The sequence below is a fragment of the Peromyscus eremicus genome, chromosome 19, assembly GCF_949786415.1.
Source record: "Peromyscus eremicus chromosome 19, PerEre_H2_v1, whole genome shotgun sequence".
Lineage (NCBI taxonomy): Eukaryota > Metazoa > Chordata > Mammalia > Rodentia > Cricetidae > Peromyscus > Peromyscus eremicus.
This window is the reverse complement of record NC_081435.1, coordinates 56,979,929-57,052,017: the sequence shown is the minus strand read 5'-3', so window position 1 is coordinate 57,052,017 and position 72,089 is coordinate 56,979,929. Positions and strand designations below refer to the sequence as shown.

General features: G+C 41.0%; 1 long non-coding RNA gene across 1 annotated transcript; it reads right to left on the bottom strand.

The window, feature by feature from the left end:
* Positions 1–48,374: 48,374 nt before the first annotated feature.
* Positions 48,375–62,702, bottom strand: LOC131895731 (uncharacterized). Its single transcript, XR_009375250.1, has 3 exons — positions 62,391–62,702; positions 61,795–61,826; positions 48,375–50,116 (listed from the first exon to the last, which is right to left on the bottom strand). It is a non-coding gene; the product is annotated as an uncharacterized LOC131895731 (long non-coding RNA).
* Between the last annotated feature and the right edge of the window lie 9,387 nt (positions 62,703–72,089).

The following is a 72,089-nucleotide window of genomic DNA, read 5'->3' as shown; positions in this document are numbered from 1 at the left end:
CTGGGATTAAAGGCGTCTGCCACCACTGCCCAGCTTTATGCTGGTTTTTAATAAAGCTTGAGATTTAAAAATAACCCAAATTGAAGTTAAAGTATTATTCAACAAATGTTGGGAGAGTTATGGAATGGTGTTGGATCTGGAAGGAGTTTGAGAAAGGAGTGGGGAGTGAATTTGAAAAAAAATTACATTGTATGACATTCTCAAATATTAAAATATAATAAAATATTTAAAACACACACACACACACACACACACACACACACACATCACAAATGTGACCTTGTCCTCTGAGATGGCAACCAAAGGTAACATAAGATTCTAACACAGGCTAGAAATAGCAATGACAAGAATCCAAAAATATCCAGACTTAGAAATTAACTGTACATTTACTAAAGAGAGCAGAAATTCTTGACCCTGCTTTTTGGGGACATCTACTATGGCATCATCAGAGATGAATGATAATTTGCTTAGCTATATAAAATAAATGTCTGAGGGTTTTTTTTTTTTTTTTGGTTTTGTTCTGTTTGATTTTTGAATGAGGTGGTTGCAAAGAAAACCCTAAATAAAACAAATTGAACTCTTCAGCCCATAACAGCATTATCAGCTGTAGGGGCCATGTGAGAATTCAGAACTCCAGGATAGATTCAGTATGTTTCTACCCATCTACATATTTTCTTTCATTTTTATGGGATTGTATGGTTTGCAACACACAAGCACTATCTCTCATTTGATTCTTGGAAACGTTTTCCACCATTCTTTGAATGAATCTCAGGGAGTGAATGACACTAGTTCAGAGCAGCCTGTGTCGGCAGCCTCAGCAGCACCGTCTGACGGGCTGGGATTGTGGAGAGCCCTCTGACATGGATTTAGTCATCTGATTATAACGGTTACAGGCTCACACCCCCTAAGCCTTGCTGTGGCTGGTGGACTTTGTACCCAGTCCCTGGGTACTCCCTGCACACCTTTTGCCTTTGTGTGACTGTTTGTTTTTGCTGCCCTGCCTACTTTCCTTATCTCACCTTGTTGACGCCCTCCTTAACCCCGAACTTCACCTGTTTCTTGCCTAGGACCACAGCCTTCCTCCCCTCTCCCTTTCCTTGCCTGCACGTATACCTCCTCTCTCCAAATTCAATTCTGTCCGGCGGGTTTCTTCTCTGTAGCCTTGAGCATGGAGACTTTCTGTCTGAACTCCCATTTAACCTCATTTACTGCACTTGCCCACCCCTTAGCAAGCACCTGCCCCCGTTCAAGCCATCCTGTGATGTAGTGAAAGGAATGACCCAAGCAAGAGAATGGATCATTCCCGAGTTGGCTCTGACTTGAAGGCTTCTCTCCTGAGCACTGTCTTTTGTGAAATGGAAGGTGCCGTGTAAGATGCAGAAGAGGGATGATGACTAATCTTGGTAGTCAACTTGGCTACATCTGGAATCAAATAAACCCAAGCAGTTAGACACATCTGTGAGGGATTTTCTTGATTGGATCATTTGCGGTGGGCCACACCTTCTGGTGGAAGTCCACGTAACAGTGTTTGCAATAAGGGAAGCTTTTGCTTATTGCTTGCTTCCCCTCACTCTCACAAGTTCATCTATCCCGCTTTGAGGCATTCCTTTGCTGGTGTTAGAACCTAATTCTTCAGGATTTCAACACAGACTGATACATCCTGTCTTGTGAACTAAATAACTACCGGATTCTTTGTTTTTCCACCAGGAGATACCTATTGTTAGATTAGCAGGACCACAGCCTGTAAGCCAGTCCAGTAAATTGTGTGTGTGTGTGTGTGTGTGTGTGTGTGTGTGTGTGTGTGTGTGTGTATTTCATTCTATCAGTTCTCTTCCTTTAGAGAATTCTGGGGAGGAAATAGTCCTACTCAGCAGTGGCATCTATGTACAACAACTTTGGTCAGCACAGTAAAATATCCCTAGACATGCAATCGTGGCACTAATGTCTTGTGCTAACCAAAACCCATTTAATCAGACTTAGAGGCCACTCAACAGGAGGGAAACCATGCATGGTGAGATAAATATAGCCAACCACCCATGGCTAGTGAGATCACGGATCTTAGAGGAGAAGCTACTATTGCCACTTCCCCAGACCAGTGTAATTTTTAACTGCATTCTAAATTAGCTTAGAATTATAGCTGCAGGTCAGGGTAGCTCTGATCCCTCATCAAGGCAGCTTTTTTTTTTTTTGGAGCAGATGGAGATCATACACTGAAAACCCCAAGGTCAAAGCACAGAGAACAAGTGACTGTGGGTTGACCAGTTCCAGTTGGCACATCTACAAGGTGACTTCTACATCTAAGACTCATGGAACATGGAGAAAGAGGGGGCAGGAAGATGGTACAAGCCAGAGGACTAGGGACTCTGTTATAATATTAGGTCTTGCAGATGTGACAGAGAAGCTACACCCATAAAATTTCAACAGTATGGCTGCCTAAGGACAAATTGAGGCCTGACAATACTGGTTGACATGCCAATGTGGGTGGGGGAAACCTCATGGAGCCCCATCCCTAGATGAAGAGGTACACACAGTTAACATCTGCTGAGAGAGGAAGAATTAGTCTTTCCCAAGAGTGAGTTCCTTAATTGATTATGCAATAACAAGTAGTCAGCCTTACAAACACACACATAGAAGCAACACTTAAAGGACTCAACAGCACACACACACACACACACACACACACACGTTACAATAATAATAATAATAATAATAATAATAATAATAATAAAGAAACAATAACAATAATATGTTTTAAAAAGCTGTGAATTGTAGAGGGATTGGGAGTAGGGCACAGGAAAGGTTTGAGGGAAAAGAGAAGAATGATGTAATTATGTTTAAAATTAAAAATAAAATAGACTAATAAAAACTGTCAAAATGAGAACAGTCTTGTGATGGTTAATATTGATGACCTGCTTGACGGGATTTGGAATCACTGAGGATATAAACCTCAGGGTTTTTCTGTGAGAGAGTTTCCAGACTGGGTTTATAGAAGTGGGACAACTCACTGTAAACAGAGGCGGCACAGTCCTTGAGCTAGGCTCCTGAACTAAACCAAAAGGAGAAAGCAAGCTGGTCATCAACATCCGTCTGTTTCTGCTTCCTGACTGGAGACACAATGTGCGGCCAGCTGCTTTATACGCCTGTTACCATGACTTCTAGACAGGATCCACTGGACACCAGACTATGACCCAAGAGGAACCCTTCCTTAAGTTGTGTTTGTCAGAGCAATGAGAATGGCAGAAAATCCAGTTCTCCAGGAATCCCAGACACATGTAATGATTTGTTGTAAAAAAAAAAAACCTGGGCAGGATGTGCTATGAGGCGGCCTGGGGAATATGGTGAGGGAGGATTTGCACAGTTACAGGTCAGGTAATTAAGAAACACACCATGGGCATTGAGCTGGGCTTTGAAGAATGAAGGGAATTTTGTTAGGGGGGGGATGGTGGGGCTGTGGAAGGCCCAGGGATCTGCAGTGGCACTGAGATGGAAGAGTTGGCAAGGGGAAAGAGGAAGCCATGAGCTTGGAAAGGGTGTTGGGTGAAGAAGATACTCAGGACCAGTGAAGCTTAGCGAGCACAAGGCAAGAGTGTGAGACTGGATAGGAAAAGCCCTGGATGCTGACTCGGTCACTCACCAGCTAGGTGAGCTTCATCTGAAAAGGGAGCTGAGAAGAGGAGAGGAGAATGAGACAGGTGAAGAGTGTCAGGAAAATGGTGGCACAAGATAACCATCAACACGTGAGGAAAATGGGAAGTGGGGGGCATATTTCGGCCATATCAGGGTGAGGAGCTACAGACAGTGTGTGTGGGTGGGGGTGGTGTTCTTTCCCAGAGTGAGAACTTTTTGTGTCTCTGATGAGACTGAGGCTGAGAATTGCAACAGAGTGTGTTGGGGTCATGAGTTAGTGCCTCACAATACAACAGACTTCAGTGAGCAGCTACTGTGTACTACATCAGTATATTTCATTCAACCTAGTATGGTGGTTCCAGGAGGCGTGCTGTGGTTTGTATGAAAACCGTCCCCCATACTTTCGTGTATTTGAACTGTTAGTTCCCTGTTGGTGGTCCTGTTTGGGGAGGTTATAGAACTTTTAGGACACGGAGCTTTGCTGGAGGAAGTATGCTGTGGATATCGCTCTGTATGCTGTGAATGTGTGTTGCTCTGACTGGTTAATAAATAAAGTGCTGACTGGCCAGTAGCCAGGCAGGAAGTATAGGCAGGACAAGCAAAGAAGAGAATTCTGGGAAGAGTCAGGAGTTGCCAGCCAGACACAGATGAATCCAGGATGTGAAGGCAGCACTGAGAAAAGGTACCAAGCCATGTGGCTAAACATAAATAAGAATTATGGGTTAATTTAAGTGTAAGAGCTAGTCAATCGTTAGCCTGAGCTAATGGCTGAGCAGTTTTAATTAATATAAGCCTCTGTGTGTTTACTTGGGTCCAAGCGACTGCAGGACTGGCAGGTGAGAGAGATTTGTCCTGACCATGGGCCAGGTGGGACACAGGAAAACTTCAGCTACAGTAGTATGTCACCACAATGGACTTTGAGAATATATAGGCTTGCCCAATTTCTTGATTGTTCTCTCTTTAGCCTGTATATGGTCTAGATATGATCCCCAAGCTTCCAGCCCCGGCCACCCTTCCTTTCTTGCCCTTATGGATGTCTAGCCCTCTGGAACCATAAGTCAAAATTAATTCTACCTTAAGTTGCTTTTGGTTATGGTATTTTATCACAGACACAGAAAAATAACTAATACAAGGCTTATACTGCTTATACTTGGATGGCTTTCTTGGACAGAGGAGACATTGATGTTCACAGTGGCTCACAATCTCCCCTAAAGCCACACCTCTAGTGAATGACAGGTTTGAGATTGATGTTTGGCCACCCAAGACTGAAGTTCATGCTGTTTGTGATAATAGTTTAGACATATTTTCAATATGTCTGCCAGGGCATTTATTATATATCTCAATATAGCTAGATATAGATCTATCTGTATCCATACACTTTTCAATTTCTGGTAGGTTTATGTCTAGATAAGTATTTTGTCAGTTGAGACTATCATAGCTTGAACATGCATTTGCTATGTCTAACCTATAGAACATCAGAAGTTCCAGGGCAGGGACATGGCACCTTTGTGATCACATGGCTCCAGGAAACCATAGCTTGCTACCATTGCCTTATACTGCCTGAGAGTATCACATTGCCTAGCACCAGCCTGGGCAAAGACCAAAATTCAAAATTCAATGACTTGTTTCTACAGAACGTGTGCTATTTTCACACCACTGTAGACTCAAAAATAATTAATTGGAATGATGATTCAGTCTTACTTTGTGACGTTCAACTAGCCTTTCAGTTGATGATTTGAGCAAAATGTAGACTAATCCTAATTTTGCCCCAAATATTTAGAAGAGATCACAGCTTTCAACTTTAATTTTCCAAACTTTATTCCACAGAAACGGCCTAGGAGCCTAGGAATGACTCATTGGTCAACATTGCTGACCATGAGTAGAATGTATCTGAACCAGCCCACAGCTTCACCTTTTCTGGGCCAATGGAGCTAAAACTGCCGCAGTGGCGACAAGTGCTCATAAATTCAGAACTGTTGGTTGAGATCTCATGCCTTTCACGTAGCATAGAGCTTCAGCAAACGTTTTCAAACGATAAAGCTAAATCAACACAATGATCTTTACCAGTAGGTTGAAACCTCTGAATATAGCTGTCAGTCAGTCTGAACAAGGAATTCATTGGCCTTCTGGATCACGAAGTTCTGACGAGGGCCGATGTAGACATGTTCCATTGCAGTCCCCCACACCCATTTCCCTTTGTGCTTCATGTTTTTATGACATCACAGCTTTGTTCTAAGTATAACTTCCTGATTCCCAAGACATTTCCTGTAAACAAAGGGGAATTATCATTTACTGAAGCTGAAGTTAACTGAAAATTAAATTAACTTTATATGAAGTAAAGTAATTGGCGCACGACCGTGAAGAACAAGCATGAGAAATCCGAGGTTGCTCAACACATGGGGAGATAAGTATTGCATCCTGCTACATTTTATTTTAGAAGATATTATGCTAAAATGTTCACTGACCTGGAGAAAGTCTGTATTATAGTGAGTGGGGAAAGCATCAATACCACTCAGGGTATGCTAAAGGAAATCAACCAGATAATAGGACTTCTTGTGATAAATTGATGATGGTGGAAAAAAAATCTGTCCATTACTCAGAAAAATTAATTCTTATCTTTAAAAATCTTACAGACTTGTTGTGGGGGCTGGGAAGATAGTTGGTAAAGTAGTTACCTTGCAAAGCATGAGAGCCTGAAATTGATTCTCAGAAGCCATATGAAAAGCTGGATGTGCTGGTATATGTTTCTAATCCCAGTGCTGGGAAGATGGAGAACGGAGGGTCACTGGGGCTTGCTCGCCAGACTAGGCTAGTCAAGGTGATGAACCCAAGTTCCACTGGGAAAAATCTGTGTCAAAAAACCGAGTAGATGGATCCTGAGGAATGACAGCAAAGGTTGGCTTCTGTCCTTCACACACGCATCTCCTCATCTATCCATGCACACATACTTGAATATATACCCATACTTTTTTTTTTATATTTTGGAGATGATTTCATGTAGCCTATGCTGGCCTTAAACTTTCAATGTAGTTGAAGCTTACCTTGATATTCTGACCCTCCTGAGTCCCTTTTCTAAGAACTACCAACATGAGGCTATTTATCTCTTATCAACACTTTCAAATTAGACCGCAACATTCAGCATACCTTCATGATCACACCATGGCCTGTATATATGGAGTCTTCATCTTTGGGACAGCTTCTCTGACAGAAGATAGAGAACAGAATGCTGTGCTGGTTATAGGTGGCTCAATTCACCATCCCACTTGATAGAACAAAAACCCATGTGACAACCATTAGTAGCCATGGAAAATCAGAGGACAACAGAGCTCTCGGTGATGTGTGATACAAGTGGGGGGAGGGAGTTGCTTTCCAGATCACGGCGTAGGGAAAAAGAACTTGGGCAGAGTCTCCTAGCTCCTTGAGTTTGATAACTGGAGCTGGGAATGCAAGGAGGCCAACCTCGCTGGAGCTCCCAGGACAGAATACAGACTAGAAGAGAGCCTCAGGAGAAGGTGGCTGGGGGCAAAGAACAGAGTTCCCTCCTCTCAGCTGAGTGTTGAACAGCACCTGGAAAGAAGGTGCTGAGGCGGGTAAAGTGATGTCTAGTTGAAAAAAGACCATGGTCCTGAGAGCTCACACCGCACTGCCTACACAGGTCCTGTTCCCACAAACTAGTGAGGGCAGTCTCAGAATTCATGGGGGCATTTCAGAACTCCGGAGTAAATGCTGCTCCCGTTGTGGCTAAAATCCTCAGAACCAGGTAATTGAGATTTTTCAAGCAATATATATCCCCAAACAAAGTTCAGGAGTTTTTATAGTCATACCCAAATATCTGGATCCAACAAGATAAAACTCACGAGGGGCGAAAAGAAAAAGCCAAAGCGTTCACACATTTAAAGGAAGAAAAATGAAACGTCTCTGCACATACATATTACAATGTGAAGCGACCTGGTGACTGTCCATAATGAGAAAAACAAATCTTTGGAATGGATGCAGAAATGACACCGGCGGCGGCGGAGGGAGCAGAGAAGAACCCTTTAGGAACATTTGTACTTGTATCACACATGTGTACCGAGCCTTTGGGGCAGTTGAATATATTGATGGAGACTTGGGACCAGCAACAGAAAGTCAAACCGCAATGTCTTCATTGGGAATTCCACTTGCTGGGAACAGCAGCAGCTTACACTCGGAGGAAGAAGAAGAAGAGAACAGTGAATTTGCAAGCTTAGTATTAGAAACTGTCCAAATGGAAACATCTAGAAAAAAGTTGGACTGGAAGACTGGAAAGACCATTAAGACATAAAGATACATGTGTCATTATGTGTGTTATACTGAGCATTAAAAAAATATAAAGAAATAACCACTGAATTCTAAATTTGATAAAAACTATAAATCCCATTGATCCCAAATGCTCAACAAACTCCAAGTTCAAGAAATATAAAGAAAAAATACCATGACACAGCATAATCACATTTTGAAAGCCAATTGTAACAAAAAATTTCTTAAAAACAATCTGAAAAAGGACAGCTGTGTAGAAAAACAAATGTGACATCAGATTTTCATGAGAAACAACATATGCAGAAGACAGTAAAACACATCTTTGATAGACTAAAGAAAAAAATCACTGCACACCTAGAATTCTACATTAACCACAATTGCTTTTCTAAAGAAAGGTAAAAAGATTTCTTTGGCTGTGTAGAAACTGGAATAATTCATCAGTAGCAGATATTCATAGCAAGTGATGTTAAAGTACATCCTTTAGGCATATAGAAACTGATTGAAATCTGGATCACCAAAATAAGCAATGGCTACTGAAATTGCTAACTGTGAAAGTGGTTATAAAACACGTTTTGAGTTAGTTACGTTTCTTTAAAAGAGAATTAACAAATGAGTAACTTAGAGAAACAATACCAACAATGAATCGAGTTTTGTAACAGAAATGGAGAGAAAAGTACATTTGTGAGTGTCTTTCACTGCGTGAGAAGCGGCACACACGTGAGAGGTGAAGGCTGAAAATGTAAATGTTCATGTACCACATCACTCATACAAGCAGCAAAGAGCTGTAGTTTGGGAGACAAAAATCGGGATTGCAAGGGGATCATGAAAACAATCAGTTAAAGCAAGAGAAGTCAGGAAAAGGAGGGGAAAAAAACAACCAAAACACAAGAAAAAAAAATTATATAGAAGTGTTTAGCTCCAACACACACAAAATCATATATTGGATGTAAACAATCTCACTCCATTTAAAAGGCAGACATTTTTAGATTGTCTTGAAAAGTAAGACTCAATTATATGTTGCCTGTGAGAAGGCCTCTTCATGGACACAAATACCGAAGTAAGAGGATTCACAAAGATACTTAGGCAGAACAGCGATCTAAAGAAAGATAGGTCATAGCAAAGATTATCAGTGTAGACTTTGTGAAGAGTGATTTCAAGATAAAGTAACTAACTGATTGAGAGGTCATACAATTCTATATATGTTCTCAACTAGGGGCACGAAGATAGATACCGGAAGCAAAAGCCAGTGGAACTGAAAGGACAAATGGAGTCAATCTGCAATGAGAAGTTCTCAGGATTGATGTTTCAGCAGTTGATTGGGAAAAGCAGACAGAAAAAAGGGACAGAGAAGATTCAAGAAATGTCCTGAACCCACTTGACCTGGAACTTCTAGCTTCTTTAACTTCAGAACGTTCAGGTTTTGTCATCTGCATTCAGGCCATTTACCAAGCTGGACCATACACAGAGCTGTTGGTAAGTCTTCATACAAAGAATTGAAGTTATATAAAGGATGCTCTTTTACCGCAATAACATTAAATTAGAAAGCCACAACAGAAAGATAGCTGTCCAATTTCTAAATACTGGGAAACTAAATAACATGTTTCTAAATAAACCGTGGATTGAGGAAAGAAAAAAAAAAAGGAAGGGAAAACAGAAAGTATTTTAAACTGAAATACAGAAACGTGTATGAAAAATAGGTCAAATGCGACTAAAACAGATTTATACGGTAGAAGGTAAGAGAGGCAGTGAATCATCTTTGCTTGCATGACAGCAAACGAGACAAAGAGGAAGAAATTAAAACACCGAGGAAGTGAGGCCAAGATGGTCATAACGACAAGAGGGAAACACTAATGCAATGGCTGGGAAGAGAGAGGGTCCATGAGGACAGACAGTGTCTGGGAGGTTGAGAAAGCAGTGGACCTCTAGCCAGACGTCAGGCCCAAAATAATACAGGTAGTTATTACCAATACTAGAAATTGGTGAGTCAATATCGTTTCAAACCTGAAAAATAATCTTAAAAGAATAATGCTTACATTTTGATTACTTACAGGATTTATGTAAAACATTTTTTTTAAAGTTACAAACTATCACCAGGTGGTGGTGGCATGTGGTGATATTGTGTTCCCCAAAATATTGTGCACCCTAATAAACTTATCTGGGGTCAGAGGACAGAACAGCCACTAGATATAGAGGCCAGAAAATGGTGGCACACACACCTTTAATCCTAGCATTCCAGAGGCAGAGATCCGTCTGGATCTCTGTGAGTTCAAAGCCATACTGGAAAACAGCCAGGCATGGTGACACATGCCTTTAATCCCAGGAAGAGATGTCAGAAAGCAGAAAGGTATATAAGGGGTGAAGACCAGGAACTAGAGCCTGGTTAAGCTTTCAGGCTTTTGAGAAACAGTTCAGCTGAGATCCATTTGGATGAGGACACAGAGGCTTCCAGTCTGAGGAAACAGGATCACCTGAGGAATTGTGAGGTGAGGTAGCTGTGGCTTGTTCTGCTTCTTCGATCTTTCAGCATTTACCCCAATACCTGGCCCCAGGTTTGTTTTTATTAATAAGACCTTCTAAGATTCATGCTACATCGGCACATGCCTTTAATCCCAGCACTTAGGAGGCAGAGGCAGAGGCAGGTGGATCTCTGTAAGTTTGAGGCCAGTCTGGGTCTACAAAATGAGTTCCAGGACAGCCACAGTGGTTACCCAGAGAAACCCTGGCTTGAGAAACTAAAAAAAAAAGAAAAAGAAAAAAAAGATAGGGTATATAAACTATCAGAGCTTATGTCAAAGAAACTAGTAATTAGAGTAACCCTTTATCTATCAAAGAAATTAAAATTTAAGTCCAGACAGCTTCAATGGTGCATGACCAAATATTTTCAGAAGTAGTAATACCGTTACTACACAAATTCACCTAGAATACTGAATGGAAGGAACTATTCTCCTATGTCATTCTGTTAAGCTAATTTCAATTTGATACTAAAAGCCTGAGGGAAACATTACAATAAGGAAGGTTTAACAAATTAAACCCAATGATTCAATAACAAGCTAATATAGTATGAACAACTGGGATTTGGTCTACAAGGGAAAAGTTAGCTTACTGTCAAAATATTGATCAATGTAATTCACCATCTTAACCAAATAAGACATAAGACCATTTAACTATCTTAATAAACGCATAAGAAGGGGACTGGAGAGATAGCTCAGTGGTTTTGAACACTTAGTGCCCTTGCAGAGAACCACATGGCTGCTCATAGCTGCCTGTAACTCTTAGCTCCAGAGAATCCGATTCTCTATTCTGACCTCTTCAGTTTCCTGCACACACATGCTACACATACACACAAAAATAAAATAAATATTTAGATGCAGAAAAAGAGTTTGATAAATCCACCTTTAGTCTTGGATTAAAAGCTCTATCAACTTTGACTATAAAGGAAGAGCTGAAACTGTTGTGGGGGACCTCGGCCAACTTGTAGCTGACACACACTTAGAAGGGAAGACTGGCTTCCCTTAATCATTAATTAATCAGGAAATTAATGAAAGCGTAAATAGAGGCAAGTGTGCAGTGTTCGTTATCAGCAAGAAGGCGATTCTCTACAGGACAGTTCTGTAGAGTTGTGGTCTCAAGCTCCTATATGCTTATTATTTTTAAAGTAGAAATTAACAATTCCAAAATTTATTTAAAGAAGCAATGACTAGCATAATGACCAATGAAGCTAAAAGATTAGGGTAGTTTGATATTGGCGTTAAAAACTTAGATAGATGGAATAGATCAGTTGGATTTCTAGAAATGGAGGGATGTAACTGGTCAATTGAGTTTTACTCATACTTCAAGGCAAGACAGGGAAGAATGGCTCATCTTTACAATAAGTTGTACTGGAACATTGAAAAACCACACACAAAACAGTGAACGCATCTAATTCTCACAGCATAAGCAGAAAATGAGCTCAAAACAAACCATAGACTCAAACTTAAACAGAAAGCCCAACCCAAATCTATACAGTTTTTAGAGAGAACAAAATAGAATGAAAAATCTTTTTGATCTAAGATTAGAAATAAAAACCTAAGAAAAAAATATATTGAACTTCACTAAGATTAAGAATTATTACAAAGTCTGGCTAGATGCTCAGTGAATTAAAATGCTTGCCGTGCTAGCCTGGTGACCAGAGTTCAGTCCCAGGAACCCATGTCAAGGTGGAAAGAGAGAAACAACTTCACAGACTTGTCTTCTGACCTGCACATGCGTGCTGCACACAGCGGCATGCCTGCCCACACGGACACATAATGGTTATGCTCTTGAATGGAAGTAAAAATATTTAATAAAGAGAGGAAGAAATTGAAATTTAAAAAGAAGACAGAGACCAAGATAGAAGCCGCAAACTTGGAAAAATACACATAAATTTCATGTCTGATAAAGGCCGTACGTATATCCAAAATTTAAGAACTTCTCAAATGTTATTGGTAATTGGCACTTTAATAGAAATTGACAAAGGGTTTGAGCAGATGCTTTGTAAAGATAACCTAGAAATATGATTACGTGTCATATGTGAACTTTTAATTATGTACCCGAGGAGACAACTTCACGGTTGTTAGGAATTATTCAAATTAACACCTGAGTCAGATACCACTGTACAACCAGAGTGGCTAAGATTTCAGTGCTGACCACAGCAAATACTGATGATGATGTGAGGCAAAAGGAACTCTCTCTTATACTGGTGAGGCAGATTGAAAGGACCTATTTCTTGACAAGTGTATTTGGCTACAGAGTAAGAATATTTTAAATACTGTTAAAAATTTTTGTTTCCTAGGTCTTCATAGGAAGCAACCATTAATTATGTGTAAGTGAATTTGAGAAAATTATTGGGATTGGAGTGTCTGTTAGATCTTCAAGGGTGTCTGTCTGTCCCTTTGCTTATGCCTAGCTGCCTTGAGCATGGAGCTTGGTTCCCAGAGCAGTATGCATGGTTGGAACTTCCCACAATCACACTTAGGAAATTTTATTCCAACCCTAAGGTCCACTGCATGCACTAAAACCACAATTCTATCCCAGGAGGCCTTGCTCCCATCACAACAACTTAAAAAAATTGCACCAGCTTCAGAAGGCTTCACTCTAAACAACATAAACCTCAGTGACCTCTAGAGTTGGTCCTGCTCCCTGGGGAACCGTCTTCACCCAGAAGGGAAAGAAGAGCCCTTCTCAGTGACTCAGCAAACCGCCCATGATTTGTGCAGCAGGAGGCTTGTGACTGGCTTCTAAGTCTTGTGATTGATGGAATTTGAAGCCAGACATGTGCACATACAGGGCTTTATTAGAGGTCACAAGCTAACTCAAGTGCACCACTTGCCTGTTTGGCTATATATTGGCAATATATAAACATATTGCTTTCCTATAGTTTCAGGTTAGTCTGGGAGGTGCCTTTTCCATGTCTAACTTGGTGTTCCACTGGGCTCAATAAATACTCCTCCCAAATGATTTTTTTGCCTTTCTGGTGTCCACCATAGCCGGTGAGGGATAACTAAACCAATTAAGCCGGTTGCATCAAGATCCAACACACCTCAGGTGTCTAGCTGCACTGCAGTAGCTCCAGCCAAGAAACAAGAGTTCCAGAGCTCCATCAAAGTGAGAGCTGTAACACCACGAAGAAAGTGTGAACAAAGCCCCTAGGAATGACAAAGGATGACAAAAGTCCTGAGACCACGAGAGATGGCCAGAGAAGCTGTAAAGAGCTGAAGGTGTGATACAACGCTTTCTATGACCCCAAGCCCCAGTCTCCACAAGGGTCTGATAGCACTGCCAAGTTTAAAATAATCGAGGCTGAAAGAGCGACACTGCCCCAAGTTGGGCGTTATCTATATCAGAGCAGCCAGCCTCTGCCCCGAGTACTGGGAGCCACTGGATTTGAATGGGGAGCGATACATTGCTTGCCATCAAAGCTTCAAGCAGTAAGTCTCTGGGTTGAGAAGCCCATCTTTTGAGCCTTTAGGGCCCTAATTAGGAAGCTCCTTGCTGCCTCCCTGTAATTTCTATCCAGATGAGAGAGAAGAACCCCTCCCATTGGTGTCACTTGTGAGAAAGTACACTGGTTTGACCACTTAGGACAACAGTTTGGAAGTCTTCCTCAAACTAAAACATACATATGCCATGTGATCCAGCTGCCCTGCTCCTAAAGGCTTAGCTAAGAGAAATTCCAAGGACTTTGAAATATTTATAACAGTGTTAATTTTAATAATCCTAAACTGGGCACAACATGTGTTCAATATCTGACCAGTAAACTACGAACAAACAAAATCACAGTAATGAAGATATCTGGGAACCTTTCACTGGAGAAAAAGAGGTGCACCTTTGATGTCTTCCACAACTGAACTGCTGGTCCAGTTTCTCTCTTTCTGGTCTCTATCACTATCCACATTATAATAGTAAATTCTATGTTAAATATTATCCTAGAAAAACGAGGATAAATAAAGGCACAGGGTCCACCTTCAAGGTGCTTGCAGGTGTTGAAAATGGACAAATAGCAAGTCAAAAAGTAACTACAATATTTTATTTTACTATTTATTTTATTTTATTTTTACATCCCAACTGAAGTTTCCCCTCCCTCCTCTCCTCCCAGGGCCTCCCCCCACCTCTGCCCACCTCCCTTCAGTACCTATCCACTCCTCCCCTGTTTTTCTCCAGAAAAGGGCAAGCCTCCCACAGATATCAACCAAACATGTATACCAAGTTGCACTAAGACTGGGCATCTCCCCTCATATTAAGGCTGGACGAGGTAACCTAGTATGAGGGAAAGCGTCCCAAAAGCAGACAAAAGAGTCACAGACAGCCTCTCTCACTGTTAGGAGTCTCACAAAAAGACCAAGTTACACATATATGCAGAGGGCCTAGGTCAGTCCCATGCAATCTCCCTGATTGTCAGTTCAGTCTCTGTGAGTGCCTAGGAGCCCGGATGAATACATTCTGTGACTTTTCTTGTAGTGTTCTTGGCCTCTCTGGTTCCTACAATTCTTCTTCCCCATCTTCTGCAGGATTTCCTGAGCTCTGCCTAGTGTTTGACTGTGGGTATCTGCGTCTGTTTTTATTAGTTGCTGGGTAAAGCCTCTCTGATGACAATTGGGCTAGGCACCAATCTATGAGTATAGCAGAATATCATTAGGAATCATTTCATTGACTTTTTATTTGCCAGTTGCTTTTGGTTCTATCCTAGGTCTCTGGGCTGTCCAGCCTCTAGGGCCTGGCCCTCCAGGCAGTGTCCAGGGTGGGCTCCCTCTCTTGGCATGGGTCTCAAGCTGGACATTGGTTGGCCACTTCCACAATTTCTGTCTCACCTTTACCCTGTAGTAAAGTACATCTTGTAGGCAGGACTAATTGCAGGTCAGAGGTTTTGTGCCTGGTTTGGTGAACTTCACTGTTTTAAATGTGTCTCCTCAATACCTCTATAAATGAATAGAATCAATTTTTGTGTTCTGAAAAATTAGGTTCAAAAGTTGATATTCAAGAAATAGTTGGTGACTGACTGAGGAAGAACGAATGAAGAAAATGTTGGCTGTACACATAGTGGCATACTATTCAGCCTTTACAAAAAGCAGGGGATTCTGTTACTGTGGCAATGGGATGGACCTAGGAGACATCATGCTAAAGGAGATGAAAAAGAACAGAAGGACAAGTATTCCATAATCCTACAGACATGTGGAGCTTGGAAAAGCCAAACTGGTCAAAGTGGGGATCAGCATGTTTGTTACCAGAGTCCACTAGTGTTGGGGTTGGGGTGAGGGTGTTCTGAACAATTTCACTCAGGAGGAGTGCACTTTAGAGACCTATTGCACAGCAAACTTACTATAATTAACAATGCATCCTATGTTCCAAAACTGCTCAAAGTGTATATTTTATACATATTCACTTCAAAAGAGATGGGCGAGATAAGGAATATATAATTAGCGGCTTCACTCATTTCATCATATAAGTATATATCAAACATGTCATCAAGTTAGTTCATTTTTGACTGCTGGGACAAAATGCCAATAAAAGCAGTGGGGGGACGGAAGGGTTCCCTTTTTCACAGGTTAAGAGTCTAGTGCATCACGTTAGGAAGGGCTTGGAGTGTAAGGCAGCTGGTCATGTTACTTCTTCAGTCAGAAAGCAGAGAGGGAGATGAATGCTAATATTATCACCTTTTTATGACCCCAGCCTAGGGAATAGTGCTGCCCAGTTAGTGTGTATCTCCTCACCTCAACTAATCCCTCACAGATAAATGTGGAGACTTGTCTCCATGATGATTCTAAATCCAGTCAGGTTGATAGTCAAGATCAACCATCATATTATGCCCATGTATACAAACAATTATTAACAATTAAAATAAAATTTAAAAGATTTATTGATTAGCAGTCTTTACAGTAATGAGATACTTGATGTGTACCTTATTTCATGAAGAATTTTTACCTGACATGCATAAATTCAGTCAAAATAATAAGTCATGGCCCTTAACAAAATTTATATAGAAGACAGCAAGGGAAAAGACAATGTGACCGGATGTGTATAAATCCAGTTGACTGAGTCCCCTAATGAAGAGAGCCCAGAGAGGATAAGAGATGGGGTACAGTCTAAGGGAGGTGTTTTCCTCTAGCCGGGACTCATGGTAGGACCACAGCTCACTCCTCGTATGACCGGTACTCAGGCTGGAGGCTGATGAACTACACCGATGGTGGCAGGATCCGTATGTCAACTCAGGGGCCACACACCAGCAGCATAGCTTCTTAGCGCCTGACCTCTTTCTACCTCCGCCCCTCTCTCTTCCTCCCTCCAGAAGCAACAAAGGTGTTTTCCACATGAGAGATTTTGCACCAGGTCTAAGTATCGAGAGTGGACTCGATTACTACAACAATAGATTCTTTTGACTTTTTTTTTTTTTTTTCGGTTTTTGAGACAGGGTTTCTCTGTGTAGCCCTGGCTGTCCTGGAACTCACTCCGTAGCCCAGGCTGGCCTGGAACTCACAGAGATCCACCTGCCTCTGCTTCCTGAGTGCTGGGATTAAAGGCATGCACCACCACGGGCCCGGCTCTTTTGACTTTTTAATGAAACATAATTTTGAGTTTGCAAAGCATCTTCCAGTACAACGTGAGGTGAGTCAGTGAACAGCTAAAAAGAGGTCCCAGGAGAATACTGCTTGTCCCCCTTTTTCTTGTTTGTTTGTTTGTTTGTTTTGAGACTGGTTCTTCCACTGGCCTTCAGCTTGCTGTTTAGGGTAGATTGGCTGGATTTGCCTGTCTTTATCTATACCTCCAGCACTAGGGTTGCAAGCACATGCCACTATCCTGCTTTGTGTTATATTGGGGATGGAATTCTGGTCCTCTTGTTCACAGGGAGAGGACTTTACCAACAGAGCTAACTTCACAGCCCCTGTCATAGATATTTAAAATAGAATGGGAAAAGTGCGCTTTCAAAACTTGAAGTGGCTGGGAAAGGAATGGGCCCCTGTGGTGAACATCCTGCAAGTTCACAGGGCACTAGGGAAGGAAGCCTTGTAGCTTTAATGCATCTGTGTTTTTAGGTTCCTCTGTTAGTTTAGGAATAACATGGAGCAGCAGGTACACAGGAAAGTTGCATTCAACATTCATCAGTGAATATGTGTGAAGATTCATGATCCAAAAAAGGACAGATAATATACATTATTACAAATTTTATTCTTGCCTCCCAAGATTATTGTGCAATCTTATAAGGCCCTTCATGAGTGTTTGCCAAGTGAATTTTCAAAGAAAACTAATAATACTTACTATTATGGTCACTCCACATAAAGCTTTAACTTTTGCTTTTTTTTTTTTTTTTTCTTTTTTTGAGACAGGGTTTCTCTGTGTAACAGCTCTGGCTGTTCTGGAACATGATCACTTTGTAGACCAGGCTGGCCTCAAACTCACAGAAATCCGCCTGGCTCAGCCTCCTGAGTGTTGGGATTAAAGGCGTGCGCCACCACTGCCCAGCATTTGTTTGTTTGTTTGTTTGTTTGTTTTTTTGGGAGGGGGCAGGGCACTCTTGAAGCAGGTATACACCTCACCTTTCAAACATGTCCACTGTGTTCGGGGATACAGGATGCTGTTTAAGTCTCCTTCCTGCATGGTGAGACTAGAAGTCTTTTGTTGTGTTCTGTTTATCCAAACCTGATGTCAAGGAAAATGACTTTTAAGTCCTCACAGGCGGATGTCTGCAGGTTTAAGAAATGTGCCTGAACACATCTGATCTTTTTTCAGGTTGAGTGCTTGCCTCAACACATCCCCAGAAATGGGGAAGAACACTTGGTTAACAACATCTTAACTCCCCTTAATGTTTCTGTTTACTCCAGCCTTCCATGACCAGCAGCAGGGTAATTGTGTTAAGTTTGGGTAAAATAGTTCTCATCACACAGACCCCCCAGTGGGGCATGGGAAGCTAGTTTCTCTAAACTGTATCTGTTTTAGAGCAGAGATACTACTCATGCTGACATAAAAAGAAAGGAAATCATTTCCATACTAAAAAACCTGACTTGCCTTGGCTAGTGGAACACACTTCATGTGCACCTCACTGTTCAGGAACAAGCAAGAGTATTTTTACACTGTATGACATGATACATGTGTAACTTACTTATGATGTGTGTAAACGAAAATACATTTTCTGTTTTTAGTCCTTTGAAAGTGATCATTTGCAGTCTTCTTGGAAGGCTATTGTCTCTAAATACTTGAGAACGTCACCAGAATGTCACTGAACTCCGAGAGCAGAAGCAAAGCTGCACAAAGTGATGTTCCCTGCATTTCCCCACTTTCTTGGGCGACTTCAGCTCTCTTTCTAAAAATAAGAGGAAATAGAGATGGCGCCACGTGCTCCCACCTCCCACACATGTCCCCATCATTTCCATCATTCCATAAAAAAAGTCTACTTGCCAATGAATCATCAATGCTCTGAGGAGTGTGTTCTGTCTTCACTGCACAGGCACAGGTAACAGACTGTTTTGCAAATGACAGAGTGACAGTATTTTGAGCTCAGTTTTCCTGATAAAACTCTCATTGCTTTATAAATATAAGCAACAGGGGCTTCTCTGTTCCAATTTGTTTTCTGTTTTATTTTATTTTATTTTTTTAATCCCTGTTTCAGTTGTCCATGTGAAGGTCCTGGTTGGGACACTGTTGTGAGTGTGTGTGTGGATTGCAGTCAGGAAGCTCTGGGCACCATTTCTCTGTGATTTTAACACATTGTGTGAATCAGGATCCAGAGGATGTTCCCTGAACTACTGTTCTAATAAAGCAATATGTAACCACTCAGGAGCGCCTCCCTCCTATAATCAGGGATTCCTGAGGGGAACCGGCCAAAGATGAACTTTGGGTTTCCTTCTCATTCACAGGGCTCAGAAAGGAAACAGTTGTCACTGATATTTTCATTAGGAAGACAACAGAAATGCCTTTTCAAAAAAAAAAAAAAAACATTTACTAATTCTTTGAGAATTTCGTATGATGTATTTTGGTCCTTGTCTTAGTTACTGTTCTATTGCCGTGAAGAGACACCACGACCCAGACAACTTTTAAAAGAAAGTGTTTAACTGGGGGCTTGCTTACATATTCAGAGGTTCAGTCCACGACAGTCACGGTGAGGAGAATGGAGGCAGGCAGCCAGGCATGGTGCTGGAGCAGTAGCTAAGAGCTTACATCCTGATCCACAGGCAGCCAGCAGACAGAACACAAGACTGGACTTGACATGGGATTTTTAAATCTCAGAACCATCTCCAATGACACCCTTCCTTCATGAAGGCCACAATTTCTAATGCTCCCTTAACACTCCACCAACTGGGAAAAACAATTAAACATGGGGGTCATTTTCATTCAAACCTCCACAGTCATATTCACCCTCAAATCCTCCCTTTCTCTTCCTCCTGATCCACTTTCCACTACCCCCCACCTCCAACTTTGTGTCCTCTTTTTAGAAATGTGATAACCTATCAATCTGTATTGTCTCTGTACCTTTGGGTGTGGAACCATACACTGGAACACAGTTGAACCATAGGGAAAACTAACTCTCCCTTCCCAGATACCACCAACTTCAGTGAGGGTTGGGGGACTTGTGAACCCCTTCCTATTTCGTGTAATTGTGTTGACTGGCTCGATCTTATAAAGGCAATGATAACTGCTGTGAGTTCATGAGTATAGCAGTCCTGTCATCCAGGAGACACTTTTTCTTCAGTCCTCTCTAACCTCTGATTCTCATAATCTTTCCTTTTCTTCTACTATGGTCTCAAGCCTTGGAGAGGGGGTTTGATATTGATGTCCCATTTGTGGCTGAGCATTCTTCAATCACTTTGGCCAGCTATGAGTTTTTTTGTGAAACACTATCCACTGCACAAGATACTTCTTCGATGAGATCTGAGAACTACACCAAATTATGGGTAGAAAAATATGAATTTAGGGGGCAATTTGATTATATGTTCATCTGACAAAATAATACTCCACCCTTGGTGCCTGTGTGCTCACCAAACATGATTTGCAGTACCAGGCTTGCGTTTCCTCCCATAGAGTAGGTCTTAAATCCAGTGAGAAAGTGGTTGGTTATCCCTGAAACATTCATGTCATTAGTACACCCATGGGCTTAGCTGGTAATTACCACAGTTTGCAGGGTTTTCAGTAGGGTAAGACTGTTGATGACCAGCCCTCAACACTATGATGAGAGCTAGCCAGAAGGGAGGAAGCTTCTTGGTCAGGACCAATCAGATTTTTCTATGTCCTGAGACCAAAGTGTGTGATGTCTTTGCAATATGGTCTTACCATCAAGTTCTGGTAGACAACCAAGAGTAGTGGCAATAGCCTATAATGTTTTAGGAGTCTGCAGGGCACCTATGAGCACCGACTCAAGAAGAGGTACCCCACACTCGATTCAGGCCTTTCTATTTGACACTCTATGGCTTCTGGGATGATCCTAATCTCTCTGTAGGATGACTTCAATTAAGCTCTTTTATATGAACATGTATTTAGGAAGCTTATAAGATAATGTTTCCATTTAGCTTTTTCAAACAGCCTTAGAGTTATTTATCCTTCCCACAATCCCTTTTCCTGCCCTAACCCCCTGTTCCTCTCCCTTCCCATTATTCCCGTTCCCTTTCTATGTCACCTACTATACCCCCTCCTCCAGATCTTTCTCCCTACTCCACACCAATGGTTCCTTTCTAGTTCCCTAATTTTATAGGTACTTCAGATTAATCATGTAAATCTAAAGACTTAATGCTAAGACACACATATGGGTGAGAACGTGCAACCTTTGGGGGGCGTATCTGGGTTAACTTGCTCAGTATATTTTCCATATCCATCCATTTGCCTGAATGTTTTATAATTTCATGTTTCTTTACAGCTGAATAATATTTCATAATTAACCCCATTTTCACTATCTATACATTAGCTGATGGATACCTAGGCTATCTCCATGTCCTATCCATTGTGAACAGATCAGCCATGAACATGATTAAGCATGTGTCTCTGTAATAGGGAATAGAGTCCTTTGGGTGTATTCCAAGAAGTGGTAATAGTTGGGACTGTGGTAGGTCTATTTCTAGTTTTCTGAGGAACTCCCACAATGCTTTACACCATAGTTGCACCAAATTTCCCTCCCACCAACTGTAAATCAGGGTTCCCTGTTCCCCACATTCTACTCAGCATTCGTTATCTTTTGTTTTCTTAATCTTAGCTATTCTGACTTAGGTAAAATGAAATCTCAAAGTAGTTTTAATTTGCATTTCCTTGTTAGCCAAGGAGAATGAACACCTTTAAAATACCTCTTAGCCATTGATCACTGTGTCTGTTTTGTGCCAATACCATGCTGTTTTTACTACTATGGTTCTGTACTGTAACTTGAGCTCTAGGATGTTGATACCTCTGGCAGAGTTTTTATTGGTTAAAATTGTTTTGGCCATCTGGATTTCTTTGTGCTTTCAACTTAATTTTAAGATAGTATTTTCAGTTTCTGTGAATAGTTGCACTGGAATTTTAATGAGGATTGCATTGAATCTGTTGGTTGCTTTTGGTAGGATGGGTATATTCACAATATTAGTCCTGTCACTAAATAAAGATGGGAGAGCTTTCCATGTCCTGGTATAGTCTTCACTTTCTTTTTTCAGTGTTGGAAAGTTTTTATTTATATAACCTTTTCATTTCCTTGCTTGTATTTATTCCAAGATTTTTTTTTATTTGGGGGCCTATTGGGAATGTGATTGCTACCTTAATTTCTTTCTTAGTATGTTTGTCATTTGTGTATAGAAAACTACTGATCTTTGTGTGTTAGTTTTGTATCCTGATACTTTGTTGAATTTGCTTTTCAAATTTAGGAGATTTCTTGTGGGGTTTGTAGGGTCTTTTATGTGTATAATCATACCATTTACAAATAAGGATATTTTGACTTCTTCCTTTCCTATTTGTATCTCCTTTATCTCCTTCTTTTGTCTTAATGCTGTAGAGAAGACTTCAAGTACTATATTGAACAGGAATGGAGAAGGTGGCCATTAATGTCTGTTCACTTTTTCTTCATTTAGCATGATGTTGACTGTGGGCTTGCTGTATATAATCTTTATTATATTGAGCTATGTCCCCTGCCCATATCCTTAGTTTCTCCAGGACTTTTATCTTGAGGGAATGTTGATTTTCACTAAAGTCCTTCTCTGTATCTGATGAGATGATCGTGTAGCTTACATTCTTGAGTCTGATTATATTGTGGTGGGTTACATTTATTCGTGTACATATGTTGAACTATCCTTGCAACTCTGGGTTGAAGCCAGTTTGATCATGGTACATACCTTTTTGATGTGACCTTGAATTTAGTTTGTAAGTATTTATTTGTGATTTTCTGCATCTATGTTCATCAGGAAGATTGGTTTATGATCCCTCTGCCTTTTATTGCTGGATATTTGTCTGGTTTTGGTATCAGGGTGACAGTAACTTCATCAAAAGAATTTGGAAGATACCTCTTTTTCTATTTTTGGAAGAATTTGAGGAGTATTTTGAATGTCTTGTAGAAATTTGTGCTGTTACATCTGGTCCTGGGCTTGTTTTTTTTTTTTTTTTTGGGAGATTTGAAATTACTTCTTCTATTCATTAGGTGTCATGAGTCTACTTAAATTATTTACTCCATCTTGATTTAACTTTGATAGGTCATGTACATCTAGAAAATCATCCATTTCTTTAATATGTTGAGTTTAGTGGAATATAAATTTTTAAAGTATGACCTTATGGTTTTCTGAATTTCCCCAGGGTCTATAGTAATATATCCCCTTTCATATATAATCTTATTAACTTGAGTTTGTTCTCTTTCTTTCTTTCTTTCTTTCTTTCTTTCTTTCTTTCTTTCATTCTTTCTCTCAGTCAATTTGACTAATGGTTTGTCAGTTTTGTTAATCATTTCAAAGAATCAACTGTTCATTTCATTGATCTTCTTTCTATTTCACTAATTATATATATATATATGTATGTATATGTATGTATGTATGTATATATATATGTATGTATGTATGTGTGTATATATTTGCCAGCCAATTTTTTTTCTTTCAGTGTTTGTAGTGTTTGGTGGAGAATAAGTCTTGGTAGGGTTGAGGAGCCCTTTCCTTCTGTCAGACTGGTAGTTAGGGACAGAGGCTCTATCTCAAGTCTTTCTCTGAGAGTCAGGTATGGTCCTCTGTCCTGAGCTTCCTACCTGGGTTTGCAACTTTCCTTGTGATGTTGTAGAACTTCCCATAGGCCTGTGGACCTTACCTACAGTCAGGTCTGGTCCCTGCACTGGTTCTGTAGCTTCTGCTGAAGGTACTCAAGCTTGAATGGTAAGCACTTTACCCACGAAGTCATGTCTCCAGTACCAAAGGCAAATTTTAATATCAAATACACACAAATAAATAAAATTGTAGTTTAAGTGTATTCAAAGCAATAATCATCATTGTGTGTCTCTAACTCAGGTTTAACCGGAAGATGCCCTGTATTTTATCTGACAATACCATAACCCAGTGGTTGGTAGATGGGTTTGTCAAGCATCCTTATGGAAGAGTGAAGGTGACCTTGGAGAAAAGAAGATGAGTATGAGTGGGAGGTAAATGGCCAACATAGAAGAAAAAGGGGTTGGCAAAGATGGAAGCCCTGGGGTTTCCTCCAGGGTTCAAGTGCAGAGGCTCTGTTCTCATCAGGTTCATTGGAAGATTGGATGTTGGACTTCATATGGCCCATAAGCATTTTAGATGAAAAGCCCCCCAATTTTTCTCTGGCATGGCTCTCCTCTGTACTTCCTCACATCCACTCCCACCTTTTCCCACCTGCTCTGGACTCCTTGAGGCTGACCCCCTGTCAGTAGACCTACTTGATTTTGTTTGTTTGGCTTTTTCATGAACTGGGGGGGGTAAGGAGGAGGAGATGGAAGGCAGTTAGAAGAGGGAGGTCATGGTCTTTATTTGTCTTCCTGGAGAAAAATCAATTATTTGATTTTTTTATATTGAACAGGAAATGTCTCAAAGAGTCTAGCTCACCATGGCTTACATAATTAAAAGTGTAGTTGGTTATATGCTAAAATTCTGGAGATGGGAAGCTGCTAGCCATGTTTCAGTGGACAATGTAGGAACAGACATTGTCTCCGTGTCTCCAAGCACTGTTTGATTGTTATTTTAGATATCCAGACAGTTAACAAAATTCCAGATCTCAAGTATATATTCAGGACAGATTGAAACCACACAAGGAAGAACATGTCAGTGTCTGGCCCTTGATTGGGAAAGCAACACATCTTCCTGTAGATTTTTTAATGTTTCATTAGCAAGGACTTTATTTTATGATTCTTCTGGATGCTCGTGATGCTAGGAGTATCCATATTTAGTTTGTCTAGCCAGTGAGGGTGCAAGACAGAAAAGGACTTGGGAATGGTATTGGTTTAGTAAGTTAACAGTTGACAAGGGACAGCTAAGAAGTCTATGTCTTGTTCTAAGGAAAAGCTTTCTAATGGGCTATTTTTCACTCTAGGCACTCCATGTGGAGCTTTATTAAGTGAAGGTTATTCATCATGGCCCCTTGGTTTATAATATAGGGATGGCTGCTTATTCCTTGACAATAGCCAGAATTTGAAAAGCATAATAACCTCAGTGGACTAAGTCTCCTAGTCAAATTATATCGAAAATATACCCTTTTATACCTTCATTTTTCCCCCTGTTGACCTGAACTTACAAACAAAGTCAGAAGGAAATTAATTCAAAGCCATAGAAAAGAATGGGAGTCTCCAAATTAACCTTATGACTTTCCATCCCCATTGCCTCAAAGTAGATGTGTATTGAGGTAATTTTTCCTTGTCTGTAAAAAGAGTTCTGTTTAGTTAGATGATCAGTTTGTCCATCAAATGTGTATCCAGCATCCACTAGAAGACACATCCGACCAAGGACTGGCAACCCTACTAATAAAGTTCTTGTCTTCACAGATTTTATGTCCTATTGGGTAGAAACCAATAGTTAAAAAAAAAAAAAAAAGGAGAAAAAATTCTTAATTAGTGATTGGTGTTACACTGAGAAACACAATACAGAGAGGTGAGAGTAAACACCCAGGAGCTGACTTCAGATCCTCTGGCTCCAAAAGGCCTCTCCGGGAGGTGACATGTATGCTGCCACTTGGCAATTAACAAGCCACTTCCTGAATGGTGGGATGTAATTACTCCAGAAAGTTGGAGCTTCAGTGCAGAGACCCTAAGGCGATTGGGCTTGCTTCAGCAACACAAAGAAAGCAGAGACACACTTATTTCACCCATCCCTGAGTCCTTCCCATTTCAGGAAGCGCATATTATCACTAATCCTATTGTACAGTATGATTCATATGAATTAAAGTATCAAGAGCGTACAGTCCTGAGATAACCCTGAATCTGTCTCTGCCACAGGCTTAATGGTTCTGAATGTGACCTAACTACGGAGTATGAGAACGTGGTTGATCCTTGGAAGTGGATGCCACGTAACTGATGGACTTATATAGAGATCTCATTTCTGCTATTCTCTCTCTCACAGGCTTATCAGTGCCCCTGCTAATTTTTGAACGGTTGATTTCCGGTACTTTAGCGAAAACAAACTCTATGTGTTTTTTTGTCTTTGTAGGACTCATAGGCTTACTGCTCTAAGGGTGTTGTTTTGTGCGTCCTAAGCTGAATCCCTCCGTTAACATCCCAGTTGTAGTGATAGAGGGTATTAATACCCTGAGGTCATGTTGTAAGTATCCATCTGTGGACTGATAGAAGGCCCCGATGAAATTTGCATCAGTATATACCAAAATGGGAAACTAAACAAGTGAGATGCTTTTGACATGAAATAAATATTATTTTAAAAATGAAATGAAACCCTTTCTAAATTTTTTCATTAAAATTATTATTTTTTAATCACAATGATGTGAGAGACATGACATTTCTTTGGGAAAAACAAGCTGCAATCTTTTTTATCAGAATTGCCCTCCAGTGCTTCCCTAGGCCTTGAGATCTGAGGGCCTGGGTACAACAGAATGGATGAAGCTGAGCATCAGCGTTCATCTCTTCCATCTTCCTGACTTCAGCTATAATGTGGTCAACTACTTCATCCTCCTGTCACGACATGCTTCTTTCCGTGACAGACCATAATCCTCCTTCCTTCTCTCCCTTTATCCTTTCCTCTTTAAGTTGCTTTATAAGGGATTTAGTCAGAGTGACAAGAAAAGTAACTAATATAGGTAGCATCCAAGAATGGCTGAAGTAGTGGTAGTTGGTGAAGAAGACCTTGACTGGGGATCCAGAGGCTCAGGATGCAGAGACTGAAGTTCCACTGAAAGCCTTCAGGACTTTGGGAAAGCACTTTCACTAGCAGGCCATTTCTATACCTAGAGTAGGGTCCCGAGCTGTTCAACATCTGCACTTAGTTTGAGTTGACGTAGCACAGAAGACCATGACCTTGAAGTGCTCTCAAGGGTTTACATTATTGGAATCAAGTTACGAAAACTCAGCTTTCCTGAAGGATCCCCAACAATGCATCTTTCTTTGCATGGTCTCCTGGAGGCTATTCTTCCTTCGTTTCACAAAGATGTAATGTGGCCACAGCCCTGCTTGCCTGCTGTCATCTTCTTCCATGCTGACCTTAGTCTGAGCACATCTTCGAATGAATACTGATAGGCTACGTGCATTTTTCTCTGAGAGCAATTACCATTCAAAACTGGAGAGAATGCAATTGGTTTGGATGATATCGCTATCCAGTGAGATCAAATTCCTGGAACTAGAGAGTTCTGGGCATGTAGGATTTTGGGTACAACTGACTTCCTCTTCCAGTCAACACAGAGGAAGAGAGTTTGAAAGTAGCCATGGCATATGCTCAGCTCCATCTGTGTATGCCTTTCAAAGATTCCCCAACTCTTCCATTCTCAGCACACCCAAGAACTTGCCAGAACACTTCTATGATACCATGCCTAGCTCATAGATCTTGCCTATTTTTGGACAAACCAATGATCATATCTATCACCAGGCTGTAGAGACTTCCAGCCTCATTAGGAGTATGAGGGAATGTCTGGACGGGGAACGAGCTTGGCTCTCCTGTTCATGTTCTGTTTTAATCCAGGCAAAGCTTTGAACACTCTGAGTTTCATGCTCTTCAGTCATCAGAAGACATAGTATTACATGTCTTCTGAACCTGGAGACATAGTGTGGAGATCAAAATGAGATAAATTGTGGGACAACACATTTGAAAAGTAGATAAAAAATATTACCCAAAGTCTCATAATTAAATAGTTTAGTCACACTACTTCACAAGTTCCTCCCATGCTGCAGTATATGAACAGACTTGCAGTTGCTTGCTCTGTATGTCCATCTTGAGGGAAATGGGAACAGATGTGAATCTCACAGGGGTGATTGTATAATACAGAGAGCCTTCAAAGTCTTGGGTGGAAATCTAAGTGCTGTATTGAATGCCTCATCTTCTTCGGGAAAGTGAATGGAGAAAATGCTTGGCTCACTATTTCACCATTACATGAGGGGATTTCACAGTGGTACCTAAATATTTTCTGGTTCAATCCAGCCAAGTGAAGCAGGGGCATCAGAGCATAGAATTTTATCATTGTCTCCTGAATTTTGTTCTTCTTTGTGGGGCTCCCATTGCCCTCAGACCCAAGCGAACATACTTTGAAAACCTACAGACAGGACACCAAAAGCAATGGTCAGGGCCTCCCTTATCTAGCCCACATGCTCTGTATTACTGCAAGAATGGGCTCACTGGCTGTTTTATCTTATTTAGATGGTCCCCAGACTCCCAAAACATCTGGGCTTCACTTCTAATCAATGCTTATTGTTCCATGCTCCAAATCTTTAGCTAAGTTTTGCCTGCAAGGCAATTCTGAAGGTAAGTCTCTCCCATTTGTGATTTCAGGAAAGATTTCATGTGTTGCATGAATGGAAGAGTGTGTAGGATTTGAGTGGAATGCTCATGTCTAATTTCTACTTTGCTTTCCTTCAGTTTCCTTTCTTGGTCCCTTCCCATAGCAAAGCCCCTCTTGCAGAACATCTACAAACGGGAATGCTGTATTTTGTTGTACTTGGTAATGATGAGTAACGCTATCTTTTGAGTCTAGTTCTACATTTTTCAATGTTGGGAATTTGTCCTTTCACTATCAGCTACCTCTAGAAGAACTTACTCTGTAAGTGACTGATAGTCTCCTGACCTGAGGGTTTGGGGGAATGTGGTACCATTTTCAGCGAGGCCTGAAGGATTGCTACCCATTCATTTTGTGAGCTTGGAGACAGTTCCCTTTCTCTTTCTTAAAGTTGCAAAGAAGATTTCTGAGGCAATGTTTGCAATGTACCCAGGAAGGAAGAAACTAGGCACAAAGCCCTGTGGTAGGAACGCTCTCATCTGTGTAACCCATTAGTCTATGCTCACCCAAGAACAACAGAAGGTGGAAGACTCGAAAGAGCCTTTCTCTTTGAGAGGAGTGGAAGTCCTATTCTGAGCTCTGCTGAACACTGATTCTCTATCCATGGTCTTTTCTCGGCTGCCATCTTTTTTTTTTTTTTTTTTTTTTTGGGTTTTTCGAGACAGGGTTTCTCTGTGTAGCTTTGCGCCTCTCCTAGAACTCACTTGGTAGCCCAGGCTGGCCTTGAACTCACAGAGATCCGCCTGGCTCTGCCTCCCGAGTGCTGGGATTAAAGGTGTGCGCCACCACCGCCGGCTTCGGCTGCCATCTTTAAGAGAAGGTTAGAATACTGTAGCACTTTTCCAGAGGCAAAAGGTGTGTGAGAAGATTATGAATTTTGTTGTCTACAGTGGATAAAGAGATTTTTCTTTTCCTTCCTTCCTTCCTTCCTTCCTTCCTTCCTTCCTTCCTTCCTTCCTTCCTTCCTCCCTCCCTCCCTCCCTCCCTCCCTCCCTTCTTTCCTTCCCTTCTACCTTTCTTCCTCCAAGAAAGGGTTTCTCTGTGTAGCTTGGCTGCCCGGGAACTCACTCTATAGACCAGGCTGGCCTTAAACTCACAGAGATCCACCTGGCTCTGCCTCTGAGTGCTGGGATTAAAGGCATGCACCACCACCACCCAGCTGAACTTATTTTCATAGAGTTTTTAAAACTTACCCTTCACTCAATCTCTTATACATATACATGGCTGTATGTCTCCATTAAACTACATCATTTCCCTCCTGAGAGCTTAAAATTCCTTCCATTTTCTCCTTGCCTTTCCAACAAGCAAGCCAGCAGACTTTGGACATCCATTACACTAATGATTTCTTTAGTAAAGGAAACATTATTTTATAAGTCTTACTCTTTTGGAAATGTGTTTATTTTTTTAATTTAGAAAGGGCTTCCCTCACACACTGTATCCGTGGGGCTTACATTAATTATAATATAGCAACGAGACTTGAATAGGCTGTTTCTATATTTGATTTCAGTGATGGTCCAAGGCAACCCAGTGCATAGTACTCAAGAGTTACATAGTCTACCTCAGCTTGGAGGAACACAATAGAAGAAATATAGTCTGTGTTTAGGAAGATTTTAGAAATTTAATGGATAAATATCATATGGAGGTACATTTTTAAAATCTGAAGAATAAATATTAAATCAATTATGATACCTACTATATGTAAGTAGTATATAATTCTTTAATCTAGGTGAGTATTGGAAAGGCAGGAGCCTCTATATAATAGAAAATCTGTAATTCTGAATTCTGAGTTTATTTAGGTAGCAGAAAAAGCTGGGTATTTGCTTTCTGTGGCACTATGCATTGGTACACTCAGAATGCCCCAGGTCATTGGAACATCTAGACTCTGGTGTTCCCACACATACCACTTACTTTTCTGTTGCTTTGATAAAATGCTGAAGCTAAAAGCAAATTAGGGAAACAAAGTTTTTTTTTTTTTTTTTTTTTTGTGGGGTGGGCGAGGTTTACTCTATCAGAGGGGATACAGTCCAAAGATGTGGCCCCAGAGGTGTGAGGCTGGCCTGGCAGTCAGGAAGCAGAGTGGTCACATTTCATACACATACCCCACCTCTGGAATAAGAAATAGGGAACAGGAAGTTGGGCCTTAAGGCCACGCTGAGTGACTCACTTTCTCCAGCAACGTTCTATCGTCTAAGGGGGTCCCATAATCTTCCCCAAATTTACCCTCATTGGAAAGCAAATGTGTAAATGCATGACTCTATGGAGAACATTTCATATTTAGATCTCAGCACCATGGAAATACGGAAACAAGAGGACAGTCACCTGAATCATTCCAACAATGGGTTCTATCTACCAATGTCTCCTGATGAACTACTAGCCTGGTCTGACCATGCTAATGCTAGGTTTCTGAGATCAGACAAGATAGGGTACACTCTGGGGGGTGTAGCAGTAGACTCTTTCTACAGATTTCTCTTATAAGGCAAGGGTTATTTTATGTATGTGGAATTGTCATGCCATTGATCATAGATAAATTCTTCTTCATATCTACACATAAGGACTTATTTGACCCCAACAGGAAGATTGCTACTTTAAAATGATCTCTCTATTCCTAAATATTAATATACTATAAATTACCTAAAAGGAATGTGCTTTTCTAATAAAAAAAAAGAAACAAAACATTGAAACATCATGAAATGAAGTGATTATCTAAGGTCATGAGACTGTTAAAAACAGGGCTAGGTCCTGTGTATCCTGGCTTCTGTAAAGCCAGTTTGTATTAAGTTTCAGGTAAAAACCTTGCAGCCAGCAGATTATGCTTCTGGACATACTGTGTTATACACAAGGGAGACTGGTCATTCAACAAAGAGCAGGATATGCAGTTCTTCCATGAAACGATCATTTGTCTATAAGAACTTTACCTGCTTCTTCAGCTTCCTCACCTTCCAAATTCAGAAATTGTACTACACAATCTCAACTTGTGTGTTGGTACTGGGTTTCTAGTTGTATGAATGTAATTGAACCAGAAAATTACTATTGCAGTCATGTTTCCTTAACGTCCCATCCATTTCTTGTCTATTAATATATCTTAAAAACTCAACAGCTCTGAAACCTAGTGCATGTCAGGCAGTGAATGGACCTTAGGCCGAATTTGTCTTGGTAGAAGTAGATAGCGTTTTGTTATTTAATTTGGTTATAAACAAGACACCAGAGATGAGAGGTATAGCTTCTAGGCTTTCCTTGGGCACTAGCTTGCACCCAAGGAGTTATAGTTTCTACTCTTCTCTCCTAGGTACTGGTTCAGTGGAAAGGCAAGAATCTAATCGAACTCAGGAGTGAAATCGATTGTACAAGTGTATGAAAGTGTCAAAAATTTAAAAATAAAAAAGCACACTGTTTCCCGATCGCTCACATGCAACATGTTAGCACAAGCTCTTTCATAATTATTACGTCTCGAATACTCTCACACTCCTAAGCCATTATATTTAAAACTAGGAGGGCTTTTAGTTTTCCAGTGCGTGCCATTAATACTACAGTTGAAGTAACTGAAGCCGTTTTATCAAACTCAGCCTTACTCCTAGCAGAATGTATATATTTATATTGACATATATATTTATATGTGCACACACGTATACATACGCATAGCAAAGGGAGATGGTTCCTTCTCTCTATGGGGCCTCATAGCTGTATTTTACCCTAGATACTGATCTTTGCATTTGGTGTCCTTTTTTAGACTTTCTTATCTTCCATAGCTTTCATTTTGATGAAAATCTTGGCTGACAGGGGACTATGTCCAGGTCAGTAGTCTGTTTTGTTGGAAGAAACAAAACGGTTCTCTGGAGTTTTCAGCAAATATCTTTCATGAAAGCAATAGCATTAAAGATGTTAATGGTCTAAGCTGCATTGCAGTTGGGATGTTTTCTCTGCTTGGAATTTTTAATTAGGCGTGGGTTACTTGGAGTTCTTGTCAAGGGTGGACAGGTCATCAGTATGCTCTCACCTTGCACACACGTGCAAAGAAACACAGCTTCAGTGTTATCCATGACACAAGCTGCTTTTCCTTTAAGAACTCAAACTGTGATAGGCCTCAGGAAATGATTGTCAATTAAAAATAGCTCAACCAAAGCCCAATTCCTTTGGTTTAAATAGCCTCTCTATACTGGATCGCTGAGAGCGCTGCCTTTTTCACGACCTTTCCTACAAGATGGTGCTGGCATAGAGATAGGTTTTGCTGTGGGCATGGAGGTAATGGAGGGACAGACCCTGGCACCTTCTTGTTACAGAGTGGATGGGCTGTCGATATGAGCTGGATAGGATGGTGGCCTTAGTTACTTGCAATGGGGCTCTGTGTGTTCTGCATTCTACATTCGCATCCCCAGATCTCTACACCTTCTATGATTCTTTGAGCTTTTGTGACCCCCTAAGGAAGCAAAGAAAGCTTCTCTTTTCCCAAAAGCTTGCCCTCTGAGACATTTCTTCAAGCCTCTTGCCCCTATAACCTTCTGATAAACAAGTTACATAGCTCAGGGCACTCACCCATCAAGAGCATCTTCCTACTTTTCTTTTTTGGTACATCCTTATGTCTCCATAGCGTCTCTATACACATAGGGCGGTTTGAGTCTGAACACTAAAGAGTCACTTCCCTAACTCAGTATTTGATTGGTGTTTGATCTTCCCCAAGCTGATGTCATAGTTAGGGTTTCTATTACTGGTAACCAGAAGCAACTTGATGGGGAAAGTGTTTATTTCATCTTATAATTTCGCATCTCAATCCATTATTGAGGAAAGGCTGGGCAGGAGCTCCAGGCAAGAACCCGGAAGCAGAGATCATGGAGGATCATGCTTATTAGCTTGCCCAGCTTGCTTTTTAAACCACCCAGGACCACCCGACCAGGGTGGGCACCACCCAGAGTGAACTGACCTGCCCGAATTAATCATTAATCAAGAAATGCCCCCAGAGACTTGTCTGTAGCTAATCAGATAAAGGGGTATTCTCAATTGAGATTCTCACTTGCATGATGACCCAAGCTTGTATCAAGTTGACAAAGAAAACAAACAAACCAAAAAAACCCACAAACAGCACAGTATGTTTATCAGTTTACTGTTGAATATGTTTGAATGTTTCTTAACTCTAAAACAGGCATTCAGACATCCACACAACAGTGTCTAGCCTAGTGAACTACCTTCTACTCAATACACCCATGTATAAGCTTCCCCAATCAAGGAATAATCATGCACTTCAGGCTCCATTGTTTGTGTCCTTCAAAGCACCATGACACAAAGGCAGCCATTTTTGCTCTCTAGTATCAACTCTGTTTTGCCTGTTATATGTATTATATTATATTATATTATATTATATTATATTATATTATATTATATTATATTATATTATATTGATATAATATATCTAGAACTAGGTTGTATTGTCTTATTTTGCTCAACGTTTTGTTTGTGAGCTTCCTGTATTTTCTAACTCGTAGCTTCCATCTACTTTATTGATGGACAAAGTTGTTCCAGTTGAAGCTTTCACGCATGACGCTGCTTCATCCATTATTATATGTAGCTTTTGGTGAATGCATACCTATGCATATGGATTGAAAAGACAGGAAAGCTTTGTGTTAGAAATATAAATTTTAAATTCATCATTGGACTGTAGGAGGTTGAATGATTAGGGAAAGAAAGAAAACTAAGGATATGGGATAAAGCCATGAAAGTATTTGACAGTGAAGTCTTTGAGATAATAGTTATCCATATATAGAATTAAAAATTTTTTATTACTTTTAAAATTATTTATTGTATGTGCATGTGTGTGTATGTGTGTGTGTGTGTGCACACACGCACGCACGCGCGTGTGCGCGCGCGAGCACCATGGTTAGGGTAGGTATGGATCATAGCACATTTGTGGAGATCAAGGGACAACTTGTGTAATTTGGTTCTCTCCTTCTACTATGTGGGTCTCTTGGATTGAACCCAGGTTGGCTTGGGCCCAAATGCCTGCTCATCCATCTCACCATGTCTGTTGTGGTTTGAATGTAATTGTCCTTCCCTGCCCCCCCCCCCCCCCCCGGGCCCATAAGCTCATGGGGATTGGTGCTATTGGGAGATGAGACTTTGCTGGAGTAGGTATGGCCTTGTTGGAGGAAGTGTGTCACTATAAGTATCGGCTTTGAGGTTTCATATATTCTCAAGCCACACCCAGTGTCTCAGTTCACTTCCTGTTGCCTGCAGATCAAAATGTAGGACTCTTAGCTCCTTCTCCAGCACCGTGTCTGCCTGTATGCCTCCATGCTCTTGGTCATGATATAATGGACTAAACTTCTGAAACTGTAAACCACCCTAATTAAATGTTTTCCTTTATAAGAGTTGCCATGGTCATGGTATTTCTTAACAACAATAGAAATGCTAGCTAAGACAATGCCCTGGATACAACTCTTTATTGCATTTAAGCTACCCTATGGTCAAGAGGCTTGCAAAGGTTCTTGGAAGTTCTATTTTCTGTTCTCATTAGTGGCTTATTTTGTGTTTCTTTTCTGAGGGACTGACTTGCTTCAAAGTTTCCTCATTTTTGTGGTGTGCTGAAATGTATCTATTCTCAGTCATTTAGGGCCTGCTACTCAACATCTCCTATAAAGCAAAGAACAGATCAGAAACTAATCTCTTCTGAGAGACCAAGGAAAACCTACAGAGGAAGGCTCCTAGGTAACAGGAGCATTGAAAGTTCTATCTGTCTGTCTGTCTATCTATCTATCTATCTATCTATCTATCTATCTATCTATCTATCATCCACCCATCCATCCATCCATCCATCCATCCATCCACCAACCTACCTACTTACCTTCTTACCTATCAATTTATCTGTTCCCCTCCGCCATTTATCTCTAATTTTCATTTGTTAGGATAATCTATGCTGGTTATAAAATTGAAGCATTATAGGAATATATAATATAGAAACTAATATTCCCATTTAATGCCCTCTATACTTTCATATCTAATAACATGCCTTTTTACCAGCTTCTTTCTTCCTTTCTGTTGCAACCAATAAGCTCAGCAAACTATAAGACACTCGTGTACAAGTGTGAAAATGTCACAAGGAAATACACTGTATGTTTACTGAGGAGGTGAAGATTGCCAAAATTATTACTGAATATTTTGCTCCAGTTTTGTGTTATGTTGCTTCATTTATGTTTTCTAACTATTAAATTCTGTGGCTAAAACCTAGTTTAAAAATCTACATCTGTACTATTCTGCAACTCTTTATTTTTTACATTCAGTATAGCCTGTCTACTTTTCCTTTGTGTATCTTTAACAATTAAGCTTAAGAATCTTGTTTTGACATGTTGGTCATTATTATATGTCCTAAACAGCAATTATCATAGTAGAAATTTTAGAATAAATGGCAAAGAATAACTCCATGGTTGACAAGGAACTGGAAATTCTGAGATGTGGCAGCCTGCCCATTGATTTTCACATGCCAAGTGAGATATAAGATATAAATCTTCATGATTTTTTTCCTTACCAAAATTTGGTTAGTGCTCAGTGAATATACTGTCTTTGTTAAAAATAAGATATCTTGCTGGAAATGGTGGCATACCACACCCTTAATTCCAGCACTCAGGAGGCAGAGGCTAGTGGATCACTATGAGTTCTAGGATATCTGCCTCCATTACATAGACTTTTCCATACTCACATTTCATGGGGTAAACTCACCCTTCCTTTTTTCCTTCCTTCCTTCCTTCCTTCCTTCCTTCCTTCCTTCCTTCCTTCCTTCCTTCCTTCCAAATGTGGCTACTAGTAAATCCGACCTTCTTCAGGTGTCTTTGTGGCTTGTGTTACAATTCTCTTGGACAGCTCACATCTAGCAATACCTCAGCTCTGTCCAGCCATTATTCTGGGGTTACTTTAAACTCCTCTCTATGGCATGTTTGTTACTCCGACCAGACTAAAAATGATATCATCAGCCATAGTAAAGGTGAGAGTTCTGTGCAGACTTGGGATGAGAAGTGTCTTGAATTCTGATCACTGGTAGGAATGCTTTCGGTGTGATCAAATCAAGGGTTTCCTGCAACACTGGACGGAGTAATGATTGCAAACTAATCACAGCGCCCATATTGCACTTGGCTTTGCAGTAACAGCTTCCCACCAGCTGTTTCCTTTAGCAGTTGTTCATTTCAAGTAGGTACCAATGTGCTGGAGTGTGAGATGCTAGAACGTAATTTCAATTCTTTGCTTAAAATTGAGATTTGTCTTTTTTTAAAAAAACATTTTTTTTTTTCTCAAGGGCTCTTCAACATCTACACAGCTCTAAGGCTAATTTCATTGCACTCTTTCTGGTCTCTTTTTTTTTTTTAAGGAAAAAGAAAGTCTTTTGAAGATTATATGCAGAATGGTACAAAATCTCAAGTTTAATTAAGCTTTCGCAAAAATATCCTTCAACCATTACATTTGTTTTTCGCTTTATTCCCTCATAGCCTGCAACTCTTCTGAAGAACACTTTCAAGTAGATATTCAATAGAGCCATTTAGAGTAGTCGTTACTGTAGATTAAATAACTATTCCCATCTGGCTCATGAAATATATAATCTGTACTCCTCTCTGGATAATAAATACAGTAAGTAACTACTTACCATCCCTGAGGCCATCACTTTTGTCTCTTCCTGTGAGTTTTTCTTTATTATCTATCAATGAGTCTTTGCATTAACTCGTTCTTTGCAAGAAGCACACTCTGTGGGCTTTTATTGTTACAGAGAGAAGCTGACCTGGATTCCTCTCACCCCAGGAGGATTCAGGTGACTGGTACTGGTGCTTGGTGTTTATTGAGCCCTTGTTATGTGGTAGGTGCAAGAAATAGACACAATGTTTAATGATTCATAAGCATAATACCATGTAAATTATTTCCCGAATTTTTTGAATGGCATTACTATTCCTGTAGAGTCTGAGAACTGGAGGTGCAGATTGCCACAGACAACATGAGGGAAAATAAGGAACTCTGGTCTGAATTCGTTTAAGAACCAATATCTTCACTGTTGATTTGGGGGCATCACCCAGCTGTGAGTACTTCAAGGCTTGTGCTGAGTGTGATCTACTGGTGTCTCTAGGATACCATATTGGGATGTTTGTTTAGATGTGTCTTACCCTCTTGGAATCATTGCTTATACGTGTTTTATATTGTAGACCAGTACAATGCCATATGCATGAGATAGCTGCAAAAGATTATAGACATTGGAAATACACATTGAAGGTATTTCCCCCCCATATGATATCCATCACCAACATCCTCCCAAATTTTGCCAGAGTCTTGGAAGAATGAATGACTATTCATGCACAAACTGTAGCCCAGTAAGTGAATGGACCCGATCCAGGGCACAGAGCTTTTTAACTGATAGAATGTTTTGATAAGAGACTACTTGGACCTTATCTCTACCTTCACCTTAAGAAGAAGCTCCAGGATCAGGAGGCTCTCTTTCTCTTGCTGTTAACAGACATCTTCTTCTCACCTCTCATCTCAAGTGAATTGAAGGCAACAGCACTCAGCTACTGCTGCCTGTTAACACTACCTATTTTCAGCCTGCTTTGAATCTCTGCTTCCTGTACTCTTGGTGTGTATGTCCCGGAACTGTCTGATGAATGGCTGCCCATCGCACCAATCATACTGGCTCCAGGGAAGCCCCGGAAGCCAGAGTGACTTTTACTGCCTTGGCCTTTAATTATTCCCCACGAAGGACACATAGTTATTGTCTGTACAACAGCCTATACTGAAGGTTAGTGTCTGAGGAGTAAGGTCACTGTAGGCAATGATACTGTACAAAATAATAGATATTAATCATCACCGGGAACCAAAGAAAAAGAGAAATCCTGGCTTCCTTGATGTAAGAATCAACAGTTTCTTCTCATTCATTTCCTCAAAAGTTGTGTCTGAACACAGGTGTGCCCTGTGCTCACAGGGATCAGAATGCCAGCAAACTCCAGAAGGCAGGGGAAATGTAATCCACCACAGGAGCGAGGATTCCCAGAGTGCGGATGACAAGATGACAAGGATGGTCAGAGCAGTGATCAGGTCTTCCAGTGGTCTGTCACCACAGGGAATCAATCCAGACCAGAGCTGGTGACACGGGGTGCCAACCGTAGCAACTGGATACCAGCAAAGGGGATCCAAGAATAATGTTAGTGGCCCAGTTAGGAGAAACGAGGTCCCCAACCCCCTTCTCCAGAGTCTCCTCTTGAGCTGAGGCTGGAGATTCATGGTACAATGTTTGCCTAGCATGCACAAAACTGTGAATAAAAAAAGGAAAATCTCAGGGCTGCAGAGATAGCTCAATGCTTAAAGGGCACTTGCTGCTCATATTGTCATAATAGACACCCTTTGGTAAGCTGGGGTTACTAAACTTCAGGAAGCTAAGAGTCACCCTGAGATTGGGTGACCAATTTGTAGGTCAAAATGTTGATTGTATGTGAAAAGATCAACTTTGTTTCTCTCAAGAATGAAGGACGAGATAAAGAGAACGGGCTCATATGTTTGTTGAAGCCACAGTCAGATCCCCAAACTCACTAACGCCCTGCGATGCAGCCTCATTTGAGTGAGAGAGTTCTCCACATATGTTATCATTTGATCTGTGTATCGGTGTGCTTGTAGAAGGGGGTACCACAGTGGGGAAAAGGGATATTGTTTCATATAAAGCTAATGAGCTGAAGGTTAGCATGACCATGCTACTACACAGACGGGACATGTATCATGAATGCAGAACACTACAAAGTTCAGTATGAGGTTTGTGAGATGCATACATTTTACAGTCACCAAACCTACACATGATTTCGATTAACACTGATGGAAAAGCCCGTGGCCATTTGCCAGCCCTGGAGGGTCATGTAATAGGTTTGACTGAGAGCGAAATCATCGCCGAATTTGGCAGCTGGGAAGTCGCTCATTGCTTAGTACTTACTCTGCAGCCACTGCCGTGAACCAAGAAATAAATACGGGTTAGTGATGTGGAGAGCAGAAAATAGCACAGAAGGACCAAGAATTGCTTTAATTTCCTCCGCACTTGCCCAAAAGTCAGCAAATGTTCTTGAGCTCCTTAAAAAGAGGCAAACGATGTGGGAGACTGATATTGGCTGCTGATGCCGTTCAATTTGATTCTCCTTTACTGATTGAAAAAAGTCCCCAGAGTGAGCTATTCATGTGAAAGCCAAATGAAAAATTAATATAGCTTAAGGAATCAAATTAATTTCTTTCAGTCAGTGTTGCACTCACTCTTAACTCTTGACTGCGCCTTTTCCCGTCGTGTCTCTCTTTTTGCAGAGGGATCCCATTAAGCCTTTTTATTTATTTATTTTTAATGAGTTCTCTGTTCTCTCCTCTCTTGGCCACCTGTGCACAGAGCTGGTGCAGGTCCAGCTGTGGGCCTCCTTTTTCTTGGTCATGAGTTACGTAAGTGTGGGCATACGATACAATTTTGCCTGGGAAATGGGGGGAAATGTGTGGAAAAGGCTCCTCGGTGCTTTGAAGGAGTCAGAAAAGGCCCGCATGCAGTTGTAGCTCCATAGTAAACCACTTTGGAGCATGGAAGGGATAAGAGCCAAATGGAAAGATGCCTCCAGGAGCCTGTGAAGACGGCTAGTGCTGGGACGTAATAAATACTTTTGTGGTGACCATTACATCAGGTTTCTTACTTCTTGTAGCTGATGCACAACTGTTACCTTTGGCTCCCTGGCTGCACATGGGAGTCAAGCCCTACCCAACACTCCCCAAGATGTAAAGATCTTACAGGAAAGCCAAGACTTCACAGCACCCCACTCAGTTACCGTTCTTGATAGAACTGGTCCTTAAATTTAAAAATAACTTCCTGTCCTACATTTCCCCTTTGTTTTTCTTTCCATTTAACTTAATCTCAGCAATTATCTTGACAGGTTTAAAGTAAAGTACTTCATTCACGTAGTAAAATTTGATTGACACTTTTAACGTGCGGAAGAGGTTATGATGTCGCTTTAGCGTTAATAAATCTCTAAGCTTTGCATAGCAAAAGCCAAACACACATTTAGAAGCGTGGATTCAAAACAAACCATGAAAATATCCTTAAGTATTACCAGGAAAACTTGGGATTAATTACGGCAAAGGTTTATTTTAAATTTCTCATATTTGTTTTAATAGACTTTGAGGTATTATATATGTGGCAAGACATACATTATAAGTATACAGTTTGATAAGTTTTAACAAATGTATGTATTCACGTAACCATTAACCTAATAGCTTACTGCAGAAAACTCATTTTGATTCTTTTGGGGTCGGTTTCTTCTCTCTCTGTCCCCTCTAAGCAGTCTCATATCAAGCAGCAAATATAATCTACCACTGTAGACTAGTTAGACTGGTTGAATAAATTCATTATCACTAAACAGGTACTACTTTTTATGTCTGGCTCATTTTTCTCAGCATAATGTTACTGAGTCTTTCATGTTATCCCAGGTTGCTGGTGTTGTCAACTTGAATTTGTTGGGTTGGGAAGACATCCCTCAGTGTGAGTGACACCACTCACTGGCTGGATCCTGGACTGTGTAAGTGGAGAAAGAGATCTGAGCAGCAACCTGTATTCATCACTTTCTGCTTCCTGATTGTGGATAGGATGTGATGACTTGCTTTGAGCGAATGCTGCCTTGATTCCATACAACAATGGACTGAATCTGTATCTGTGAGCCGCAATGAAATCTCTCTCCTTTAAGTGGCGTTTGTCAGAGTACTCTCTCTCTCTCAGCCACAGAAAAGAAACTAATGTGAGTGTGTCATCAGTTTGCCACTTTAAATTTAGGACTAATATTCTACTGTCTGAATAAACCCCTGTTCACGTAGCCACTCGCTTAATAAAGGATACATAGGCTTTATCTAGTATTTGACTATTATAAACTAAATTGGTATACATTCACAAATAAATTTTTTGAGTGTGCTTTTTTCTTGGGTTTTATCAGTAATTGTGGGCTGGGCTGGATGTTTCCAGGTTCTGGCTTTGTATCAAAAGATTTGAAATAAGGCATATACGGATTTGCAAAAGAAGCAAGGTAACTGTATTTGGAGCAAAGCAATGAGACATATTTAAGAGCACTACACTGTCAAGACCGACTGCTGCCCAAATGAGTATGCATAATCATGGGCCTAGGCTGTAGCCCTGAGGTCTCTTTTTGTGAAGTCAAGGGAAGAGGGGTCTGGTTACTAAGGGGTATAGTTTGGGTGGCTCTCTGTTTCAGTTGATTACTTTATATAATCATTTCTCTACTATGCATGTCCTTTCCCATAATACATTTGATTTTAATCATATGCACACCCAACTATTCATGTGCATAAGACTGTACACAGGGGATTCTCTCTAAAATATTACAGTTTTACCTCACCACACACGCACCCTAAACAGTTCAGGCTGGGTCAGCCTTTCTGTTCTTCAGGCCTGGGTGTGCTGGGAATACACATGAATAGAAACTGCCTAAATTTGACTCTTACCAGGGATAGGGAAACTCCATACTGTTGTTCAAGGATGGGAATGTGTGTTACTTGATGCAGGTGGGGATGGAGGTTTCAGAGAGCTAGGTTCGTTGTCTGAAGAGGAATGAATACACACAGTATGTGCAAGCAAAGGAACTAAGCTCTCAAGTTCATTATTATAAAAAGGAGTATGTGCATAACCCAAAGCAAATGGGGGTTCTAGGGCACTAAACCATGTCCTGCCTCTGGGTCTAATGCTGTAAAAAGCTGTGTACTATTTACCACAGTGGTCCTACCATTTTTATTGCCATCAGCACGCTAGTCAGGTGCTCTACCACTGAGTTACAATCCCAGCTTCTGGGTCATTCTTTTTAACAGCAGCTAGTCCAGTGAGTGTGATAAGCTCTCTCATTTCAATATCTCCTCAGAGATCAATGGTGTTGGGTTCTTTTTGTCTTTTAAATTGGATGTTCATTTTTTTTTTCCATTCTGGTCTTCATTAAAGTTTTTTCTTTTTTGAATTTGAAGGCCACAATATTGATATATTTGAATATCAATCCTTTATCAAATGCATGCAGAGTAAATATTTTCATCTAGTGTGTGACTTTATTTTAAATCCATTTTCTTGATTGCTTTTTTAGGGCAGAAAATTTGCATTTTGATAAAATTCAACTCATTAGTTGGCTCCTTCTGTGACCCAAGAAACATGCATCTGCTACAAAGTTGTGAAGAATTTTTTTCCTACAAGTTTCCTTTTAAGGGGTTCAAATCCAAAAAGTATAAAGCAGAAAATCAAATGATGCAAGTAAAAGTTGGCAAATGACCTGACCAAGTAGTTGTTCAGAGAAAACATGAGAATAGCCAAAAGACAATGAAGGTCCCCAACGTGCTGATCTCACTAGGTCCACTTTGGGATGTGACCTCAAAATCCCTAGGGTGGCCATTCGTCACAAGGCAATAGAGAATAAATCTTGGCGAAGATGGGAAGAAAATGGAACCTTAGCATAGTGTTGTTGGGACATAGATTTGTGCGGCCATTAAACCACAGAGAGGCTACTAGTAAATTAGAATCTTGGTTCTGGGTATATATTCAAAGAAGATTCACCAGGTTGTAAAGATAGCTGCCCTTCCATGTCCATTGTAATATTATACATAACAGGCAAGTGGAAAATGCCTAAAGGGATGTACTATACACAATGGGATATTATTCATCCTTAAAAAAATGAGTCTTCCTCTTATTCCCACACAGGTGACACGGAAGAGTGGTGTGGATTAAGTTAAACAGAACAGACACCGAACTTACTTATATGTAGACTCTATTTTAAAAGTTAAATTTATAAGTAGGGAAAAGAACTGTAGGCAGTGGGGAGAAATATGAAAGCCAAGGGACACAGTGACGTAGTGCTGGAGAGTAAAGACATCTAGAGACCTGATGTATGACAGGGGAACTGTAGTTAGTAAAGTTGTATTGCATCAAAAAGTTTTGTTAAGTAAATAGTGTAGCCATCCCTGCCATACAGAATGTAACTGTGAAAGATGGTCACCCTATCAATCTGATGACTATACTAAGGTCATGCTGTCAATTTCAAGTATATACAACATTGTCTACTTTTAAAAAAAGATACGTCTTTGGGAAGGTTTACAGTTCAGCCTTGATATTCATTCAATTCTGTTAACCATTTCAAATAAATTACACAAAGATTGGAATCCATTTAAACACATGAATATCCAATTTTTTATCACCATTTACTGAAAAGAATGTCCTTTGCCCACTGAACTATGTTGATTCCTTCATCAAAACCCAGTCTTACCTATATGTGGGAACTGATATCTGGCATATCAGTTCTGTTCCATTGATCAACTGGTCTACCCTTATAGTGACACCACTCTTCCTTGATAGAAGTGTTTATAATAAACTCTAAAGTCATGTAGTAAAATTCTTTAAACCTTGTTTTTCTTTTTAAAAATTATGTTATCCATTAATGTATTTACATTTGTTATAAAAACCACCTCACTAACTAAAACAAAGAATCACCCTGGGATTTTGAATGGAATTTATTGACTACCAGTTAATATGCAAAGATGTGACTTCTCAGCAATATTGTCTTTTAATCCATGAACCTTTTTTTGGTAAAGTTTATTTCTCCCTTTACTTAATCCTTTTATTTCTATCATTAGTCATTTTTATTCCTTTCAGGATACAAATTTCTGTGTCTTTCATTAAACCTATTCCTAAGTATTGTATGATTTTTGCTGCTGTTGAAAAACTATTACCACATTTTACTTATACATAGGTAAAACTGATTTTTACATATTGACTTTGTGTCATAAAACTTTGATATGTTCATATTTTAATATGAAAATTTTATACAAAAAGAATAGTACAAAAAGAAATAAAATCACTGTAAACATCCACGTACATATATTCATCATGGCTATAATTAAACTTTGTTATCTCACAAATAGGTCTATCAGTTTTCTATATTATTTTTTGATGTATTTAAGGTAAATTTCATATATAAATATGTTTTATTCTAAACACTTTGGTATCTGTAGAATTACATTATTTAATTCACTTCATATTCACTTTTACAAAAATAAATTTTGCTTTTGGTGAGTAGTATGAATTTTAAATCTTACTATTTACTGCCTTTAAGAAACGTATTTGTGTGTGTACGTGTGGTATGTGTGATGTGGTGTGTGTGATGTGTGTGTGTGTGTATGTGTGTGGTGTGTGTGTGTGGGGGGGGTGATGTGTGATGTAGCTAGAGTTTTTCTGGTCCTGCCTGGCCCACGGTCAGGACAAATCTCTCTCACCCGCCAGTCCCACAGCTGCTCAGACCCAACCGAGTAAACACAGAGACTTATATTGCTTATAAACTGTATGGCCGCAGCAGGCTTCTTGTTATCTAGTTCTTATATTGTAAATTAACCCATTTCTATTAATCTATAAGTTGTCACATAGCTCGTGGCTTACCGGTATCTTTTATATATTGCTTGTCATGATATCTTTTATATATTGCTTGTCATGGCAGTGGCTGGCAGTGTCTCTCTGACTCAGCCTTCCACTTCCCAGAATTCTCCTCTCTCCTTGTCCCGCCTATACTGCCTGCCTGGCTACTGGCCAATCAGTGTTTTATTTATTAACCAATCAGAGTAACACATTTAACATACAGAACATCCCACAGCAGTGTGGTATTTGTGTATGTGTGTTGTGTGTGTGTGTGTGTGTGTGTGTGTGTGTGATGTAGCTCTGTGTGCCACAGTGCATGTGTGGAGGACAGAGGACAACTTCATGCTTTTCTCTCTCTCTTTCCAGTTTCATGCAGGTCCCTTAGATCACACTGGGGTGCTCATGTTTGTATCTTCAGGTGCCTTTTCTTACCGAACCATCCTACTGGCCCCATGATGTATTTTGACAAAAACCTTATACCTGTGTTCTCTTACATTCCTTCAAAGTCAATTTCCATTGCAGTCACTCCTACCCCTCCGAAACTGCTATCCTTTAAAAAAAAATTGCATTATTTTAACCTGTTTAGAACAGTGTGCAAGCATAACTGTGCAGTGTGTATTCTTTACATATAGTAAGTTTCTTTCAGGCTGTGTGATGTTTTGAGTTCCATCCACAATGTTGGATCCATCTTTCCAACCTTAAAAACTGCTAATCACATTTTGCTTCTGAATATATCTCCTATTAACAGATGTGTTGTTTGCAAACTTTTGTCCCATGAGTAAAACTAGAAACATTATTGTATGAGTAGTGTGTGTGTGTGTGTGTGTGTGTGTGTGTGTGTGTGTGTGTGTGACATGCGTTCATATCTTTTAAGCAAATATCTCAGAGAGGAATTCCAGGGACAGGTCTATGTTTGGTTGTGCGAGAAACAGCCAGGCCCATTTTCCACAGCAGTTTTCACATTCTGCACTCCCACCAACCACGTAAGGAATTTGAGGTTGTGTTACATCTTTGCCAACATTTGGTGTTGTCAGTCTCCATTTTTAACCACTTAGTGGGCGTGCAATGGACCCCATTTTGCTGTGGTTTTCCTTGATCTCTTCGCTGACGCTTGTTCAGCTCTCTTTCTTGTGCTTTTCGATTTTTACCAATTTGATTATCTTTTTGTTATTGAATTATTCCCAGACACCAAACCTTAATCAGATACATATTTTCCAAATATTTTCTTCCCATTTTTAGCTTGCTTGTTGTTTTGTTATCATTTGATGAGCAAGATTTTAAATATTGGTAACAATGTCTAACTTTTGCATTTTTTTCTTTATATTTATTTTTGTGTTTAATATAAAAAATTCTTTACTAGATTCCAAACCATAAACTATTCCTATGATTTTTTTCCTGGAATCTTATTCTTATATTTTGTTTTTAGGTCTGTGACTTATCTCTACTTTTGTATACAATAAAGGAGGAACTGAATTTTTCATGTAGATGTATATATGCTGAAGCATCGCTTGCTTGTTCTTCTGTTTCTCCAGTGGCTGTGTGTACACATACTGCTCGATGTCTGTATTTCTGAATGAGTTTCACTGCCAGCTGGGCCCTTTCTGAGACAACACTGCTGAGACTGGGTGAGATTACACTCACTTTGTGGCTCCCATGGCACACCATCAGTCCTTGCGCGGTACTTACACCGGGTCACATTCACCATGCCGATCAGTAAGGAAAAGAACTGATCTCAATCCTGGGTCTTCAGATCCTAGAAGAGGCATTTCTACCCAGTTAGCAAGAGCTCTTTCCATTAGCTCATCAGCATGTTGCATTCTTCAGTGGACAAGTCTTTGTGTCTTCAAAACAAAATAAAACCTTATTTCTAAGTATCGTGTGCGTGTTGTATACATGTGTGTCTAAGTGAACATGTGGGGGCCAAAGGTAAACACCAGGTATCTTCTAGTGAGTTCCACCTTCTACTTTGAAACAGGGTCTTTCACTGAACCTGGAGCTGACTGTCAGCCTAAACTGCCTGGCCAGCAAACTGATGGGATCCCCTGTTCTGTCCCCCAGTGCTGAGGTTACCATTTTTTGCAGGGTGCTGGGAATCCACACTCAGTTATTATGCTTGCATTAGTAGCACTGTCTACACCGAACTCCCACTTCAGCTCTGTGTTTTTTATATTTGCTATTATTTAAATAATTTTTGTATTAAAATTCACGATAGCAATCACACTGCTAAATTTCTTTACTAACTCTTGTAGGGTCTGTCTTCTTTATTTTATTGTTTTTTAAGATTCCTTAGAATTTCTGTAGAGTCCTCATCTCATTGGTGAGTAAAATTTTTCTTTGCTATATCTGCCTGTATGCTTTTATTTCTCTTGACCTAGTGCACTTCCTGTGATACCAATGCAATGCATGATAGCAGTGAAAATTTATACAACTTGTCACGATAAGAAAAAGTGCAGTTTCTTGTCAATAAGCATTATGTTAGCTGTAGTTCTAGGGATCAATTTGTTTTGTAGACGTACCTTTTTCTGTGGAGGAGATTTGCTTTTATTCTTTGTTTTGTGAGTTCTTACAAAAAGATGTTGAATTTTTTTTTCAAGTACTTTTCCTGCAAATATTGGGACAATTATATGTAGGTATTTTTTTCCTTTATTCTTTTAAAATGGTGTTTTCCAGTGAATGACTTTGAAATACTAAACCTCTGGTACCTTCCTGGGATAAGGCCCATCTTGTCATGCAGTGGTACCTTTTTGATTGTTGCACCCCATTTGTTAGACTTTGGGGGAGTTTTCTCTGTTGTCTTTGCAAGTGAGTGGAACTGGCTGAAAGACCTGCTCATGTGTGTGCTTTGGTGACATATGGCTTTCCTCAGCTCTTAGGATCTACAAAATGGGCAGGGTGCGATCAGGTTCCTTTACTTTGTTACATGATATGTGAAGGTTGGTGTGATTCCTTCCTTGAATATGATGAGCTTACCTGGGAAATAAATTAGATATGGAACGTTTTTCACTCAGTGACTTTTGACACCAATCTAATTATTAGATAGATATGCCAATATTTTATTTCCTCTGGACTTGGTTTGGGATAAGTTGTGTCTAAAAAAAAAAGAAAAAAAATTATCCAGTTCTTCTGAGAGAGAGGTGCAAGAAAATAAATCATGAAGATAATAACAAAATCAATAAAAAAGAAAACAGATGTACAAACCGTTGGAAGATTAATAGACTTAACAAATCAGAAACAGAACATACATTATGATTATATTAAATGAAAGGATATTGCTCCAGACTTATACACATTAAAAGAGCATTAAGAACATATGATGGATTGCGCCAATAAATTTGACTTAATTTTACGGTTAAATTTTGGTCTTGTTCCATTTTAAGTTAAAAATTTATATAAGTGCTAGCTTCATTTAACTGCATGCAGTTACACAGTCCCCCCAGCATCACCTATTGAAGAGGATAGCCTGTGTTTAATTGCTTTGAATCTTCTGTGAAATTTAGCTGACCTTACATGTGCTGGTGTGTTTCTGAGTTTTCTGTACCATTCCAATGGTCTCTGTGTCCCACTTTGTGCTGGTGTTATACTGTTCTGTTTACAAAAGTTTCATGAATTCATGATTGGGGAAGTCTGAGTGCTGTAATCCGGGCCTTTATTTTCAAAATTATTTTTAATTTGTTCAAGGTCCTTTTAAAATCCACATGAACAATAGTATAGACTTTTTTTCTTTATTTTACTTATTTTTGTACAGTGAACTTTATTGATGGTATTCAAGAGAGTAGGGCTCCCTAAGCTCCTTCCCTTCTTCGGGGAGTCTGAAATAGAAACCGTGAGCGGAGATGCTCTATGTGGGGGACTGAGTTCAGACAGGGACTCAGCAGCCAAGGGCCTCACTCTTCTTCTCATGTTCTTGATGGAGTAGGGTCTTGATGGCCCAGGGCTTCTTACTCCTTGAAGGCTATGTAGGCCATGAGGTCCTCCACTCTGTTGCTATAACTGTAGTTATTGTCATACCAGGAAATGAGGTTTACAAAGTTGTCACCTAGAGCAATGCCAGCCCCAACATCAAAAGTAGAATGGCTGTCACTATGAAAGTTGCAGGAGACAAGCGGTCCTCAGTGTAGCCCAGGATGTCCTTTAGTGGGCCCTCTGATTCCTGCTTCACCATCTTCTTGATGTCATAGTACTTGGCAGATTTCTCCAGGTGGCATGTCAGATCCATGAAAGACACATTGGGTGTAGGAACATGGAAGGCCATGCTTGTGAGCTTCCCATTCAACTCTGGGATGACCTTGCCCGCCACAGCCTTGGCAGCACCAGTGGATGCAGGGATGATGTTCTGGGCTGCCCCATGGCCATCACATCACAGCTTCCCAGAGGGGCCATCCACAGTCTTCAGCGTGGCAGTGATGGCATAGACTGGTCATGAGTCTTTCCATGCCAAAGTTGTCATGGAAAGTTGGCAGGGGGTGGGGTGAGAGTTAAGCAGTTTGTGGTGCAGGAAGCATTGCTGACAATCTTGTGTGAGCTTTCATACTTCTTGTGGTTCACACCCATCATAAACATGGGGCCATAAGCAGAAGGGACAGAGATGATGACCCTTTGGGCTCAAATTGAATTGGGTCCCTGTCTTCTCCATGGTGGTGAAGATACCAGTACACTCCACTACATACTTGGCACCAGCATCATCCCATTTGATGTTGGCAGGATCTTGATCCTGGCAGATGGTGATGGCCTTCCGGTTGATGACAAGTTTCCCATTCTCAGCCTTGACTGTGCAGTTGAACTTGCCATGTGTAGAGTCATTCCAGAACATGCAAATTACGGAGTTGAGGTCAATGCAGGGGTCATTGATGGCAACAATATACACTTTCCTATAATTGAAGGCATCTAAGATAATCCTACTGTCTGTAAACTGAAATAGCTAGACCTAGAAAGCAGTTTTCTCCACACTTTAAAGGCTGTGCATGAAAAACTCACGGTCAACGGCATGGCCAATGGGAAAGGCTGAAAGCTTTTCTCTAAAGTCTGGGAACAAGATCAGGACTAACTGTCCCCACTTTTCACCACCTGTGCCGAGTACTAACACTTCTATCCTGAGCAACTAGGCACGAACAAAATCTGTAAAGGGAAATCCACTTGGATTTAAGTTGGTCATCTTGTTGACTGTCTTAATCCCTCTTTTACGTTGTGTTTTTCTGTTGATTCTTTATGTTGAGTTGATCACATTTTTTAAGTGTTATGTCGCCCACTAGATCCTTAGATCTATGGGTAGATGAAAAGCTCTCCTCCAGCAGAAAGGGTTACAGAGCCCCTCTTGTGAATTATCTAGCTGCCAAGGACCATAGTCCTGCACTGCTCATCCTCCAGTCTCTCGAATGATTGTCCCCTTGGTGGTTTTAGGGATGGCCTGGTCTCATCTATAGTACTCAGCTGGAAATGAAAGCTCTGAGTTAAGATTCTTAATCCCTCATTTCATATTTCAAGCATCCCATTTGATATATATGAATCCATCTATTGTGAAGGTGCAAAGTACAAGTTACAGGGCTAACACTTAGTAGGGATTCAAACAACACAATTTTAGAATTTTGGAGGTAAAAGGAGTGTTATTGTGCAATCATTGATTCTAACTTTCTGTAGTGAATGAAGAAACAAGTCCAGAGAGAGCAAGTGATTTACTCAAGGTTACATAGGTTGTTGGTGATTAAAAGCACCTTCTTGGAGAGGCAATAAATACCATAAAACTGTACCATGGTGGTGACCTGAAGCTGCTGTATCTTTGCTCTCCATATGAAGAGGAAAAGGATTCAAGTGCCAGGCAATTTACGAGTGTAAAGACTGCAAAAGGAACGCTTAGCCTGGCTAAACTGCTTTCAAGTTCCTCAAATCCCTTCAGTCACAGTCTTTTACATAAAGTATCCGCTGTGCTAATTATAAAAAATGTCAGGTCTATGCACCAAAAACTCTCTACAAGGCAGAACTATAAGAAAATGAAACTTTATAAAATGGAGCTCTTAAATTTTGGTTTTTGCCTATCAACCATCCCCTCAATATAGTAGACACAGTTATTCTGACACCTGGATTTCATACAATTTAAAATCCATACCATTTTATAAATAGTTACTTTGGTTTTTTCAACAGTGTTTAAATAAATACATTTAAATCTTAGATTATAAACTAGTAATATGTCTTTATTTCTATTTTCTAATTTTAATTTTAGTATTTATTTTATCAAACTGCTTGTAGAACATAATTTAATGTATCAGTAGGCTCTACTTTTAAATATGCTTTTATCAGTGTACTATGTATTACAACATGTAAGTATCCCTGCAATATGAAAGAAAAGGAAATGAAGAATATGGATTTAGGCTGAGTTCTGAAAATATTATTCTTATGGTGGTATAGCTCAGTGGTAAACCATTTACCTAGTATGAACAAAGTCTCAGGCTCAGTCCCCCAAACACACACACACACACACACACACACACACACACACACACACACACACACACCACCTACAGATTAACTGCTCCTAAAATGAAAATCTTAAAACCTAGACACATTAGAAACAACCTCCATGACTTTCAAATACCCACTGTGTGCAGGGACCACAATGCTATTTTAGAAACAGAGAATCTACTAAACAAGAGAGAACATGGCAAAATATGTAGTTAGGAAACACAATGAAAAATAAATCCTCCTTGATAGTAACCCAACACTGTAAGACTGACTTGAAAGTGGGTGGGCCTCTTATGGTGAAAGTACCCTACAGAGAGACATTAGGAAAGAACTAATCTCATAGATGAGACAGCTCAGCACCACATCAATGCCAGAGCCCCACAACTAATTTTTAGAGTCAACAGGATTCTATATAAAAATCACAGTGCAATTATCTTTTGGACTTTATCTTTTTAACATTACCCTGAGTTTAAAAACAATTATATTGCCGTCAGTGAAAAAGAAAGGACAAACCTGGAAGAAAAAACAATTACATGGCATTTGATTAAGCATTTTAAATTCTTTAGGAATGTTATTTAATTTAAAAAAAATGTGTACAAGTAAGTTACAAAACAGCTAAATATCTTACAATCTAAAACAACAAATTAAATGATAGCATAATGGAAAACGTTTGAATTTCAAAATCGGTAAAGGTGAAATCAAGCACCTTCAAGTCGGCATGGGTTAGAGACATAGATTCTTTCATTTTCTCTGCCTGAAGTGTGGCAGTGTGACAGCAAGCTCATTTCTTCCACTCTCTCAACTTGGGGGACTTATATTTAGGGAATATCCACAAATATTCACTAATGTAGTGCTTACACCAGAGGTACTGCACTGGAAAAATGCCTCAGCCAGTAAAGCATGTGTTCTGAGAGCTTGGGGATCTGAATTCAGATTCCAAGGACCCTCATGAAGAGCCAGGTGGGGACAGGGGCATGCCTGCAGTCCCAGCACTGGGAGGTGATACAGAAGGATCCCTGAAGTTTGCTGGCAACCCCGATGAGTCTGTGAGTTCTGGGTTCAGTGAGACTGTCTGAAACAAACAAACAAACAAACAAACAAACAAACAGAAATGGTTAAGAGAGATTGAGAAAGACAACCAACATTGGTCTCTGGCTTGAACATACACCTGCTCACTAAGGGGCACACACACCTGAACACATACGCGTCCATATACATGTACCCCCCCAATACAGAAAAAATACAACAAATTTATAATGAAATTTATAAAATGTTGAAAAATAAGTATTGATATATTTATATGTGGGATATACTTACATGTTGGAAGGCTAGACAGTGTTTAAAGTTATTTCAAAGTAATGGCACAAAAAATACTCTGTTTTGCCTGTCTGTTTGTTTGAGACACGGTCTCACTATGTAGCCCTGGCTGTCCTGGAACTCTCTAGGTGGAGAGGCTGGCCTAGAACTCATAGAGATCCTCCTGCCTCTGCCTCCCAAGTACTGGGATTAAAGATGTGGGCCATCACACCTGCTAGACAATGCTCTTAATAATGTTGTTTGCCCAACGTTATTTCCATCTGAAAATATAAAAGTCAATACGCTTACAAAACTGAAAAAACCCTCAAGGTACTGACTGGATGGTCTCTAAGGGGCATATTTATGGATTTATTTTCTCATGTATACCTATTAATTTTCTAATTAGTTAAAGTTTACTAAGAGAGGAGGGCAAATGTGTGAAAAACATGAATTTTTATCCGAAGAACAAAACTATGGATGTATGCATAATTGCAACTATAGATATTTACATTTTGAGCAGATATTTATGCAGACAGGGCCACTTCATGTAATAAATCTGAAGTAAGATGCAACATTGTCCTCTGGGACATTTGTTCATGTCTGAGGACATTTGAGGTTTTATAAGAAGGGGATGAAGGAACTTGCTGTTGACACCTAGTGAACAGAGGCAAGAGATGGAGCCAAGTGTCCTGTAATGACCAAGTTAAAGATTTGTCCAGTCCTGATGGCAGCAGTGCTTGGACCAAGAAACACGATCAAGGGAGGGGACCAAGCAAGACCTCTGAGAACTGCAGTGCCCTCTCGAGCCGTCCAGAGCTTTCTGATGGGGGAAACCCATTGTAATCCTGTCTTTGTGTTGTCTCACCTGTAAAGTACAGTTAACACCACCCTTAAAGGGGATGGATGACTGAAAAGAGGCTGTGAGACCAGGTGGAGACGGCAAATGTATGAGAGTGGTTTCGAAGTAAGTTTTATTTGACATTGAGCGGTCATTGCTAACATGATTTTTTTCTCTTCTTTGATTCCAGTGTTGTATAAAGGTTTTGAAGACTGTAATGCATCCCTTGTGCTATGCATGAAGTCCAGACAGGGGTGTTTCCAGCAGCATGGCCATTATAATGGTCACCGAGAAGCTGTGATTGATTTCAAATACAAATTGCCCTTCCCTTTCCATGGTCTTTCCTACTGGGTTATTCAGATCTTTTCTTGTCCTTTTTGTCCTAAGATCCAGCAGTTCCCTGTGAAACTAACAGCACTTGCTTTGTGTAGCAAGGAGTTGCTAGAATTTTAATAAAGTACTTATGCTTAAGCTATTTATAAATCTAGATCCAAAATATTACAACATGGTGTTGTATGTATAGAACAAAATAGTAGGACATAATACTTTATGTCTTGACTTGCTCCATCTAATAAAGTTTTTCCCTTTATTTAAAGTGGATAAAGCACTTGTCATATAAGCAGGAGGACATAAATTTGAATCTCGGGAACCCATGTAAATCTGGGTAAAGTAGAATGTGTCTGTAAACCCAGTATTCATATGGCAAGATGGAAGATGGAGACAGGAGGACCTCCAGAAACTCACAGGCCAGTTAGTGTGGCTTATGCAACAGTGAACACCAAAGGGATACTGTAGCAAACAAGATGGTGGATTATCCTCTTAACTCCACACATGTACTCTGGCATGGGCACACACACACACACACACACACACACACACACACACACGCATGCATGAACGCACACGAACGTATCATATACCTACGTACATTTACATACATCATACACATATCCCTATGACATTTACTTCATGGTCATCTGTATTCTGTCCAATAATCCAAATAGATATAGGTCAAGGTGTGACACTGAGTTCTCAAGCATTTCACTTGCATGATCAGATTCCAGCTTCCAATGAGATCTCAAGAGTCAGGCCACTTTTGCCCTCTTTTTTCCCCAAGAACCACATTTTCTCTCTGACTAGGCGAATCCCTGTTGACTGTTCAGGTATCACACGAAGGTCATTCCTCTAAGATGCTCCACACCCTCACACTTAGGACAGGCTTCTGTTGTGTGTAGCCCTGGTACTTCCTGACCCACACCAGCTTTACAGCTGCATTATTCTTTTCTGACTATGAGCTCAGGTGAAGAACAGGGCAGGATGGCATTATATGCATCTTATTCAGTCTGGTACATCCAGTTCTTGAATCCGTGCCCACAACATAATTGGTGCTGATAAATACTGAGTTGAATAAATGGTCTTAGACTATCACCTTCCGAAGGGATGACTGGAAGCAGACTTTCTCCAATAAAAGGAGGGATTACAATACAGCCTTGTGCCACCCGTAACAAAGGTGGCATGTGAGTGGGTGCTAGAGAGTATGAGGGATGTCAGGTAGGCTTCAGGAGCCCTGCCGATGGCCAGAGGGAGGGAGAGCACTGGCTAGAGAAAGCATGAAGAGGCAGCTGGATCTGTGGGTTCCCTCCGGCTTTACACTCTTCAGGCTCTGCCTTACTCAGAGATCACACCAGAGATAATGAGTCCTGTGGCTAAAACAGCATGCCAAGCCTCAGTACCTCTTTGATGAACCCATTTTCTGTAACTTTGATGACACTGATATATTTTATGACGCCATTAAAGAAATGCATTCTGGAGATCTCTTCAAATACTTTTTTGAAGTGAAGATTTGTGTAGGCATGCCAACTAAATGCTTTTGATAAGGACTAGACTGTCCAATCTAATCGTGGCAGTGCATAGCCAGCTTTCCTTCCTGTGTTTAAGGACTGGGCATAGTTCAGTGATAGAGCACTTCTCTGGAATGTATTTAGCCTTGTACATCATCTCCAGCACTGAAAACAAAATAGTTTCTACATGCATATGTATGTATATGAGCTGGGATTTTTAGTGCTAGCTACCATCAGGACAAAAAAAAAAAAAAAGACTATACTGTGCTAGTTGGACCTCAGCTTTATCTTCTGGTGTTTTTGTTTGTTTATTTGTTTTTTTGTAATTATATTTGTCATAGTTTTACATTTCCTATGGTCTCCTACAGTTCAGACTGGCCTTGAACTCATGATATAGCTGAGGATGACCTTGAAGTCCTGATCCTCCTACCTCTTCCTACCAAGTGCAGAAATTACAGAGGTGTACCACCAAATCCAGTATATGTGGTCTTGGGGATCAAACCCAAGGCCTTCTACAATCTAGGCATGGACTCTACCAGCTGAGCTACATCTCCAACAATTCACTATTGTCTGATAGCACATAGCACAGAGACATAAGCTTCTCTTGATGACTAATCTGACACACAACTGTTCTTTTCACGGAGAAGCTTAACTTCTACACATGTGTGTTGAAAATGAATACTGCTTTAAACACTTTTACATACTTATTTTATTTAAAACATGGCAATGTTGACTTGACTATATACCTAAAATTCTCTACTTCTAGTATGTAATTTTTTTTAACCTACAAAAGAGTAGGAAATTTCCATTTAAAAAAATACTCAATAATACAAATGAAGAATATTGGGGGGCAGTGGAGATGGCTCAGTGGGTAAGAGAACTTGCTGCTGTTGCAGAGGACTTGGGTTCATTCTCAGCCCCCACCTGCTGGCTCACATGGCTTGCAACTCCAGTTCCAGGGGGACCTGACACTCTCTTCTGCGTTCTACTGGGTCTCACATGCATGTGAGGCACATAAACTAATGCAGGAGGATACACACACATAAAAACAATAAAAAATAAACAAGTTAAAAGGATAATTCTAAGTGTAGTGGTATGCTGACAAATTAAAAATTGAGGTTGGTAGATACATCTTTTAATTTAAAGCATGAATTGCAATAAACACCATACCACTGGAATTAGGAATGGAGTATTATGAATTTTTGTGTTATAAAATATTGTTTTGGTTTGTCAACAGTGTATTTGAGTACTTTATCAGGAAGCATTCTAATAAGTAGGGGTCCTCCTGCTGTTTGTTGAAAGTCTTAGGAGAGGTGGAGTGATTGTCTTGAGAGAGATCTGAAGTCCCGGCACAGCTGAACTTTGATAGATGGTGTCCTGCTTGTGTACCCAGCCGGTGTACCCTTCTTCTAGTTCCATTTTCATAATGTTAAATACACTGACAGCACCACAAAGCACATACATACAGTGCGACAGTGAAGTGTTGGACTCTAGAGTCTTCATTCGAATCCTGATTGTTTGATTAGCTCTCTGGCCTGCGTCAAGGTTTTTTACCTTTTTTTGTTGTTGTTGTGCTGCATACATATTTCAATTCCTTTCTCTCTCTCTTTCTTTCCTTCTTTTTTCTTTTTTATTTTTTTTTTTGAATTTTCGAGACAGGGTTTCTCTGTGTAGCTTTGCGCCTTTCTTGAATCTCGCTCTGTAGACCAGGCTGGCCTCGAACTCGCAAAGATCCACCTGGCTCTGCCTCCAAAGTGCTGGGATTAAAGGCATGCACCACCACCTCCCGGCTCGCTCGCTCTTCCTTCCTTCCTTCCTTTCTTTCTTTTTCTTTCTTTCTTTCTTTCTTTCTTTCTTTCTTTCTTTCTTTCTTTCTTTCTTTCTTTTTCTTTCTTTCTCCTCCTGTTTCCTTCCCTCACCTCCTTTTTAACCACCTCCCCTATCCACTCCTAGGAAAGGATAAGACTTCCCATGGGAATCAACAAAGCATGACATATCAACATGATGCAGGACTAAGCTCCTCCCCTCTGCATCAAGGCTGATCTAGGCATCCCACTATCGGGAATAGGTTCTAAAAAGCCAGCTCATGTACCAGGGACAGATCCTGGTCCCACTGCTAGGGGCCCCACAAACAGACCATGCTACACAACTGTCACCTACATGCAGAGGACCTAGTTCAGTCCCACATAGGCTCCTTAGCTGTTGGTCTAGAGTCCGTGAGCTCCCACGAGCTCGGGTCAGCTGTTTCTGTGGGTTTCCACATCATGATATTAACGCCTCCCCCCCTTCCTGATATAATCTCTCCTCCCTCTCTTCAACTGGACTCCCAGAGCTCACCCAGTGCTTGGCTGTGGATCTCTGTATCGGCTTCCATCAGTTACTGGATGAAAATTCTATGATGACAATTAGAATAATTGTAGCATGAATCTTTTTTTTTTTTTTTTTGGTTTTTCGAGACAGGGTCTCTCTGTGTAGCTTTGCGCCTTTCCTGGAACTCACTTGGTAGCCCAGGCTGGCCTCGAACTCACAGAGATCCACCTGGCTCTGCCTCCCGAGTGCTGGGATTAAAGGCGTGCGCCACCACCGCCCGGCTGTAGCATGAATCTTAACAGGTCTTATTAATAAAAACAAACCCAGGGCCAGGTATTGGGTTAAAGCTGGAAGATCAGAGAAGTAAAACAAGCCACAGCTTCCTCACCTCACCAATTCCTCAGGTGATCCTGTTTCCTCAGACTGGATGCCTCTCAGCTGAACTGTGATGCTCAAAAGCCTAAAAGCTTAACCAGCCTATAGTTCCTCGTCCTCACGCCTTAAATACCTTTCTGCCTCCTGCCATTACTTCCTGGGATTAAAGGCGTGAGTCACCATGCTTGGCTGTTTCCAGTGCAGCCTTGAACTCACAGAGATCCAGAGGGATTTCTGTCTCTGGAATGCTAGGATTAAAGGCATGAGTGCCACCATTTTCTAGCCTCTGTATCTTAACCAGCCAAAAGCTTTTAGTTTCTGTCCACACACCTTATATATCTTTCTGCTTTCTGCCATCACTCCCTGGGATTAAAGGCTCATTTTTCTGGGATTAAAGGCATGAGTCACCATGCTTGGCTGTATCCTTGAACACACAGAGATCCAGGTAGATCTCTGCTTCTGGAATGCTAGGATTAAAGGCATGTGCTACCACTGCCTCTATGTTTAATATTGTGGCTGTCCTGTTCTCTGACCCCAGATAAGTTTATTAGTATGCAGAATATTTTGGGGAACACAATACCACCACAACTATGTTTATAGAAGCATTAGATGCCCCTCAACCGAAGAATGGATAAAGAAAATGTTGTATATTTACAGAATGGAGTATTACACAGCAGTAAAAAACCATGACATCATGAAATTTGCAGGCAAATGGATGGAACTAGAAAAAAAATCATCCTGAGTGAGGTAATCCAGACCCAGAAAGACAAATATGGTATGTACTCACTCATAAGTGGATATTAGATGTAAAGCAAAGGATAGCCAGGCTACAATTCACAGCCCCAGAGAAGCTAGTTAACAGGGAGAACCCTAAGAGGGATGCGTGGATCACCCTGGGAAGGGGAAATAGATGGGACCTCTTGGGTAAACTCGGGGGAGGGTGTAGAGGGGAGGGGATGGGGGATGGGGGAGGGGGAAATGAGGGATCTAGATGTCTTTCACATCTTAAAGAAGGTTCTCAGTCTATAAAAGGAGGAATAGGCCAATGTTTCCTGATGAGATACTGTGTGCATTGGGAACACACCGTCTTAGTTGTCATGACTATTACTCAATGTGATAGATTGAACTGTGTCTTTCAAAAAAGATGTCTTGATGTACTAACCTCCAGTACCTCAGAAAATGACTTATTTGAAGAATCACATATGTGTAATTAGTTAAGATGAGTGATTATTGGGGCAAGGTGGGCCCCACATTGATGTGCTTGTATTCTTGTAAAATGGAAAAAGATGGGAAGGCATAACACAGGAAGGATATAGTACTCTGACAGTGACAGAAATGGGTGATACAAGTGATAAGCTAAGGAATCCTGAGATTTCCAGCCCTTAACAGGACCTTGGAAAGACAATAAAGATTTCGGCTTGAGTCTGGGAAGAGCAGGGTCATTCTGAGCCCTCAATTCTAGAATTCCCAGCTTCTAGAATTCACGAGGAATAATTTCTGCTTTAAGCCAGACAGTTTGTAGTCCTTTGTTATGGCAACCCAGGGAAATCAAACATACAGATTCTCCTTTTTTTTTCCCTACCCAGTACCAACTTGGTTACAACTGGGTTTGTTCTCCACCACTTTCTTCACCCTGATTTTATGCTATCTTATGTATTTTCATTGTTTAATATGTTTGGAAACATTGTTTTATACCCAGAGCTACAAACATTGTGTATGTTTGTGTGTGTGTGTGTGTGTGTGTGTGTGTGTGTGTATTTTTAAAATCATCAGACAAATAACAAAAAAAAAATCAAAACACAAAAAACTAAGAACCAATCTTGTGAGAGGTGGTGAAGATAATTTTGTTCCTTTCGAGCGTCTGAGAAAAGACTAGACAAGTGAATAACAGGAAGGTAAATAGAAGTTGGCCATGAAAACCATTATTTAGACAAGGGCTCAAATGAAGCCTTTCCTTGCCCAAGTCTAGCAACCCTGTGTTTAAGTAGGGAATTTTTGTATCACACTTTCCACGTTCTCAATATAGGCGAGAAACTAAAATCTCATTCGTTTTCCATGACAAGCTCCCAGGTTGCTCACTTGCCCTCCTTTGGAATCCCGTAGGTTTGTCCTCACAGGGTTAAGTCTTACCTCACTTATGAGTGAACATGTGAGGGTGGAAGTTTGCTTTTGTCTGTCTCCCCCAGAAAAAGAAATCTAAACCAAACACCAAGACTTTCAAGGAGGAGAGATGGCAGATGAGTCATCTCCCTCAAGTCCTGGGGTGTCTTTACCTTCCAGTGTCCTAAATTGAGATTAGCAGCCTCAATTTCTTTGATATTTTCTTATGCCACTAGAGGATTTTTTTTTAAGAGCCAGAAGGATGGATAATATAAATTTAAAATCATTATACATACTTTCATACCTATACTTATATATGCTGTGTTAATTATTTGAGACATGCTGCTATTTAATTCAATTTGAGCTAGAATTTGTTGAAAATTAGTCATTTGATTTATTTCCTTCCTTTTCTTTTTTTTTCTTTTTTTTTTTTTTTTTTTTTTTGTACTTCTCTTCTTCCTCCACCCCACCCTCAATCTTTTATTTTTCAGATAACGATGACGGGGAGAAGAAAGAGAGGCAGAGAACATACAAGCAGATAAAGGAGCTCTGCCCTCTATTATAATTGAAGCAAGCACCATTGTGTTCCAAATCTTAGCAAAACATGCCACAACCCTTAATACAAATATTTGTAAGGACATTGCCTATGATCACACATGGTTGAGTAAAATTGCCTTATGGCACAGTTATAACATAGTTTGTTTATTTATATATACAATGCTAGGAATGGAACCCACGGCCGTTTTCATCCTAGACAAATGCAGGATCATTGAGTGTGACCATTCTCACCCTCTGATATTCTAATAGATGTTTATTCTTCATTCTTAGAAATCAAGTGTAGATTGAACAGAGAGAGGGCTTGGTGGGAAAAGTGCTTGTGGCCAAGCCTAAAGACCTGAGTTAGATTCCCAGGACCCACATGGTAGAAGGCCAGAACTAACTGCTGCAAGGTGTTCTCTGACTACCACCTGTGTGTCACAACCCATCCAGATAAATATACAAATAAATACAAATAAGCAAATGTAAAAGAAATTTAGAAAAGTAAAATATGTGGGTAAGTACAAGAATTTAAAAACTAGATGAACCCCATTTTAACATCTTGGCATGAGACACAGACATGATGCATATCTTTGCCTAAATTTTTGGAACAGTTGTGATTTTGAAAAGTATTAATTTACTTAATAAACACGTATCTGACACTTTCTGGTTGTCGGGCATTGTTTTAAGGGCTTTTCCAGTACTTATGTATTTAATCCTCCTCTAAGGCTTAGGTGGTATCAGAATTAGTCCCAGTTTAATAAAAGGAGGATGATCAGAGGAGCTAAGTACAAGGTCATCACAGGCAGTCTGGTTTGTCATCAATGTTGTAAACCACGGAGCTATTACTATGCTTCACAAGTGACATTTTTCTTAATAACACCTTTTTATATGTACTTTCTCAGGTTACATATCACGGTTAAAGTGAAACACAAAAGTCCACTTTGTCAAGTGAATTTTTGTCTTGCTAACTTATCTTGTATGAAGAGTCTCTAGAAACAATTTTTCCGCAAAATAAATTCTATGCATCATTTCAAAAATTGTCACTGTGATAGGTACAAAATATAAACATATGAACTTTCCTCTTGAGAAAAAATGATTTTGATAATCCTTTATCTAAGAGGCTTTCTACTATAAAACAGTCGTAACCTTATATATGAAGTTTGTATCCAAAGCTGTACTCTTGCTTTGAATCAATTAAGATGTCATGTTAAGCGTTGGCTCTTTGGTCTCCAGCATGAAAGAAGGAAGAGAAAAGGAGGAGGAAGGGGAGAACAAGGAGGTGGAGGAAGAGGAAGAGGAGAAAGAAAAGGAGGGGGGGGCCAGGTCCTTTATTTCAAGAAAGGCAGCCTTACCCACAGTTTTGAGGTTTTCCTTCTCCTCCAGGCTGTTTTCCAGGGAGGAAGCAGGGACCATGCAGATTGTTAGGCAGTAACAAGGAGAGCCGCGTCACACCCACCCACCAACTACAAGTTGACTTGATGAGGGCCAGCAGTGTCCTTGGGGACCAGCATACCAACTGTTGTTACATACCAACTGAATGCCCAGTTCTACACGCAAGGTGATTTTTTTTTTTTCTGATTTGTAGTTTAACTTCTGACACTGGAGTCAGAGGACAGACTGAGGGTGGACACACAATCCAATCTCATCTCTGCATGAAAACCTTTGCCTTGAGAGAATCATCAGCTCATTTCTACAGCTTTCTTGTATTTTCTCTGCCGTGATTAACACAGATGACAGTTCTTGGAGAAAGTGTGGGCCAGGCATGGCTTCTTTTATTTCATGCTATTTTAATGACTGCAAAGTTTTCAGAACTACCTACCGAAGATTTGTTTGGGGCTAGAGTAATCTTCGGAGGTAAAACGGAGTGATGTTATACATGCCTCAGCAGAACTAGCCTTGAGCATCCAGACCCGGATTAAAACAGAGCCAAGCAGAGAGTGACTCCTACCTGCTGTGCCCCCTCCGGGGAAGTGCATCCAATAACCACAAACTTTATCTCCACTCCCAGAGGACTGTGGGAGTGAGATGACTCAAAACAACGTCTCAGAGAACAAGCTGTTTCTTTTAGACGCAACAAAGGCACGGTAGCGAATAACAATACATTCTAGTGGCAGAGGTGATGCCATGAACAGATGACCTCATGCCCATTGTGATATTCCTCCAGGGCTTTCGGGGAAGGTCTAAGAAGCAGATTAACCTGAATGGCTATTCAGTCCTCTCCAGAAAGCCCTGTCTATTTTACCTCTCCTTTTTTTTTTTCATGAATGGATCCCTAGCAGATGTGCAACAAGCGTGGGAGGGTGTTGACTCAAAAAATGTGAAAGCTTTCACAGGAGGATGGTCCAAGCACAGCCGCCCTGCTGTGAGCACCGAGAACTATCTGCTGGGTATTTGGGAATGTGTTGTTTGTATGGGTTCGTGTGGGAGTGTTCACCTGTGCTAGAGTATACGAAGGAATATGAGCGAGGCCGTTTCTTTATGTGGTTGTTGCGGATCTAAATTTGCAGAGCGGGCACTTTACCAACTGAGCCTTCTCCCCAGCCCCTGCGTGTTTTGAAGGAGTTTCTGTTTTACAACAAGCAGGGGTGTCTCCCGCTTATGCAGCAGGCAGCTTCTCCAGGATTCTAGCCTGTGGAAGATCGCCCCTTCAGTTGGCATTTACCCACTAGGAACCTGCTTCCTCCGGCTTCAGCAGCAGGCGTGGGCCAAGTGATTGGTTAAACCGGTCTAGATCCGAGGCATCAATTTCCAGCTGCAGACAGGTCCAACCATAACCTAGCCCCAGATAAAGTCTCCCCTGTTCTGAGGATTTTGCTCATTGGATCATTTGTGTCTGAAAAGTGGAGAAGGTCATTTCTGAGGAACGCTGGGAATGCTGGCCTCCAGCGTTTTGGATGGACTAAGGTGCGTCTTTCTACTTCATAGTTTTTAGTCCCCCGTGGGCAGGCTGAGGAGATCTGCATTCCTAGGGTTTTTGCTATAAATGGTCCAATTTTGCTTACATTTGGGCTCTTATGAAACCTCATCTGGAAAATAGAGAGATACTTTTTCAGTCCACAGTAGTTCTTCAATCTGGGAAACCAATCCTGGCGACGTTTAACGCTGTTGGCACTCATTTCACAGGTGACTACTATATACACGAGTCTCCTCTACACCAGTCTCCACAGAATGCCGACAAGGACGTGAGGTCATCAGGTGGCCTGGACAGGGACCTGGACAGGGAAGGGAAGATAGAATTTGGAAGGAGTGAAAGGTCATAATGCAGTCTCTGTAGAGACACTACAGCCAATGTTAAGGGGGAAGTCAAAGGCTAGAGGACTTTTCAGAGATTCTATGTTGGGGCATTAGTGGGGCTGTAGATCTCTGTACCAATCAGTCACTTACTCTTGACTATGTGGGGCAGAGGCCATCAAAACAAAAGTATCATGAGTTGAGTCTGTTGACACTGGAACGTATGTGTGGTAGGAGGTGACATGCAGTAGAATGGAAGATGGAGTTGATAAGCTGAGCAGAGCACATACCCATGTTTTCAAATGAAGTCAGAAGGGGCAGAATCAGGGAAACTGGTTATGAGATGCAGGCATACAAACCCAAAGGTCCTTCTGTGGTTGGGATGGTTGCTGAGAATGTGTACATCGTGGGCATGTTTGATGCACCAGCATGAACTTGGTACATTCTCATCAGAACCGAATGTCCCATGTACTATTGTCCCCCTTTTTTTTACTGGTGGGGAAGCTGACACAGGGCTAGTGGATGGCGCAGCTAAGTTACTCGCTGTAAATTTGGGTCCTTGGTCTGTGCACTTGACCACTGTCTGATCCTGCCTTTCTGAATGTGATTTCCCCCAGTTGGTCATGAATTGTCTTCAGTGTCACATATGGGTGGACTCTGTAGGAACTAGGGAGGGGTAGCAGTACAAACAGTGACACAGTAGGATATCTGGAATAGGACTAAGACATAATGGGAAGGTTGAGATGGGAATCAGAAGGATCTCATAGTCATGGTTCAGGATAGGGATGAAGGGCTTCACTGTGTAAAGGTCAAAGGGAATGATACCAGCTAATTGAGGGTGAAGATGGGTCTTCTTGTCTTCCAGGGACCCTGTGATGATCATTTCTTTCACTTACATAGCCATCACTTCCATCCATAAAATTATTCTTGGTCAGTTCTAGAGTTAGCGATATCTTAGATTTGAATGCACAACCTTCTGAGATTCCATCTCATTGTGTATAAAATGGGAGAGGATTGAAAGTCAGTGCATGTGAAATGTCTACCATTGTCCCCAGGGACACCAAAATCCAAATAAGTGTCTGCTTCTTCCTTCTTGTAGTTTCTCTACCCTTCCCCATTCTGCCCTTATCACATAAGAGGTAAGAGATACACAATAATTGTTTGTTAATTAGGTAATGTAAGTCTAGGCTTACACTAGTGTGCATTGTCTTTGAATACAGTTCTATTGAGGAAACTGAACAAACTAACCCATTCTCAAGGGTCCCCTCATGACCTCCCATTCTAGAACTATGGGAAACTGGCACACCGAAGGCAAAGGCCACCTAGGTGCTGACAGACACCAAGTCTACATGAGCTCTCAGAGCACTGTCAGCTCCGACATTTAGTACAGAGAGCAAACAAGTGCAGTGGAAGATGTCATCAGAAGTGGTGGGTGGCACAGTGAACAAGTGAATGACTGAGAAGGAGTGGATCACTCAATCGCCATAGATAGAGAAACCATCCAGCAGATATTATCTGCTGGATGCAGCTGTGGATAGGAGACCTCACAGCCTGCCTGAGACTTCCAGGCCTGTCTCTATACTTTCTGTAGCCTTAAGAAAATTCCTTCCGTCTTCTTTGGGCTTTAGCTTCCATTGGTAACTCTGACCATTGTTGAGTAGGTATCATGTGGCAGGTATCATTTGATTTTAATAATAGCCCTAAAAAGTAGATGCTGTTATTCCTCCATTGTGAAATATTGGGAGACTGCCTTGAGGAACGTTGGTGAAAGCTGGGATTCCAGTCAAGATCCTTTCATTCTGGAGTTTATGTGTGCTGGGTTTCATTGTCTCTTGTACTCTAGAAAGAAGAGGAAAATCTCGTGAAATGCGTGAAGCAATGCTGTGGAAGCTTCAGTCTCATGCTCACAGTACTTGTTAGAAAGTGGTAAAATACTGCAATTACACTACACGAAGCATTGATTGACTTTCTCAACTGCTTCTCACTAAAAGCATAGCCTCCACCCACACATTTCAGTTTGTTAGATGAAGTGACCTAATATATCCTTAATATTGTCTTGAAAATTATGAATCAGGGATTCATTACAAGCACGTATTGCTCATCTCAAACTGGCAAACACCCAGAACAGTTTTCTATATTCTCACAAGGCTCCAAACTAATGGAGCCGGCCCTCCGAACCACCCAGGAGAACGCGAAAGCGTCAAGACTGAGTACAACACCCGTGCACACCTGCATGTCATCAGTGAAGTCATTAAGTGAGCAGCCTGCCATCATGTCTGCTCATTGTCAGCACGGAAGAGGAATTGACAGTGTTGAGACAGGCTGTCATGGGAGGAAGAGCGCATCATCAGCCAGAGCATCCATTCCAGTGGAACCCCAGTCCTTGAGGAGCTACAGCAAAACCAGTTGCACAGAATGTCCGAGGACGTGGGGAGTTCTCCACTCTGCTTGCTCCCACACAAGAGGTGTGGGCACATGGAAAACAGACAAAGTACCAGATGGTGACATTGATGAAGAAATGGCCGCTGTGCTGAGTGAAAGTGAGAGTGTGGATGGGACCAGGTTCTGTTTGTGAAGATAAGAACTGATTCTTTTTTTTTTTTTTTTAAGAACTGATTCTTACTAGTCACCTATAAACATCTAATAGGAATCACAAATAAGCCAGGTTTGGACCCCATAGGGTCAAGCAGCTCATCTCTCTGTTAGGACACATTAAGAACTCACAGAAAATATGTAAATAATTTCAGTGGACAAAACAAGAAGATAAAACAGCGTGTATATGTTTGTGGGGGTGTGTGTGTGTGGATGTTGGTGTGGGTGTTTGGGTGTACATGACCACATGCCTATGCATATGTGTGTGCCTTTATGTGTATCTATGTGTGAATTCATTGTGGTGATTTGCATGAGAACAGCTTCCAAAGGCTCATATATTTCAACACTTGGTCCAAGTTGATGGAGCTATTTGGGAAGGATTAGGAGGTGTGGCCTTTTGGAGGAGGTGTGTCACTGGGGGTGGGACTTGAGGTTTCAAAGTCCATGCCACTCCCAATTATCTCTCTTTCTGCCTTGTTGTTGTAGGAAAAGATGTAAGCTCTCTGATACTGCTCCAATTCCACACCAACCTACCTGCTGTCATGCTCCCTGCCACGACGGCCATGGACTCTAACCCTCTGGTACCACGAGGTTCCAGTTAAATGTTTTCTTTTATAAGTTGCCTTGGTCCTAGTGTTTGGTCACAGTAAAGAAGCTAAGACATGCAAGTGTGCCTATGTGTATGAAATATGTATGTGTGCTGTGTGGGTACGTTTGTACGAGAGGGAGGTGTGTGTGTGTGTGTATGTGTGTGTGTGTGTATGTGTGTGTGTGTGTACAGGAAAGAGTGATGTGTTCCTGGAATGTAGTCTACATTAATTAGATCCACGAGGAATCCATAGTAGTTCAGCCATTTCAGATCTTGTGGGAAACCAGCACCTATCCCATTGTTAGGAGTTACATTTTGGAAGTAGTGGGAGAAATTTTTAAACACAATGACATGGTCTAGATACACAGTCCATGGGTGAAAGTCCGGGACCAGTAGAGCCTGAGGTGATAGGATCAGAGTCAGGTCATGGATCTCTAGCTGCGGTAGAGCATTGGCCGTGATGAGGAATGAGCGGTGGCTCTGGGTGGGACAATAATCTTTTAGGGGTGTTGGACGAGCCAGACTGACATCATAACAGGTGGGAATATTACAAGGAATGTTAACAAGAAGCGTGATGAAAGATCTTCAGCAATTAACTCCATGGGAAGGAATTAGTTTAAATCATAAACAACATAGTGGGCAGAAGATACGTTTCCATTTATCCAATTAAGGAGGGCAGGACATGTTTGCCCTGGTTACCTCAAAGCCTTCCTAATTCCACCAGGATTTGTGGTGTTCATTGAATTAAAACTCGAGCTTTGCCTTTATGCAAAAGACGGGTGACTATTCTCCCATTGCTAGTCAATTGCTGACTCCTGTCACTTAACTACCCATCACTATCAGATGTCTGCAGATGGTTATCTTTCCAAGAACAAGGACTAATTGTGTCAGTCTGATCGCCTTGGTATTGAGAGCCGAGAAAGTATGACAATAAATGCACCTGAGATGAGTTAGATGACATCCTGGTATTTTGTCCTGGCTGCCTGTATCTTTTCCTTCTTTGGTCCCTTTCATCTCTCTTTTCTCCCAGCTTCCCTTCCTCTTCTCCTTTTCCTTCTGTGTTCTAATTTTTCCGCTTTTCTCTTAATTTTATCTGATCTTTCCTCGCTCCCCTGCCAACCCTGCCTGACTTCTGCCTGTCTGGAAGCTTCTGCTGGCATCGCCTTTCACATTGTATCTCCGAAGTCACCCGGGCCAAAGCATTTTATTGGATTTGAATTGCTTCATGTAGAGATATCCCTGTCTTTGAAGCCCCAAACTTGTCCTTTCTGTGGCACTGACCATCTGAGATGGGCCTGCGGAAGGATGGGAAAGCCGCTCCAGATGGTGGGACCCCTTCCCCACTAGGAAATGGAAGAAAACATGGGCAGATTGGACAGCTGGGCTGCTAAATGAAGAATGCCTAACAAACACATACAGTGTGTCTATGTGTGGATGTCTGTTTCCTGAAAAGAGGAACACATTTCCACCTCAGATTCAACCTGAAAGATTTGATTGTGTGTGTGTGTGTGTGTGTGTGTGTGTGTGTGTGTGTGTGTGTGTGCATTTATGTATCCATGCTTGTGTGTGTTTATCTGTAGGTCAGAGAACAACATGGAGTGTTGTTTCTCACATGACTTTTTTTTGGGGGGGGGGCGGGTACAGTCTCTCATTGGGAACTCACCAAATAGATGAAGTTGGCTGACCAGAGAGCCTCAGGGATCCACTTGTCTCCCCCTCCCGCATTGTTGGTTTTGGAGATGCGATGTGTGCTGCAGCATTAAGCTTTTATGTGGGTTCTGGAGAGCTGAACCCAGGTCTTGTTGCTGATACAGCAAGCATTTTACCTACTTCTCCTCTGCCTTCAGAGCATGGGGACTATGGGTGTGCATCACCACACTTAGTACATTCCTTTTTTTTTTTTCCCCATTTTCCTTTAAAAAGCTGTTGTAGTCTAAATAGGAACCACTGATCAAAGGGGTCTTTTCATCCCCTGGTATGTGTTTGGACCTTTGCTATAAAAGTTGTTATTTCCACTAAGAACTCCATCAAGCAGATTTTCTGAAGTGAGTTTCATGGAGCCCCAGCCCTTTGAAATGCTGGAGAAAAGTACACCAGTCTTTGTCTGTGGTCTAGGAAAGCTTGCTCCTTCACTCTGCATAGACTCCAAAAAGTCCCACAGTGCAGAGGCTGGCTAGTGAGTACTGCCCAGTCCACTCTGCCTGTAGTTTTTAGATGTCTAAGTTCACAGCAAAATTAAGTGTGAAGTACACAAAGGTCTCATATGCACAGAAACCTCAGGTACCAACATCCTTCATCGGCAGGTATGTTTCTTACCACTGAACATTCTTATTCCTCAGAATCTCAGTTAACGGGGTCCACTGATGGCATCGCACAAAGGTATACTGGCACATATCTACCACTGTTAGCATCATATGCTATAGTTCTGGTGCCTTAGAAATCTTCTCTATGGCAAAGCCAAGGCTGGTGGCATAATTCTAGCACTGGAGAGCTGGGATAGAAAGATTTCTGTTTAGCCAGCCTAGCCAACCTATATACTGAGTTCCAGGCCGTCAAGAGACTGTCTCCAAAAATTAGATGGATCTACCAATTCTGCTGTGAGATTGTGCTGTCCAGCTACGATAGGGAAGCTACATACATGAATTCTAAACATCATGGCTGCCTAAAGAACAAGTGCACAACTTCCTTGAGAGTTGACCTCCCAAAGTAGATGGGGGAAATATTGTGGGGCACCACCTACAACTGGAGAGCTACAAGCAATTAACTGATAGAGAATTAGTCTTTCCCCAGGGAGGAGCTCCTTGATTGGTTATCAAACACAGAGTGGTCATTCATAGAAACACGTCTGCTCAGGCAACACTGGAAGGACTCAGCAGATTGTGTTTATGTGTTTATTTGTTTATATATATATGTAACAACAACAATTAAAGAAGAGGAGGCCTTGAATTTGGGAGGAGGTTGGACGTGGGAGGGGAAAGGAGGAAAGGAAAATGGAAATGATATAATTGTACTTTATTAAAATATAAAAAACAAAAAAACAAGGTCGATGGCTTTTAAGAATGACAGTTACGGCAGACCCTTGGTCTCCACTCACATGAGTACACAGACACAATCCTCTATGTTCTGCATTGCCCCCTTTCAAGCCATGGGGGTTGGTGCCGTCTTGGACCAGTGTTCTACATTTGAAGACTACCAGTGAGCACTTGCGTTCTAAGTGTGAATGGATGGTTTCACATGGAATGGAAAGCATGGATGGATTCCACTGACAAGAGCGAGAAGGAATCTGGGGCCCAGAATGGGCAGGTTGTAGAGGTCGTGCACGGCAGAAGTGGATTTGTCTGGGCTGCCCAGGCGGTAGATCGAATCCGGCTCTGTTGTTTCCTGTCTGCTTTTCCTGGGGCAGCTGCCCAAGTCTCAGTGTGCTTTAGTCTCTTCCTCAGTAAAATGGAGCACACGCCAATGTGAGTTTTGATTATTAAGTCAGAGAGGGAAGCGCAGCAGAGGAACCGGGTGAGGCTTCAGAGCGTTAACAATCGGAAAGCCCGCTAAACGTTTGCGCATGCCCAGTGTCCTGTTTCCAGTTGTTCCTTCAGTGACTCACGGCTTAGGCCCTTCAGGAGTAAACCAGGACTTAACTGTTTCTCACTGAAACTGCATCTCTGCTGGACTTCCGAACTCTGGTCTTTAGTAGTGTCTTTGGTCTGGACACTTAATCTCAACGTCTCTGTCGTCTGTAGATTCTTTGCAGTTCTGTCTTAATCAGCACACTGTCTTTCTTCACAGTCATCGTGACATCCACCTTCACATTACATTGACGGTGCTCTCGTCCTAGGGTCAGGAACTTCTTCCCACCTGGACTACTGGAACAACTTCATGTGCATTTTCTTCTCTCCGAGACATCCTCTCCACTCAAAGCAGGTTAATAGTAGCAGTTAACAATAGCTGTCTGAAGAATCTCACCAACCCCCATCATTTCCCGGCAACTATGTGAGTAAGGCTTAGGCCCACTGTGTGCCAAGACTCAGGTAAGACCCTGAAGTAAGAGGAGCAAGGTGTGGTGAGATGTGGTCCTCAATGACCTTCCACAAGAGCAAGCCGACAAGCAAGTGTGCCGGTACCGGATGTGCAATGCTGAACTTCCGCAGCTTGCTGTGTGAGGGGCAGAGGAGGGCGTGGGCAGAGGGTTAGGTGTGTCCTTGTGTGTCACTACTTTCCTCTGATGAAAGAGACTTCCAAGAGGCTCCATTTAACTGCATGCTTACATAGCTGGTCAGGTGCACATAAGTGGCAGAAGAAGGTGAGATGGGGCCCCGTTCTCATCCCTCCAGGGGTCTGGACCTAAACAGGTTAACTTGGATCTCAGCGGCCTCTCCCACAGGAATCTAATTATCCTGCTCTACATTTTCTTATTTGTCCACATCTTGACCTTTATTCTTCCATTTGCTATAATGGCATGATTCTTTACACATGTCCTTATCATTCATTCATTCTTTTTCTCAAAACATATTCTTCTGCCCCCTCCAGTGTTTTCAGTGAATTCTGAGCACGCTTCAATGCAATGCTAATATTTCAGAAGGAGAGGAATAGCCATCTTTAAAACTGTATGCGACTTGTATTTGGTGACTTGTATGTTTCCTCTCAAACTCAAACTGACATTTGCTTACCCAAGTAGTAGTGTTGAGGTGGTGGTTAGGTCATGAACTAGGTCATGACTTTACACCAGGAGTAGGAGTTACTAGGAAGGAGGGCTTGTTGAAGTCTAGACCACTCTTTTTCTCTCTCTGTCTTTTGAGTTCTGCCAGACTGTAACAGCAAGAAAGCCTTTATCCAAAGCTAATGCCATGTTCTTGGACTTCACCAGGTTCCAGAAGGGTAAAACAAATCAAGTTCTATTGTTTGTTTTGAATATATGGTCTACGGAGTTCAGTTGTCCAAACAAACAAACAAACAAACAAACATGGACCGAGTATCTTCTGGTAACAAGAACAGTAGCCAGTGGGGGTGAAGGCTCTATGTAGGCACTGGCTTGACTTCTCCATGTTCAGTGAGTTGTGTAGGTGTTACCTTCAGTAATAGGACCTTGTCATCAGTTTGTGCAGAGAAGCCTATCGCCTTTGCAACAAGCTGGGTTGTTTGGGGGTTCCCATCTAACTGCTTTGCCCAAAACCTCAGTTAGATGTAACCCATTCCTTCATCCGGTGACAAGAGATGACCAGTTGGGACTCTATCTCTCCC